This window comes from Papaver somniferum, chromosome 5 (genome assembly GCF_003573695.1).
Source record: "Papaver somniferum cultivar HN1 chromosome 5, ASM357369v1, whole genome shotgun sequence".
NCBI classification, from domain to species: Eukaryota; Viridiplantae; Streptophyta; class Magnoliopsida; order Ranunculales; family Papaveraceae; genus Papaver; species Papaver somniferum.
In genome coordinates, this window is record NC_039362.1 from 166,990,750 (window position 1) to 167,062,838 (window position 72,089).

The 72,089-nt window shown below is 36.9% G+C and overlaps 2 protein-coding genes and 1 long non-coding RNA gene across 5 annotated transcripts in view; 2 read left to right on the forward strand and 1 right to left on the reverse strand.

The window, feature by feature from the left end:
* Positions 1 to 796, forward strand: part of LOC113278085 (tetraketide alpha-pyrone reductase 1-like) — a 1,891-nt gene extending 1,095 nt beyond the window's left edge. Inside the window, exons 5-6 of the mRNA XM_026527018.1 lie at positions 44 to 236; positions 398 to 796. Coding sequence (XP_026382803.1) covers positions 44 to 236; positions 398 to 530 — 326 coding nt within the window. The 3' untranslated portion in view covers positions 531 to 796. The remainder of the gene's footprint in view (positions 1 to 43; positions 237 to 397) is intronic.
* A 5,761-nt stretch (positions 797 to 6,557) lies between these two features.
* Positions 6,558 to 7,364, reverse strand: LOC113283809. The gene is made up of 3 exons (XR_003327639.1): positions 7,318 to 7,364; positions 6,752 to 6,826; positions 6,558 to 6,621 (listed from the first exon to the last, which is right to left on the reverse strand). It is a non-coding gene; the product is annotated as an uncharacterized LOC113283809 (long non-coding RNA).
* Positions 7,365 to 39,724: 32,360 nt separating this feature from the next.
* LOC113283556 (kinesin-like protein KIN-14I) lies at positions 39,725 to 49,733 on the forward strand. Of its 3 annotated transcripts, XR_003327517.1 has the most exons (25): positions 39,725 to 39,879; positions 40,575 to 40,802; positions 41,216 to 41,288; positions 41,508 to 41,639; positions 41,746 to 41,984; positions 42,118 to 42,445; positions 43,333 to 43,432; positions 43,512 to 43,693; positions 44,150 to 44,265; positions 44,377 to 44,479; positions 44,561 to 44,713; positions 44,813 to 44,959; positions 45,044 to 45,244; positions 45,750 to 45,914; positions 46,026 to 46,136; positions 46,293 to 46,436; positions 46,579 to 46,773; positions 46,928 to 47,054; positions 47,167 to 47,369; positions 47,460 to 47,642; positions 47,751 to 47,846; positions 48,093 to 48,290; positions 48,415 to 48,686; positions 48,977 to 49,417; positions 49,502 to 49,733. XR_003327517.1 is itself a non-coding variant. In XM_026532860.1 (24 exons), exons 2-24 carry the CDS (start codon positions 40,648 to 40,650, stop codon positions 49,167 to 49,169), a joined length of 3,816 nt encoding a protein of 1,271 aa, XP_026388645.1. In that variant the 5' UTR covers positions 39,725 to 39,879; positions 40,575 to 40,647; the 3' UTR covers positions 49,170 to 49,585. The 3 variants fall into 3 exon arrangements, 2 of the variants coding, with proteins under 2 accessions (XP_026388645.1, XP_026388646.1); XM_026532860.1 differs by having other exon boundaries at positions 48,977 to 49,585; XM_026532861.1 differs by having other exon boundaries at positions 46,296 to 46,436; positions 48,977 to 49,585.
* Positions 49,734 to 72,089: the final 22,356 nt, after the last annotated feature.

A 72,089-nucleotide genomic window follows, 5' to 3' on the forward strand; every position in this document is an offset into this window, starting at 1 on the left:
TTATAAACTCAAGATTATCTTTATGTATAATTCAACTGTACAGGTGAAACCGAGAGATTTCAGTGGCACGGAAGAATGGGTTATGTTCATATCGATGATGTAGCGCTTTGCCATATCCTTGCATATGAAAATGCGGACGCAAGTGGGAGATATATTTGTAGCTCTGATGTTATTGACAACAATGAGTTAGCATCCTTTCTCTCCAGTCGCTATCCCACTTTAACTGTACCAAAGAGGTCAGTGTTCTATGCTTCTGTCGAACTCATCTAATCTAGTGACTTATTCTGGTGCACAATAATGGGCCTGTGCAAGCCCGTGATTGATCGATCACATCCTAGATAGGTTTCTAAGATTCTGACGGGAAAGACCTTTAACAATTGATGTTTGCTTTTGGTAGGTTTGAGCAGCTTGACAGACCAAGTTATGAGTTGAATACATCCAAGATGAGGAGTTTGGGAATCAAATTCAAAGGACTAGAAGAAATGTTTGATGACTGCATTGCTTCACTTAAAGAACAAGGCCATCTTTGATCTTGTTTTCTACTCTTTGGCCACTAATAAGTTGTTTTTCTCTCGAATTATTGCACAAATAAGGATGACTACTTCTAAAGTCACTTGTTTTAACTCAAGTAAACATTTGGAGTTACAACTGTAGACCATAAAAGTTGAACTAATTATGAGTCTCAACCACATGGTTGTACTGTACACTTTTGCTTAGTTGTGGGGGAAACGGCCAAAGTCCATTAGCTATTCTTTTTCTGAATTCTAGACAAGGGAAAAGAAAAAGTGGGAATGAATTGTTGTTGAATTACATATAACCTTTCTTCTTTGGGAAAAAAAAATGAAGGAATTGCATAATTATAAAAAAGTGCCAAAGCCATGAGGAAGAAGAGTCCAACTTACTTTAGCTCCTCATCAGAGAATGAAATTGAAAATACTAAAGCTAGGACAAATAACATGGACCAAATCTGGAACAATCAATCCAGATTATTTATCTGATTATGATACCAGTGACCCGAGTTCCAAGTTCGCCAGCACCAAATTCTTTACCAACCAGGGAGAAAGAAAAAAACTTACTGACTTTTTCTCCCCATTTTCTCTCCCGTCTACGTGAAATTCCTAGTTAAGGGATGCATCAACCATTTTTCTGACCAAATGCCCTGTACTGTGACCCAATAAGTAGCCAAATGGCCCATCAATCAATCAATGCCACACACGTGGGAGAGAATATAATAGGGAGAAGAAAACTGGTAGATTGTCATAGAAAGTGTTGATGGAGATCTTACTAGAGGGGTCCGCAGTCTATCTCTGTTGACCCCTACTGATCTTCTTCTTTCTCCTTTTTATGGGTGCAACCGTGCAAGTATACATCACAAAACCCTCGTGGATAAATTTACTTTTTTCTTTCTTCACATGTACTGCTGCCTCAGTCAATCAGTGAGATGCTTCTTCTTCCATCAATCATTGTAGCTCTAGTAGGGCATGATCACTCACTCCTACAGTCCTACTAGTAACTCTATATTCCGGATGAGCTGAACCGAATCAAAATCCGGATCAATAAAAAAAAGGATAAAGATAAGGGGAATTAGGCTCAGACCCAACCCACGGATAACCCAAAATATGAGGCCCTTAATTAAAAAAAGTTTAAATCTAGGCCCCGAGTTTTTAAAAGACTTTGATACCCTTATGCATATTGTCAAGCCCATAATTAAATAAAATTTAAATCTAGGCCCAAGATTATTAAATCTAGGCCCGAAATTATTAAAATACAGTGCGAAGGTGTAAACAGAAGTTACACATGCATATGGCATGTGTAACCAGAAGTTACACATCCTTATGATATGTGTAATGCAAAGTTACACTTGTATATATATGCAAAAAAAATAGACATCAAAAAAAACACACACACAAAAAAAAAAAATACAGTTATTACTTTAATATTCATTTACAATAATTTCTTAGCATGTGTAACTAGAAGTTACACACACATCTGTTTAGTGTAATTGAGAGTTACATATGTGTCTATCTAGTGTAACTGAGAGTTACACATGCATCTGACTTGTGTATTCAGCGTCAACTCCAGTTCCAGCGAGACCATTACCACGTTTAAGCAATTATCTTTTATGAAGTTATCTAAAACCTGAAATATAACAAGCAATCAGTATTTATACGATTAAAATGAACAGTACATAAAACAATGTATATTTCAGTTTCACAAGCATTTGACTAGTGTAGCTAGCGGTTACATATGCATCTGAATTGTGTAACTGAGAGTTACACATGCATATAACATGTGTAACTAGGAGATACACATTCATCTGGCTAGTGTAGCTAGAAGTTATACATGCATATGACTAGTGTAACTAGGAGTTACATATGCATATTGGTATGTGTACCCAAAATCAGTATGTGTAAGTAAAAGTTACACATCTAATTAGCATGTGTAACTTGCAGATACACATGCATCTGAATTATGTAATTAGGAGTTACACATGCATCAGACTTGGATATGTCAACATAAAATCAGCAAATCCATCTCTAAATGAATAACACTAGCAAAAACGAGAGGTGACTATCAAGCAATTACCAGTCATAAATAATACAGTTAACCTTGCAAGTGAATGAGAAGCTCTTAATTAAGATACGACTGCTTCAGCAGAAAGACGTTGTTAGCACTGTATTAACAGAAAGACGTTTTACAACGCTAGTCTAGATGTACCTAAGCCATTTTCATATTATCGATGACGACGGACATTTTAAGCAACAGAAAGTAAAGCTTCAGACAGTAATTATACTGGCAGAATAATACAAACACCTGAGAACCTTGTGCTAGCACATTAATATCACAAAAAATGATCACACAACTGATTCAGCAGGGTATAGATATGAACCCAGGAAAACAAAATGCATGTGTAATCAGTAGTTACACATGCATATGTCATGTAAACAATAGTTACACATGCATATTAGCATAAGTTTCACATACAATCATCATGTGTAACTAGAAGTTACACATCTAATTAGCATGTGTAACTATAAGTATAACCTGCATCTAATTAGTCTAATCTGCATCCACTACTACTCCCTACTACTAGGACTTGATGTTCTTTCCTCAATTTCATAAATATAACCACTATAACAGATAGAAGTTTCATCATTAGGTTACATATGCATATCCCATCAAATTAGATGTGTAACTATAAGTTACACATCTAATTTGCATGTGTAACTAGTAGATACACATTCATTTGGCTTGTGTACCTAGAAGTTACATATTTAATTAGCATGTGTAACTACTAGTTACACATCCATAGTCTGCCAATGTTAGTTAAACGTGCAAACTGTCATGCATATGGCTTGTGTAATGTGCAGTTAAACAGATGTATAAGTTAAGTGAAACCATTCCAGACCTATATCCATATACTACCTTTCAAGAAAAAGAAGTAGCTAGTCATAAGTAATCAGGAAGGCTTACTTGATAACGGTGTTCACTTTATCTGTCTGGATGTTGTACATCTTCTTGAAAGCATCCTTGTTTTCTTCTTGTTGTTGTCTTCAATCTTCTTCATTACGGACTCGGTGGTGAGTGGGTATTTCAGGATCTGGTAATGGTCAAGCTTGTTCCTTGGTAGTGCATTAATACATGGGTACTTGGGATTCCTTGCCTTCTGCAATGTCTTTGGCCTGTGAAATGTGACTGATGTGCAGATGTTCTTAGCCTTCTTCTTAATGGTTGATGCTCCAGCTTTGACAGCCTTGGAAGCTTTGTTAGCCAGCACCTTGGGGTCAGCCTTCTTAGTAACTACATGACAAACAAATGATATCAGTACCATAGCATCTAGAACACTTCTCATACAAATGAACAAAAGCCTTGGAAGCTTTGTTAGCCAGCACCTTGGGGTCAGCCTTCTCGTCTTTCTTATCTTCCCCGATTCCAAATGCTTGTATATCTGCAACAAATAAAATTATTGAACAATTAACAAAGATCACAAAGATCACAAAAAAACACTTGATAACTTATCAAAAGCGTGTGTAAATATAAATTACATATGCATCTGTCTAATGTAATTCGAAGTTACACGTGCATCTGTCTAATGTAAGTCAGAGTTACACATGCATATATCATGTGTAATTAACAGCTGCACATGCTTATGACTCGTGTACCCGACATGTACACTATGTTAAAATCACTAATCAAAAAAGGCTACAACTATTCAGAAATTATTGTCATAAAAATATTTAAGTTGTCATAGGCTAAACATTCCAGAAAACAAAACATGTGTAATCAGCTGGTATACTACAAAACGCATGTGTAATTGGGAGTTACACATGCATATGGCATGTGTAACTTGGAGTTACATATGCATATGGTATGTGTAATTGTGAGTTACACATCCACCCGTAATAGTTCGAAATATTGAAATATATGATGGAATTCAGCAATTACCCGTTCAAACAAGAAATCGTTTTTTGCTGGAGCGTCACCTGCACAAAAACAAGGGGAAACAAATAAAAATCTTGATTCAGTGCAGAAAACATAAAGCCTATACTGAATAATCTGGTGGTCAGCTTTACAGGTCTCATTTTTTCTCTAAATATGTGGGGTAAAAGTTAACAAGAAAAAAAAAACTTTTCAAGGTCTGGATAATTAAGCACACAAGAGATTGTATCCACCATAATACGATACCTTTTAAGTCATTGAAGTGGAACCATAAACCATTACCCTGTAGAATTTAGAAAACAATGACAGAAATCATCAAATTGCAAATGAACAATCATCAAATTATTATCATTGAATGCAATAGCTTACTGAGGTCCTCCATGTTTGGAATAGTAGCTGAAACAGCAATGAACCGAACATGATCCAGAGCACCTGATTCCATTTTGGGGATGTGAGCAAGCATTTTAAAAGAAGTAAAAACAACTAAAAAACTGGAAAAAGTTCATACACAATCAAACTGTACTACAAGTAATTGGCAGTATAACTCAAGCATATGTAACTAGCATTCAATTAACTACAAAAAGTATATAACGAAGGCATATGGAGGCGGTCAAACTTCAAAATCCGTTGCCAATTAGAATATGTAACTAGCAGTTACACATCCAATTGGCATGTATACATCGCAGTTACACATCCAATTGGCATGTGTAACTAGTAGCTGCATACCCAATTAGCTTGCATACTTTGAGTTACACATGCATATGTCATGTGTAACTTGGAGTTACACATGCACCCGTAATAGTTCGAAATATGGAAATATATGTGTAATTGTGAGTTACACAAAAATCAAGCTTCAACAGCAATAAATGAATTTAATGCTCTAACCAAGTGTATTAGAGAGGGAATACAAACCTCAAGAGCCTTTGATGAGCAGAATGGACACCTTCTTGTTGATATTTTTACACATTAATAAGGGAATATCAACAAGTGTATTAGAAAGTTATATTTTTACACAATAACAATATACTTCTTGCATACGTACTATGAGTATCTCAGTATCCAGCTTCTCAACAGATTGCTTTGCATGGTGATGTCCGAAATGCTGCTCATCCTGCTGCCTTACTAGATTGCACCTGAACTTTGTAACTGCAACCTAAGCATACATCTAATATCACCACCAAGTTCATTCTGCAGCTTCAATTGCAGCAGCAATGTTAAAGTAATATGTCGATTGAAACTATTTCAATCAACTAATAACGGATAGAAGTTTCATATTAGGTTACATATGCATATCCCAACAAATTAGCATAGTTACACATCTATTTTGCATGTGTAACTAATATATACACATCAATTTAGCTTGTGTAACTAGAAGTTACACATCTAATTAGCATGTGTAACTACTAGTTACACATCCATAGTCTACCAATACTATGCTGGTAAAAAATCCTTACACTGTGAAGTGGGAAACCTGGTAAAAGTTCATACACAAGAAAACTGTACTACATGTAATCGGCAGTTACACATTCATATATCATGTGTAATTCGCAGTTACATATGTCATAAGCATATGTAATAGGAAGTTACACATGCATATGGCATGTGTAAGCCGCAGTTACACTTCGGTGTTTTTTAAAGCCATCTTACCATTGGGAGAATAGATACTGAGATGAATTGGATCGGTAGAGATAGATTTGGAGCGTCATGTCCCTTTATTTGTTTCATCTGTGATCTCCTATCTCAGAGCAGCTACATAAATATAACAGATAAGCATGTTAGATGAAATTTATCAAATTGGGTCAGTTGTACAAATTATACTTAAATTTCAGAGAATCAAATGCTTAACGAGGACACCTTTGTATATCAAACAACAAAATTAGTTACAATGATGACCAAAATTTGCAGAGTAACCAAAACAGACCTAGGACCACGTAAAAAACAGATTAAACATACTTCCAACATTTGCAGAGTAACCAAAACATTTGCAGCATGACATCGGAAAATGAAGTACCTAACAACCAAATAACTAAGACACAACCAGTGAGAAACAACCAAAAAATTTACCTCAAGAGAAAAACATTGGCAGCATGGCATCTGAAATGAAGTACCTATAATCATCTTTATCAGTTGACTTCTACTTCTCAGCACTGCTTTCTTTCATATATGTCAACACATATGAGCCTGGTGATAAGGATGAATCAGAGCTTTCTAATTTCTCAGAAAAGTACAACAATTGAGCAATCAAACTCTTTTGTGATTCAAGAGTGTTTTCTGTTGTTTCATCTATAGCCACTTGGATAAACAAACTAACCAATGAAGCAGTTCTCATTCAATTTATCAATTCTGATATCACCAGTGCCTCCTCATCCTCCTAAAGAACCCCTACCTGCACCACCAACATCACCAGACCAGTTCATATGAGTGGATGAAAAATCAAATCAAATCTATGGGTAACAGAGACAATGATTCTTTGATACTGAATCTCAAAACATTATTTTAGATCGTAGCTACAAATTAAGATTTACGACGAATAGATATGGATTTTTTGTTCAAGTTTTTTCAAAAAATCTAAATCAAAACAACCAGAGTGAGTAGAAAATTGTAGATCTATGCTTCGATTTCAATTAGGATAGGTTAATTAAAAAAAATGAAGATATAGGTTCTGAAAACCCTAAAATCCTTAAGAGAAGATGATACTTATACGCAAAATCATGCTCATCTTTCCCATGATTAAGGATCTAAACTCTAATTACGGATCAGATAATGAAATCGAGATTAATTTTCATTTTTTTTTCAAAATCATTAAAATCAAACCACGAGAAATTTGATTTCAACTCGAAATCGATTAATGAAAGCTTTAAAGGAAGATTAACTTACCTTTCAATTCGTTTTTCCTGATGTTTCTCTTCGATTTCTTTGGTTAATTATCAGACTAAACAAATCATCTGCATCTTCCGTAAGATCTATCTTTTGATCAGATTCAATCGATCTTTGACATAAATGAAACTACAGAGGCATAAAAGGAGAAGATGCAATCAATCGTTGTTGTTGCAGTCGAAGATTTGATGAAGACGAAGAAGATTTGATGCAGTCGAAAATGAATCTCAGGAACCCTAGAAACCATTGTTCTACAACAGAGAGAGATAAAGATGAAAGAGAAAGAGAATAGAGAAATGAAAAGAAGCTTCTAGGATTCCCTTGTATAAATACTAAAGGGCAATGTTGCCATTATTAAAGTTCGGAATAATTAATTATGGGCCTGATCTAAAGATAATTTGATTTTTCGGGCCTAATAATATCATTTTATGAAAGTGTGGAGTTGAGGGTGGAGGATCCATTTTGTGGGGCTTCTATATGTTTGAACCCATATAGTAGGGGGTTCTAGTATTTTTCACTAAAGATAATGCGCGTTTTGCCCTCTTAGAAAGGCAAACTTTGCTTGCCATTCCCTTTTCAATTACCCCCCCTTCTTTTAAACTCATTGTCCCCCGAGTAACGTGCCTTTGCCATCCACACCCCCAACAAACAAATTAAAAGATTATTTACTTTTAGGAAGAAAAAAATGGCACCGAGTTGTGGAGATTGTGTACGTTCGACTCAGAGTTGGCTAGATGTACGTCTAGTTTGATCAACTCACTTAGAAGTCTAGCTCAGAATGATGTTACCCATTATAGACACTAATAAACTTTTTACTAAAGGAAACTTGATCACACTCTTCATTCGCAAGACTCGTAGCCTAATGATAAATCTGATAAATATGTTCGTTTAGGTTACGATATGAAGAATCACATGATGACGTTTATTGATTTCCTCGTTCACATGTATTGTAGTATTCCACAGTTTGGGACCATTGGTATCGAGGAAAATGAACGTGCTATACTGCTATTTCAAATGGAGAGATCGTACTCGGTAATTATTGGTAAAAGAAGATTGTTAGTGTTCGGCAGCTTCACCTAAACGAATCACCCTGTAAATCTAATTACTGATAAAGCCGTGGAAACAGCCAATTTGATTTATTCTAGAAAGAAAAATGTACCGCTTTCAACAACAAAAAAAAAATGTACCATGAAAAAAATTAAACACAGTGTACATGTCGTATTTGTAAGGTAAATTTTTCTACAAAATATTCAGACCCTCTAGAAATTTATCATTAAGATGATTTAACCTAACATATTAAATTATCAACTTTGACTGTTAATTTAGAAAATAATATTTTTATTATTAAATTTTTTTATTTTTTTTTCTCTTTTTTCTTTTTTGTACAAGGAAACGTAGAATAACCAACAGAGATATCGTCTTGAATACAAGATGCAACACGGGAAAAGGTTGGAGGAAAAACACCACATATTGGAATGTTGGTTTAAAGCATACTTAGCTAGAGTATGGGCTACAACGTTCCCATCTCTTTTGTTCTAAGCAAAAATGATCTCGGTCACTTTCCTTGTTTTGGTTCCAATTTGGAAGATTAACTCACGCAATCTCCAGGGGACTCAACTCCTCATGAGAGTTGGTTTCGCATCCCGTTGACAACTAATCATTTTTAATTATTACTCTTTGCATTCCGTTGACAATTACAAAGTCAGTAGCTAATAAAACAACCCTGGTTTCAGTTTCAATGGGACTCAACACCTCATGAGAGTTGGTTTCGCAACCTTTAAATTTAATTCCACAGTCTCTAGCCACGAATACCCAACCTTCCTTGAAGTTGTCAAAAGTAGCATTCACATTCAACTTGATTCAATTGGCTTCAGGTGGATTCCATTTAGCTGCAGTTTCCCTCGGTTGTGTGACTACCATTTTTCCCATAGTCTATGTAGTGTAAACAGCTTAGAGAGTCCAATACTAAGTAGTAGCGATATCTCAGTTGAACTGATATGGTTAAGTAATAAAAGGTACTCAAGATAAAGACAATAATAACGAACAATACTGGGGTAATGTAAATGCTACTAATTTATCATCAAACACAAGAGATTACGTGGTTCGACTTTCGTCTACGTCCACGGGGGAATGAGTGATTGTTACAAAGATCTTAAATGCTTCCCAAAGTAATAGAGAGAACTCAAGTTGTAGTATATACTTAATATCTAAACATTAAAGAGGTTATAATCTTAAGACTAGATCTTCCTACGGGTATTGAATGCGCTTCTTTGTTGGTGAAGCTTGGTATTTATTACCCTCTCTGCTCCAGAAACATCTTCGTTGTTTTTGGGTCCATCGTATCTTGATGTATCTTCCGTACAAATGGTACCTTTGTTGGCCGCACGCTTTCTCCAGTCGAGCTCTGCCACCTCAGCTTACCCACGTTCCCTCGAGAACTACCCAACCTTAGTACAGGTTGTACCTTTGTTCACCGCGAGCCTTCGCTAGTCAGAAAATTCCATCTCACTTTCTTCCACGTGCTTTGGCCAAGCGTGTAGATAAGGGCTCGCGATATTAAATGCTGATTAGATATGTCAGCTGTCTATGTCCCTTCGACAGCTGCCACCTCCCTATGCTAGAGTCTACTTTACCATCTAAACCGTCGAGGTATGCTTCCTCGAGATGAGATAAAGTAGATCAGGAAGGGATATGCTGCTTCTCATATACTTGTGTATCGTCGGGGCTACTTTGTTTACTTGCACGCAACCTCCGGAAACCTGACACGTGCCCAAGAGAATATTAGTATTCACGGGTTTATTTGTGTGGATCTGTACTTCTTATTCCGGAAGTAGTGGAATAAAATAATTGAATCAGAAAATAACTTATTTGATGATGCTTTGGATTGACTGTTTCTTGTAGTTGAAAACTTTATCATTTCTGTTTTTCCATAGATCCCACATCACACAACTACCCATTTTAAAGACCTCATAATTCCTTTTCCCAGCAAGCCATTCAACAATAATTTGTTTGCATCTCATATCACGATAGATTGCAGTTCTGCAACCAAGATGAGAGAAAAAAAAAAGTGGTGACAGCAACTGGGCGGTGAAAGAAAATATGCTCAAGGTCTTCAGTGGCTACACTATACAATATGCAATCTTGATTTATGCTTGTGATATGTTTTCCTATAGTCTTGAATATAGCTAGACCCTCATGAACTACTTTCCATATAAACATGAGTACTTTTGGTGCTAGTCATTTATATATGTTCCAAAAACTTTTCCATGAGAATGTATCATAATGAGTACTAGAGAAGCCAGATTGTTTCTCTTTGAGAGTTTTGATGAAAGATTACATGAAGACACACCATTCGAGTGAGGTCTCTGTAGCAATTGGTCTTCAACATCTTCGCCAACATCTAGTAAGTATGTGTTTAGGATTTGGGTAGCAAAACTGTCACGGAAGAGCTGATTTATCTTTTCTTCATTCCACCTGGTGAGTCCCTGTAGAGTTAGGTCCGATACCTTACAAGTATTTCCCACTGTTTGAGGGTGAAAATGGTTTCTGCTGATTTTGGTAATTTCATATATGGGTGAGAAACGAGTCTAAACCCTAAACAATATACTGCGTGGGAGTACTTTAGATTCGAGAGATTAATCTGTACAAATCTGGCCTAAACCAAGAAATGGACATTCCATACTTCCTTCGGTCACAAAGTGAAGGAGAAGGGTTGATCTTGGGGAGGGAAGCGAAGAGAGTATTGACACCAGAATAGTTGATTTTGGAAGGGTGGTTGTTTTACGACTTGTATCAGAAAGTGAAACGCTAGCAATGTGGAAAGCTAACAGGTGATTTCTGAGTGTTGTTTTCTCCTGACCAAAACTTGTTATTTGGTGGAAATAGGTGAGATCTATTTATACAAGTCGCAACAAAATGTACCCTGGCCTCGTAAGAAGTGAAAACGGTTGAGTAATGGAAGAGAATGGTAACGGGTAACGCCTGGAATTGATGTTTCCATAATGAAGGATACGTTTCACCATTATTCCCTGTCATAACTAACCGCCTTACTCTTATGACACTTTCTTGTAATGGGCGTATTGCACGCCGCATGCTGTAAACCGCCAGACCAATACCCTGATGAGCATCCCCTAGTTTGTGACATGTCTTGTTGTCTCGAGTGTTCTCGTGAAAAACGTGTAGCATGTTGCTATTGTTTGGAAAGTTAGAATTGAGAGGCTTGCCAGTTCGGTGGCGACCTTCGACGGCCGAGATTTTGCATCTTGAGATGAAGGGTAGCCGTTGATTGTGGCTACCTTCCGTTGGTAGCCAGTGTCTTGGACACGGTGTTGGCATGGATTGCGCATGCTCTTGGCGTGGCCGATTAGGGTGCCGTGACCAAAGAGTTGGCAGCGTAGCCAAAGGGTTTCCACAAGTCGTGTGGTTTGGCAACAAGCTTATACAGATGAGATCTGTATCTCACGAGGAGGGGTAGTCGTTGATTGTTGCAACTCTCCGTTTGACAGCCAGCAGAATTGAGGCATGGTCGGCATGGCTCGTGCATGCACTTGGCGCGGCCAAATTAGGGTTTGGCGCAAACCGCGGAATTTTGGCATCGCAGCCAAGAGGTTGCCACAAATCGTTTGGTTTGGTGGCAAGCTTGTACGGCTGAGATTTGCATCTCAGAAGGAGTGGTAGCCGTTGATTGTTGCAACCTTCCGTTTGGAAGCCAGCGACATGGAGGCATGGCCGACATGGCTTTGGCATGTTTTAGGCGCGACCAAATTAGGGTTTGGCATAAACCGTGGAATTTGGCATTGGGCCAGAAGTTACCATGCGTTTGGTGGCGAACTTGTATGGCTGAGATCTTCATCTCAGAAGTAGGGGTAGCCGTTGATTGTTTCAACCCTCCGTTTGGCAGCCAGCGGCATGGAGGCATGGACGGCATGGCTTTGGCATGTTTTAGGCGCATCCAAATTAGGGTTTGGCATTAAACCGTGGAATTTGGCATTGGGCTAGAAGTTTCCATGCATTTGGTGGCGAACTTGTAGGCTAAGATATGCATCTCAGAAGGCGGGGTAGCCGTTGATTGTTGCATCCCTCCATTTGGCAGCCAGCGGCATGGAGGCATGGCCGGCATGGCTTTGGCATGTTTTAGGCGTGGACGAATTAGGGTTTGGCATATACCGTGGAATTTTGCATTGGGACAGAAGTTGCCATGCGTTTGGTGGCGAACTTGTACGGCTAATATCTGCATCTCAGAAGGAGGGTTAGCCGTTTGATTGTTGCAACCCTCCGTTTGGAAGCCAGCGGCATGGAGGCATGGCTGGCATGCCGTTGGTACGGCGGTGCGGCTGGCATGGTTGGGCCTTTGGCGCGTGTGATGTGGCTGGCATGGTCGGCATGTCGTTGGCACAGTGGTGTGGCTGGCATGGTTGGCATGCCTTTGGCGCGGAGGTGTGGCTGGCATGCCGTTGGCACGGTGGTGCGACTGGCATGGTTGGCATGCCTTTGGCGTGGTGGTGTGGCTGGCATGGTTAGCATGTCGTGGGCACGGTGGTGCGGCTGGCATGGTTGGCATGTCTTTGGCGCGGATATGTGACTGGCATCCCGTTGGCACGGTGGTGCGGCTGGCATGGTTGGTATGCCTTTGGCACAGAGGTGTGGATGGCATGGTTGGCATGTCGTTGTCACGGTGGTGCGACTGGCATGGTTGGCATGCCTTTGGCGCGGAGATGTGGCTGGCATGCCGTTGGCACGGTAGTGCGGCTGGCATGGTTGGCATGCCTTTGGCGTGGGTGTGTGGCTGGCATGGTTGGCATGTTGCTGGCACGGTGGTGCGGCTGGCATGGTTGGCGTGCCTTTGGCGTGGGGGTGTGGATGGCATGGTTGGCATGTTGTTGGCACGATGGTGCGGCTGGCATGGTTGGCATGCCTTTGGCGTGGGGGTGTGGATGGCATGGTTGGCTTGTTGTTGGCACCGTGGTGCGGCTGGCATGGTTGGCGTGCCTTTGGCACGGAGATGTGGCTTGCATGGTTGGCATGCCTTTGGCACGCTGGTGTGGCTGGAATGGTTGGCATGACTTTGGCGCGGAGGTGTGGCTTGCATGGTTGCCATGTCGTTGGCACAGTGGTGCAACTGACATGGTTGGCATGCCTTTGGCGCAAAGGTGTGGATGGCATGGTTGGCATGCCATTGGAACGGTGGTGCGGCTGGCATGGTTGGCATGCCTTTGGCGCGGAGGTGTGGCTGGCATGTCGTTGGCACGATGGTGCGGCTGGCATGGTTGGCATGCCTTTGGCGCGGAGGTGTGTATGGCATCCCGTTGGCACGGTGGTGCGGCTGGCATGGTTGGCATGCCTTTGGCGCAGAGGTGTGGCTGGCATGGTTGGCATGCCGTTGTCACGGTGGTGCGGCTGGCATGGTTGGCATGCCTTTGGCGCGGAGATGTGGCTGGCATGACGTTGGCACGGTAGTGCGGCTGGCATGGTTGGCATGCCTTTGGCGCGGGGGTATGGATGGCATGGTTGGCACGTCGTTCGCACACTTGGCTAGCATGCGCGGCTGCCATGTGAGACAATTCCAGTCAATACTTGAGGGTTCTGTCGTGGAACATAGCATATAGATATATATAAAAAAATGTGCCCTAGGAAATATCTCGTAGACGTATTGAAAGGCTCAATAAATGCGCTAGTGGAGATATTGCTACTCACGGCTCCGCTTCCTTACAGAGCGACGTCACGCTAGACTAAGGTTTTACGATTTTGACCCCAAGCTAACGACCACCATCAACATTAAGTCCCCTGCTTAGCTCGGAACAGGGGCCTTGTTGCGAGGTAACATGAGATGGTGACAGACAAGGCCAAAATCGAAACGACAAGTCATGAAAATATGGTCAGGAAGATCCGACTAACCTTTTTGGCGTTGGCGGATTTGCGTATATTTGGCTCGTGGTGCTGCTAGCTAGGCCACGGAGTAGTAGAGGTGGCTGTTGGATGGGATGCAGACAGTTGGCGTCAGCTCGGCTTGGCCGTGGGCCATCTTGGCTAGGCTAGGGAGCGCGGAGTCGTTGGCTCGGCTTGGATCCACTGGCGTTGTTTGGCGTCAAATAGGGTCGCTAGTATGGTGCGGATTGGAATGGAGCCGCTAACATCGATTGGCTTGGGATGGCGTGAGTCCTAGCTTGGCGCGAGCACTGGCTTGGCGTGGCGTGGGCGCTGGTTTGGCGTGGGCGCAGACTGTTGGCACCGTGAAGCTTGCCATTGTGGGCCCGGTTGCCTCTTTCCATGCGTAGCTCAAATAGGAAATCCTTTTTTTATTCAAATTCCAAAAGTGTCACGCCTATAAAAGGGGTTAGCTCTCCTTTTTATCTCGAATCTTTATTCTCACGTCCTGGTGCTAGCGGCAGAGTGGTAGAAATAAAGCAGGCGAGCATATTCAGGTACGTATCCCAGTGTTTCTTCTTTTGCTTGCTCTTATGTGTTGGTGTAAACTGGCTTCAGTCCGTGGAATGGTGGAAACTGTCTTCAGTCTGTGGAATAGTGGAAGCTGGCTTCAGTTTAACCACGGAGCGGGCGGAGATGGCGATTCTATCAAATCTTCAAGGTCTTCGTGTCAAGCGACATCCTTTAAACCATCTTTTGAATCTTGAATTGTTGTATGGAATGGGATGCGGTGAGCAGTCCCCATTTATACCTCTGTTAGATCCAATGGCGTAGCTGGATATGTGAATGTATCTCTGCGGCGTACTTTTGGAGTCTTCAATGCGCATGTACGGCTTCATGTTGAGAAATTCCTGCGTCTTGTAAAACTTCGATAGTGATGATTTTGAAATCAGAAATAGCCTGGTTGAGGGGAGTGAAAGCGTCCCACGCTGGTAGTCCCCATGCGTATCCTACTTTTATTGCATCTCCTTGAATCCACGTCTATGATATTTGATAGAAGCTTATTATACTTTTCTGGATGTGACCTTGGGATGCTCAGAAAATCACATGGACGAAATATTCTGGATAGCAAAGAGGTAGAAATGAGAGAGTTATGTTGTTTATCATTGCTCCCTCTGTTTATTCAAGAAAATGTTTCAGCCGCGTCTCTGGAATTATCTCATGAGTCTTGGATGGTCGTCGGGATGGACTGCGATGAGCAGTCCCCATTCACACTTTTCTTTAGTTTCTGAGGTTGTAAATTTCCTATGAGCAGGCTTGGGATCCACCGCGGCCTCGTAAAGTGTTGCAGGCGCCTTCTTTGCAGTGATTGTTTCCAGGGTGAAGCTCTGGATTCTATCAATAAATAGAGTGGCAACAATTCTTGGAAGCCGATGTGATCAGAAGAGACTATATTGTCGTGGAAACAAAATAGGTTGGCTGGAATTGCATGGCGTCCATGGGAGCAAAGGGATTGGCTGGATGCCTAATCGGGTAAACTGTCCACGACTTGGAAGGAAGGAGTGCGACAGTTACGGCACGATCTTTGGCAGGAAGGAGGCGTTGAAGCGACTTCGGCTCTTGGAGAGGACGTTGAATCTTATGGAGAGATCCTGAAGCGGAGCGGCTGCTGGAGCGAACGTTGAAGCGGAGCCGCTGCTGGAGAACGTTGAAGCAACTCCTGGAGAAAACTCGAGTGAGGGTTCTATTAACCTTTGACTTCGAAAAACGACTTGATACGATATGGCATATGGGAAGACGGCACAAATAGTGTTGGTTGGAAAGTCGTGTTTTTCTCTCATGGGAAAGAATACGCTTCTTCTGTTTGATTTTCCCTTGCAACTCTCAGATCCTTGACGGTTACAATGTTGAAGTCCCGCGTCAATCAGCGTACTGTCAAACTCGACATCCTTCAAGTGAATAGTGGTAGGAGTTCCCAGTTCCAGCTATCAATCGTGCTTTCCAGGAGAGGTTGGGGTTTGGGAACAGATTCCCTGGCTAGAGGCAGCTGCTTTCCTGATGTAGTGCGGTTGAGGGCTGCAAACATGTCTTGACGCTGCATCTTGGAGAAATATGGAATCTCACATAAATGTTTCATTATAGACTACACGGTTTTGTGGGCGAAGTCCCCAGAAATCATACAGCTCCTGACGGGAAGAGGGTCTTTGTGAACTCAGGAGGGTTGCTGATTTTCTTTGCCTTGATTTTGGAGAAGTCGTTCCTGATCTTCACGTGTGATGAAATTGGATTGCTTATTCCCTTCTACTGGGAATTCAAGAGGAACGCGATCTTCTTCATCTATAAATGCGCGTCCTGCTGAAGTGCCTGCGTCGGATGTTAAAAGTATTCCTTGTCAGCTACATCCGTGGTGGACGTGACTTTTATGGTGGCCGCTCCATTAGTGTCTTGAGAAAAATAGGTATCTCTTTCTGAGTTGTAGCCATGTATGTCTGAGACTTACGAGAACCTTTTGTCTTTTGGTCAATTCAACAGTAGTAAGAGGAGGTCGGATTCTTCTGGCTCCTCCAGTCTCTCGTCCTGATGGTGGAGTAGCATCGGCTCTAGTGACGGTTGGAGCTGTCACACTTGAATAAATGTTGGGAATTTCACCGGGATATGTGCGTAGGATTTAAGTTCAATGTCTCCTGGTTTTGCGAAGGCTTTTACGAGATCCAAAGGTTGCAGGCTAAAGGGGTCGATGGCCCCTCAGCGGATGTGATCAGTCGACAAGAAGCAGAAATCGAAAGATTGGTCCAGGAGTTGAAGTTGAAACAGGCGGCTCTTCAAATCGCGAAGGACGTTTTCTCCGAGAAGAACAATCCATTTTTGAATGGTGTCCCTTGAATATCTCCTGTCTTCTGAATTCCTTTTTCTTAGGTTTTTTTTTGAAAGGCAAGCAAAATGCTCGCTTTCAGGGGTCTCCTAACAAGTCCCCAGTCATTCCTCGTCATGTGATAAATGATAACTGAGTCGTTGATTCCCGAGCAGATTGTTTCCTTCTACCATCTTGAGATCGGGTTGAAGAATGGAATTGGAAATTGGAAGCTGATATTGTAACCGAGATATTAATCTCCCATTGTGGTCGCCAATTGTTTGAGGGTGAAAACGGTTTCTGCTGATTTTGGTAATTTCGCGTATGGGTGAGAAACGAGTCTAAACCCTAAACAATGTACTGCACGGGGGTACTTTAGATTCGAGATATCAATCTGTACAAATCCGGCCTAAACCAAGAAATTGCCGTTCCAGACTTCCTTCGGTCACAAAGTGAAGGAGAAGGGTTGGTCTTGGGGAGGGAAGCGAAGAGAGTGTTGAGACCAGAATAATTGATTCTGGGAGAGTGGTTGTTTTACGACTTGTATCAGAAAGTGAAGCGCTAGCAATGTGGAAAGCTAACAGGTGATTTCTGAGTGTTGTATTCTCCTGACCAAAACTTGTTTATTTGGTGTAAATAGGTGAGATCTATTTATACAAGTCGCAATAAAACGTACCCTGACCTCGTAAGAAGTGGAAATGGTTGAGTAATGGAAGAGAATGGTAACGGGTAACGCCTGGAATTGATGTTTCCATGATGAAGGATACGTTTCACCATTATTTCCTGTCATTACTAACCGCCATACTCTTATGACACTTTCTTGTAACGGGCGTATTGCACGCCTCATGCTGTAAACCGCCAGACCAATACCCTGATGAGCATACCCCAGTTTGTGACATATCTTGATGTCTCGAGTGTTTTCATGGAAAACGTGTAGCATGTTGCTATTATTTGGCAAGTTAATATTAAGAGGCTTTCCGGTTCGGTGGCGACCTTCGACTGCCGAGATTTTGCATCTTGAGAGGAAGGGTAGCCGTTGATTGTGGCTACCTTCCGTTGGTAGCCAGTGTCTTGGCCACGGTGTTGGCATGGCTTGCGCATGCTCTTGGCGTGGCCGATTAGGGTGCCGTGACCAAAGAGTTGGCAGCGTAGCCAAAGGGTTTCCACAAGTCGTGTGGTTTGGCGGCAAGCTTATACGGATGAGATCTGTATCTAACGAGGAGGGGTAGTCGTTGATTGTTGCAACCCTCCGTTTGACAGCCAGCGGCATTGAGGCATGGTCGGCATGGCTCGTGCATGCACTTGGCGCGTCCAAATTAGGGTTTGGCGCAAACCGCGGAATTTTGGCATCGCAGCCAAGAGGTTGCCACAAATCGTTTGGATTGGTGGCAAGCTTGTACGGCTGAGATTTGCATCTCAGAAGGAGGGGTAGACATTGATTGTTACAACCTTCCGTTTGGCAGCCAGCGGCATGGAGGCATGGCCGGCATGGCTTTGGCATGTTTTAGGCGCGACCAAATTAGGGTTTGGCATAAACCGTGGAATTTGGCATTGGGCCAGAAGTTGCCATGTGTTTGGTGGTGAACTTGTACGGCTGAGATCTACATCTCAGAAGGAGGGGTATCCATTGATTGTTGCAACCCTCCGTTTGGCATCCAGCGGCATGGAGGCGTGGCCGGCATGGCTTTGGCATGTTTTAGGCGCGGCCAAATTAGGGTTTGTTGCCATGCGTTTGGTGGAAAGCTTGTATGGCTGACATCTGCATCTCAAAAGGTGGGGTAGCTGTTGATTGTTGCAACCCTCAGTTTGGCAGCCAGTGGCATGGAGGCATGACTTTGGCATGCTTTAGGCGCGGCCAAATTAGGGTTTGGCATAAACCGTGGAATTTGGCATTGGGCCAGAAGTTTCCATGCATTTGGTGGCGAACTTGTACGGCTGAGATCTGCATCTCAGAAGGAGGGGTAGTCGTTTGATTGTTGCAACCCTCTGTTTGGAAGCCACCGGCATGGAGGCATGGCCGACATGGCTTTGGCATGCCGTTGGCACGGCAATGCGGCTGGCATGGTTGGGCCTTTGGCGCGTGAGGTGTGGCTGGTATGGTCGGCATGCTGTTGGCACGGTGGTGCAGCTGGCATGGTTGGCATGCCTTTGGCACAGAGGTGTGGCTGGCATGTCGTTGGCACGGTGGTGTGGCTGGCATGGTTAGCATGCCTTTGGCTTGGTGGTGTGGCTGGCATGGTTGGCATGCCTTGGGCACGATGGTGCGACTGGCATAGTTGGCATGCCTTTGGCCGGAGATGGGGTGGCATGGTTGGCATGCCGTTGGCACGGTGGTGCGGCTGGCATGGATGGCATGCCTTAGGCGCGGAGATGTGGCTGGCATGGTTGGCATGTTGTTGGCACGGTGGTGCCGCTGGCATGGTTGGCGTGCCTTTGGCGCGGTGGTTTGGCTAGCATGGTTGGCATGACGTTGGCACAGAGATGTTGCTGGCATGGTTGGCATGCCGTTGGCACGGAGATGTTGCTGGCATGCCGTTGGCACGGTGGTGTGGCTGGCATGGTTGGCATTCCTTTGTCGCGGAGGTGTGGTTGGCATGTCGTTGGCACGGTAGTGCGGCTGGCATGGTTGGCATGCTTTTGGCGCATAGGTGTGGCTGGCATGCCGTTGGCACCGCTTGGTTGGCATGTCTTTGGCGCGGGGGTGTGGCTGGCATGCCGTTGGCATGGAGGTGCGGCTGGCATGGTTGGAATTCCTTTGGCGCGGAGGTGTGGCTGGCATGGTTGGCATGTCGGTGGCACACTTGGCTAGCATGCGTGGCTGGCATGTGCGGAGACAATGCCAGTCGATACTTGAGGGTTCTGTCGTGGAACATAGCGTATAGATATATATAAAAAAAGGTACCCTGGTAAATTTCTCGTAGACGTATTGAAAGGCTCAATAAATGCGCTAGTGGAGATATTGGTACTCACGGCTTCGTTTCCTTACAGAGCGACGTCACGCCAGACTAAGGTTTTACGATTTTAACCCAAAGCTAAAAACCACCATCAACATCCATATAAGTGTTATCTTTCAATGCAAGCTTCTATTAGGAAGGTTGTTTAGACATGGGTATTTTATCATATGAATTATGTCTTCTTTTCCAATGCTCCAGATACAATTGTCTTTCATATCTTCTGTACAATTGATGATTGCTCTCCAAGTTGAAAACTTCTCGAGTTTGATGTAGCTTCCCAGAAGGTTTGATCCCTAAAATACTTTGCTTTTGTTATTGCACCCCATTCACAGTTTTGATCTTCAATGATTCTCCGACTAACTTTTCGGGTTGAGCTTTGTTAAGATGAGATAGTGATCTTATTCTAAAACTACCATATTCTTTTCATCAAGGAATCTGTTCCAATTTATGAAGTGAGTCTTTTTGGTACTATAATTGTGCCCCTACTAGAAGTTACGGATAATCATGTCCAGCTTCGATATTATGGTCTTTGGGAGTAGGGAGGTGGCCATACAAAATGGGGGTATCAGACCCAAGACATGTTTTATCAGCACCGTCTTCCTTGCATTATTGAGGTGTATCCTTTTCCAACCAGCTAGTTTGTTGACAAATTTTCCTTCCAAAAAAAATCAAAATATTTAACTTTATGAGCAGACTTTAAAACATGAAAACCCAAATATTTATCGTTAGTTTTCATTTGATTAACTCCCAATTTATCAGCAACTTCACTTCTTCTCTCGGCTTTGACACCCTTGCTGAAGAAGATCTCTGATTTCTCTAGGTTTGCTTTCTTATCATACCACATTGCATATACAAACAAAATATCTTGCACACTTTGGATTTTTCCATCATCAAGGGTGCCGAAGAAGAATAAATCGCCAGCAAACATGAGGTCAGAGATGGATAAGGCCCACCTATTGACTTTATATCATTGTAGATACAGCTTGCTTTGATCTTTCTGATAATCCATGATAACCCCCAAGCACATAGAATGAAGAGATAAGGTGAGAAAGGGAATACCTGTCATATCCCTCTCCAACTTGAAAAGTGCTCCTCCAGGGTGCCATTTACAATAATAGAAAAATTTGTCGTGGTGAAACAATTCATAATGAAATTATAAGCTTCGCCATTAATACTGTAAGCTCTAAGATACTTTCTTAAGAAACTCCAAGAGACTCTGTCATAAGCTTCGTTGATATCAATTTTAAGCGCAAAAGCACCTAAGACAGAGTTGGACTGATTCATAGAGTGAATTAGTTCCTTATTATTTCCAAATCAGTATTTTTTTCTCCCTAAAATAACTCTTTCTCTTTTCTCAATACGTGGAGAGTCAGCATTATTCCAAAAGCATCAAACAAGTTAATGATAGAAAAACGGATAAGAGACAAGAATAAGGATATTTTGAGAATTTTTCCCTTTGTATTGTGTTGGATTATTTAAAAGGAAAGGAACAAGTTGGTTATTCGTGGAAGAATTAAATTCAAATTAGGGAAGAATTTCTACCTACAATCAAGAATACATTGTTTTGTGGTGTTCTAATTTGAATATCCTTAGGGGTGTTCCGATCAAGAGAGCTATCCTCGCATGAAAGTCCTTTATTCGTCATTGTTATTTTGTTTTTAATCACTATGGAAGTTCTCTTTAATGTATTTTAACTTTTTTTTTTTGTTAAAATAAGAAGAAAAATTGTTTAAAAAATCATATAAACTACATAAAAAGTGTTTTCAATTTGTTAATCATATAAGATCTTATGATACCCTTTTTTATATTCCACATCATAGTGATAAATATTATATTATTTATAGATCTTTCTTTTTCTTTTTTTTTTATTTTTATTTTTGGTTTACTAACTATTTTAGTCAAAATTTTATTTTTTCCGGAAAAGAGGTAAGCCTCAGAAGATATATTGATAATATCGATTTAGGAAATCAAAAACCTTACATAAATTTTTCATGATCATACAAAAGTCGTTCAAATTGTAGTATTTCCACCAATTTTCTCCTATTAAATCTATCGTTTTAAATCTAAGAACAGTTTGAGAAGACCTTCTCTCTCGCAACGGAGAGACCAAACATCTAGGTCCAAATTGGTCTTGAAAACAAAACCAATATATGTGAAAGCGCAAGGAAAATACTGAATAAAATCCAACCAAATGTTCATCAGATCATGAAAATAACATGAGTTAAATTTTTTAAAATTTAGATTGCCTGATGCGATCAAGGTAGCAGTGACCCAACTAATTGTAGCAATATCCAAACAGTAACCAAAGTGTCTCAGACGATAACCAAAGTGTCCCAAATAACGGTGGTAATATGAATTGGTCTTTAAGTGTCAGTGTAGGAACAGGTCCGTCTGACTAGGCTTTTGAGATATAGTAACAGTTGTATTAATGGGTGAACTTGACGATCTTGAAAAAGTTGATGCTGCCTTTGTTATCATTACTAAACCTAAAACGAGTAAATCTAAAACTATAATAGGAAAGACTAGTCATATCTACTCCACGGTTAAAAGATGGTTGAACAGAATATAACCTTGTCGGAAAACAATGATCAGGGCAGTTAAAACCTAGATTTTGAATTGTATTACCCGAATTGGTGTTTCTTATATACTCCCTCCGTTTCAGAAAAAGTGATATTTTTACTTTTTCAATTTGGCTTATTTTTAGGCAAAAATGAAAAAGTGAAAGTATCACTTTTCCTAAAACGGAGGTTGTATTATTCATATATAGCTTAATTAGGATAACCTATCAATTTCCATCCCGCATCAATTGCCATCCCGTCGATGGAATTGTTTATGTTCATATGAGGTTTTTGATTTTAGAGCTCGTTGTTGTTTATTTTAGTTGTGAAAATTCAATTTTTCACAATTGCTTTTGATAATATTAGAGGTTAAATTTCAAATTTTCACATTTTTTTTCTCATCTTTTTGCATGTACTACTGTCAGTGTACTCGAAAAGGTTGCGCATTTCGCTATTTTTTTATTTGCTACGTTAAACCTAATTGATGAAAGCTTGAATTTTCTCCGGAGGTCTTGGTTTTAGACGTGAAATTCTATTTTTCACACTTACTCGTGACATTATTAGAAATGAAATGAGAATTATAATGCTCAAATTTTATGTCTTTTTGGATTTACCAATGTTAGTTCACTGGTAAAATTAGTCATTTTTGTCGATTTTTCTAATTTTTTTTAAAACACCATTAGTGAAAACATAAATTTTCACCCATAGCATTTGTCGCTATTATTGTGATAAACTAAAATTTTCACATCTATCCGTACATTTGTGTTGTTGATGGTCTTAGAACATCGGCAAAAAATCAGTGTATTGACATCCGAGAGGAAAGAAGAAAAGTTGTTGTAGGGGACTATTTTGAGAGTACAAAATGAGTAAAATTACATGAAAATATTTTTCATGACTTTTTTGAAAATTGTTCCGTTAACTATTTTTTGAAGGAAAATTTTTAAGATAAAAAGAAAAAGCCAAAGAGGATACAAATAAAGGGCAGACATAAAATTGTTTCGTTCACTAAAGGATTTAAAATCTAATTTCGAAATTGAGAAAGAAATAGTTTTGTAATCAATTAGAATGGCGTTGCAATATGTAAACTCAATCTTCAAATGCAAACTAATTCCTACCGCACTCCCTCCATTTCAAAAAAAGAAAAGGTTTGTTTGACTTTGCACAAAAAATTAAAAATCCAATTATTTGAGCTCATTTTTCATGTTTTTTACTAATTTATCCCTAAAATGAAAGTGGTCCCTTTATTCTAAAGAGTAAAACATGAGAAAAAATGGCTCCAAATTTATTTAAAGAGAGAGAAGTGGTTCCTGCTATTATATCCAAAACAAAAAAAAAGAAACCAGCCTATTATCTTGAAATGAATAAAATGGGAAAAAGTTATTGCCGCCCGGTGAAACTTGCATAGCTTTAAGCCGAAATGCCGACAGCCCTTCGGCGGTTTCACCCAATTAAATCGACCGTATCAGCCTTATTGAGATGTAACCCCCCAGCATAATTTCACTTAATTTATTTTAAATTTAAAGAGCAACAACAGACAAAAAGCTGATTAAACGACTAAACTATATTATTTGCAATGCAATTTGCAACCCTCTCTTGTGCCGGCATGGCCTGCATGTCTATTACGCGGTATATTATCATTATAGAAGGGTAAGTGTCACTGTAAGCAACATCTATATGGATCCTGATTGACCTAATTATCATATAATTCGTGTATATTCATTCAGGTATACCTAATTATAGGTTGATGATCATGTTCAATTTGATTGTGAAATGATATCCTATATAATTAATGCAAAAGACATGCATAAGCATACTTGTGCTTCTTAGCTTTCAAATCAATTCTTTCATGAAATGGTGGTGGTGACTGACTGCCTGACTGGTGATTAGTTTACTACACATTTCTTAGTATTTTAATAATCTATCATTAATTCTAATAATCTATTATTTAATTTTTATTTGGTAAAGCAGTCGAGGTACTTTTTGAGTTTTGTGCAGAACAACAAAAATGTAATTATACAAGGCACCTGACTATGTGCTTAAGCCATCCATAAAAATCTGTTTTCCAACCATTTGTTTTTCGTTTTTAGCAAATCACTTACAAGGACAACTAGTTGTGCCTAATACAATGAGAGAGCAGGCTTTAACTCGAGTATCATCCAAAAGAATACTGTCGACCCTTCTATGTACCAAAAAAACCCCACAAGATTGCTGGCTAGCTGGCTTTGATACGTAACCGGCTGCGAAATTTTGATTATCTGCCGTCGAAACTAATGACTCACATGAAAACTTTAAATCCCACTATGTACTAATGACCCTTCTATGTACCAGACAAGACAACTGCTGTGAAGTTATCGTATGACTCTATTCGAATTGAGTAATGAGAAACCTATGTCAAACAAGGACAGTTTGAGAAACATATCACACGTGATCCAGCCAGTTTCCGTATAAAACTTCGTGAATGCTCATTGCCATATTGCTCCTCACGACGTAAACCTTTCTACCTACTTACAAATCTCTCTCTTTATTTGTTTTCTTAATTTCCTTTTAACTTGAACAGAGTTTCTGAGACCTCACTCTTTACTCCCTTTGAACAATTATATAGGTCAATCTACAATTTTTCTTTTTGTTCACCAAAATTGAAAAAAACACTTCTCCAAAAGGTATTAAAAAAAGAAAAATCCTAATTTTCAAAAACATTCTCAAATAATGGTCTACTTTTTGGTTCACATACAACATTATATTGAGTCAATTATAAATCAAAAGGCTTGAGTTGACGGTTCTATACCTCGAAAATATACTAGTTTAGTTTCATTTTTCAATAAATACTAATCAAGAGGTATTGTTAAAAGGAACGAAATATTTTGTATTCCACCGTTTGTATTTTGTTTTCTACATCGTTATCACATTGTAATTATATTTTTAATGAAATGTTAAAGATTTTAGATCAAAAATCATTCGATGTTTATTTTAACACAACTTTTCTTAGATATTTAAATACATCAAAACTTAAAATGGACAGAGACATCACGTTATTATGGAGCACTTCGTGAGTCTTTTCTGGTTCATCAAGAAGGCTTTATATCCCACTGGCCTTCAAATGTATCACTTTTACCAAACCAAGTAGCTTGTGGTTTCCAAGCGTATCATCCCCCAGCCAGGATGTTGTAACCTTTTTGTTTGAAAGTAAACTTTTATTAACAAAAACCAAAAATTGCAGAAGGGCAAAGATAACAGATGATATATGAGGGGCTGATTTAACCAGATTCTAATTAGAGACGTTTTTCTGGCTATCTTAGCTAAAATATCAGTCAGCACATTCGAACTCTATTTAACATATCTATACAAGGGTTGAGAGAATAGTTCCAGACTGCAGTTACAATCATTTATATAAGATACCAATTTCCAACTGATAGAAGAGTGGTTACCATTGACAGTTCAACTAAGGAAATGTTATGTTCACTAACAAAAAAATCTATCTGGTACTCCTTAGCCCATTTTATAGCCTTTAATAGGGATATTGCTTCAACTTCTAAAACTGATCCTGCTATTGTTGTCCAGCTTCTTGCAACTGATAATCCTTCGTTCCTGCAAGAGAAGAATGTTTCCACAGGGAAACATCAAAAAACATTATTACTCCCTCTCTATAATGATTTGATAAGGCCTAGTTAAGTGATGTTTTTTTTTACAATGATCGGTGGATGCAAAACATTTTTCTTTAAGCTAGCATAAAGATGCTGTGTCTAGCTACATTGTTCATGTGATATTTAATCTCATGTGTAACAGACTCCTGACATTATTTGACATTTTCGATATTAAATTTACAACGAGCATTCCATATTTGCCACAAGACTGCTATATAGGGAGACTGAAGTTTAGCTGCATTAGGGTGAGATTTGGTAGCACACCGATTTAGCATCCAGTGTCTTAAAGACCGAAAAGATGGCACTTCAAATAGGACTTGTGAAGAAAAACAAACCAAATTGCTTGTGAAAATGAGCAATGAAGAAACAAGTGATCAAAAATTTCATAATACACACCACATATCGAACAATTAATATCTGCGACAACTCAAAAATTAATCAAATAGTTTTTTAGTGGAAAAATATTATGAATACATTTCCAAATAAACAATCTAAATTTAGGAAAGCTATCAATATACCACAGTTTAAGCCGTTTGTTCTGCTCTTGAGCAGAACAATTACATTGGTTTCCTAAAAGAACTTTATAGGTAGACTCGGTTTCACAGGTTTATCCAAAATAATAAAAATCCTTAGCTAGTAACCACTCTGAGGTATCATCAACTGAATTGGAATTTATTTATTTTTTAATAGAAAAGAAGATACATTAACAACTTAAATTAAACTAGATTTACACAAGAGGAGTATTTCATGAGATCTCCAAACTTGTGAGCGGAGACTCGATCCGCTGACCTTCTATTTGAGAGTCAGGCTCCTGACCAACAACGTTAACCCCTGATGGTTCAACTGGGCCAACTTAATTGGAATAACCTTAGAGGGTTTTTATACACTCAAATGCTAGATTTTATCAAAAGTGTCGATATATTAAAAAAAAAGATTGGTGCCACTTAGAGCTGGCAAACGGGCGGGTCGGGGCTGGCTTGTGACCAACCCGCGGGTTACGGGTTAAAACAAGCCTAAGCTTGCGGGTTGATATTTTTCACGGGTTGTCATTTCTTCAACCCGTGCCCGTAACGGGTAAAACCTGCGGGCTCACGAGTTAGCCCGTAAAATTAATATTAAAAATTAAAACTTAATTATAAGTATTAATTTATGACATAATTTCCAAATTAATCAAAGGGACTTGAGCCCAAAATCAATTACATCCATCTGATTAACCTATTTGTGCAATTAACGAATTCAAGATCAGGAAAACAACCCATAGTTTATCATACAAATCGCAACAACTTGCTCAACACAGAACATCAAGGTTAATAAAGATTATATGAAAAGGATGAAGTACTTTAAATTCCATTAGATATTATATCGTCAGAAACAACATATGGATCAAAATTCATACGAATCTCATTTAATGATTTAAAAAATCTTCATTTTCTTCTTTACAAAAAACCCATCCGCTGCTTTAATTTCTTCTTCTGAGAGACGATGTTGCCCCATCAATCAAAAATCAAAAAGTAATAGATTCAAGAATTGAACTGGAAAAGTAGCATAAAATCTACTAGATAAAACAACCACAGTTGAACAACATGGAACCAAAGAAAAGATTCATAATGATTCTTATAATAAAACCCTAACTCTAAATTCATCCTGAGTTTACAATAATTATCTTCTTTTTTCTGTAAACCAATCTTCAAATAAGAATAATTATTTTCTTCTTCATCTCACGATCTTAAAACCCATCTTGAATTTGATAATCAATCCTCAACTCACAAAACTCTAATTTATCTTCTCTAAATTACTTCGCCTTTTTGAGTCGGAATCAATTTATCGACTCAACGACACTACCAACAACCATACTTCAATCTATATTTCCTCAATTTCATACTCAATTTTTACCACAGAGAAAACCCTAACTTTTTTCCTTTTCAATTCACAGCTTCGTCATCATCTTCTTTTTATTTAATTAACTTCAGTAACACCATTATTAACACCAACAGAACCTTTCCCCTCAACTCTCGGTCTCAATCTCTCAGTATCATCTCTAATTCTCCACCAGCCGAAGAACACAGAAGAAGAGAACGAGCAGAAGAAGAAAACAGAATGATGTTTTAGGTTTAGTCTTTCCTTTTTATACCTTAAACGTAAGGATATGATTAACCCTAGATAATCTGACGGTAAGGATTAAATATAACTTATTAATTAAGCAACGCGGACGGGTTTACGGGTTGTACCCGCGGATTTACGGTCCGGGACGGGTTAGCCCGTTTTCCTACAAGCCGACATTTCTCCAACCCTAACCCGGCTTGTTTAGACACCAGCCGAGCCGGGTGCGGTTTTTTTACGGGCCAGGCCGGGCAAACCCGCGGGTTTTGGCTTTTTTGCCAGCTCTAGTGCCACTCGGAACTTGATAAACCATCCCCCATAAACGATACCTGGTCTTATGAAACTTACTTACTCTATATATGAACACTTGAGTCTCACTAGAGTGACAGTTTTTTCCACACAAGGCGTAGCTTTGCTTCATCCAAAGTTATTAAAAAAAAACTCTAATCACTGGTACAAAACTATAAGTCTCCTATATGTGTGTAGAAATCTAGAGGTTTACATGGCCTCCAAGACCGCATTTAAAATAGAACGATATACTTGGTAGGAATTCGTTAATTAAGAACTAGTACCTAGCAAGTGAAACCCTAACTTATTCCACAGGTATGCACTTGCTAACCTTACTCAAGCATCCCTAAAAATAAGTCTTGGAAATATCTAATAATATGTAGCAATTATGCCTCAAGCATATAGTAAATTTTTCAAAAACAAATACGTACAAAAATTATGTGCAGCAAAAGTGAAATTTTTTAAGGGGTTTCATAACCAAAATGGGTATGGTTTGGAACTTCTGGTTTTTACGCTGGGGTCAATTTATTATGCACATAATATGTTAGGTAACATTTTAGTTTCGAAGCATTATCAACATAGTTTCGCAACCAATAATCACAGTTTCGAATCTTTGTTTTCGGAAGTGCTTTTTTATACTCCTCTTACACAACGCATTTGCTTAATGGGATTGAATCATCAGTTGTCTTATGTAGCAAATCCAATTATTTTGTTCCTATTGTAAGCTTGACTATTTTATTTTAGGATATCAATATTTTAGACCAGTTATCTCTTATTCAAATATTCGGGTACTTCCAAGTTTAACTAAGCTCCTTAAATCTCCGGTCTTCAGTTTTTGTTCTTCAATGTTTGCAACCAATGATGGTAAAGGATTCCAACCTAACTAAACTCGATGAATTATACTTACGTAATCTCAAGATATTTTTTAGCATATGATGTTGAAAAAACTTCAGACTTGATCTATAGGATTTAACCGAGTCATGCTTTAACAAATTTTAACTTTGTCAATATTAGTCAAGAACTTTTGTATATTTTGAACATTATATATGGACTTTTACCTATTTGGCTTAAACATCGTGTAACTTAATAAACTTCAACAACTTCAATTCGCGTCTCTTCTTTCTTCTCTGAGTTATTAACAATCATGACAACTTGTCTCTGTAGTTCATATATTTATTTTACTATTAGTTGTTATCTATGAAGTAATACATACAAAGCAAAATTTAAACTCGTGCTTGACCAAGTATTATCAGTGCGGTTCTCCATTATAATTCTATTAAGATTGTATATCTATAATCTCCACTCTATTTTACAAAGTATTTGTCATATATTTGGACATTAGTTTTCTCCTTCTGAGACCGGTAGCCCAAGTTAGCATGAACAAACTTACCTTCTTATTGGTATTGTTACTAAACTTTTTTCCCCTTTTTATTATAAAATTTGAAAAAGAGTTTCAAATAGGGTAAACTGGGTATACAACAAAAGTCAATAATCATATCACTCTTGTGGACTTGGTAATTTACAAGAGATATGGAAGAAAAGGGTCTTCTCAAGAGGAAATCTACTTATTATGCTTGCATGAAGCTTGACTATTAAATATACTATATGATATATTTTCATACGTGTTTTCTGAACACATGTAATTGGTTATCATCATTAAAGACATTAGAAGTTGTACTCTTATTCTTCCGTTTCGGGTTCTTGTCCCACGTGGTTTTCCTAATAAGGTTTTAACGAGGCTTTTAGAGCATTGCTCGGTCGAAATCACAAGTGTTTCTATCTCAAGATTATTGTAAAATTTAGTTGATCTAACTCATATCTTGATTTATAGTCTGCATTTAGTCGAGTCTCGGATTAGGATATAATTGTGTAGTCGAGTACCAGACATCACTGCGCTCTACCCTTTGAAGGCGAAGATCAACCAAAGCTTTTAGAGAACTTCATCAACAAAAAGTAAGTGAAGACCGAACCACTTATTACTCAAGTTTTCACCTTTCTATTTATGAGACAATATCGCATGACTAAATTGGAATTTACATGCATAATAGAAATTTCGAGTCAAGCTTATCTTGTTAATTATTCTCGAAATATGTTGACTAAGCTTAAGAGCATTTGCTCAAGACTTGACGAATTTGGTTAAGAACAATTTATTGTTTATGACCTAAATCGTGATTCAAGTAATCATTTGAAAATAGCCTAAAACAGTGATACGTGTCATTGATGTTATTCGAGAATGTTTCAAATTGATTATTAAAGAGATATAAAACTATTGTAAATCTGGATACAGGACAGTACACGTACCAGCTTACATACTAGCGCAAATGTTATAGGTCCGGAGCCGTATTACATGTACTCAGTACACGTACCGGCGTAGCTATAGTTCGGCAACAACTTTTGGTACACATACCAAGTATGCAAACCCGAAAACTTATGTTGACTCGTGAACTCATGATGGTACACATACCTAGTATTCATAGCAAAAAAGTTCTATGAACTCCTGAACTCGTTTTGCCGTAAGGGTATACAAAACCGGTACAAGTACCGTGACAAAATAACTCACGATCTGGAAGTAAGTACACGTACTTATCCTGTTGAATGTTTTCGGATGCATTAGAATTGTTTCTATGAGATAATTAGCATTTGAACAACTCTCTAAAAAAACACACCTAGACATGTTTGATCACATTATTATGACTCAAGATTAAAGTCTTAAAGTGCTATATGAAAATGGTTAAGCTTATAGTTCGCCTGGCTAGTTTTGGCTAACCTTTCATAAACGAGTCATTGTACACGGTTCGGTTACAGTTCATCTTAACCAGAGTGTATATTATGTTATGTTAATCTCAAGTCAGTTTTTATCTAACAATGAATATTGATTGCTTGATTCCAAAACTACTTTAGCTTAAATCTAAAGCAACCTTGATCTTGAAAGTCTATATAAGGAGAACCTCAAGCAACCGAGATCTTTGAATCCCCCACACTATTCTTGTGTGTCTTAGTCGTAAACTAGACTCGTCCCCTCCTTTAAACCTTTTTAGTTTTGGCGACTAAAAATACTTAGCTTAGGGATTCATGAAGCCAGGTCCAACTATCTTTATCTTGATAATTCGTGTATCTTGATCTTGTTACTGATTGTCGAGTTTCACTACGATCATGCGAAAGAAATATAAATTACGAGGTTTCTTCGTCTCAGACTTTGTGATTCCACGGGTATATTCCTTTATAACGATTCTTGGTTGAAATCGGAGTAGGAATTACTTGTGAGGTGAATAATAATCTAGGCTGCTCTCCAGGAGTCGTAAATACCGGATTTTGAGGTTTGCTAGACTTTGTATATTGTAAACGATTTCCTATCCCACCTTGATCTTTGATCAAAACAAAACTCACATATAGGCTTATCTGTGGGAGGAAGATTGGTTTAAAGTTTTCAATTAAGTTGAAGAAACTCTTAGGCTGTAAAGGACGCCAACTAAGGGAATCAATTGCGCAGAATCTTGCGAGATTCAATAGGCGTAAGGAGTGCAACTGTAACTGAATTACCGTGACGGTGGATTCTGTCTCAACCACATTCCAGTCTGAAGTTATTTGTAGTATGCTAGTGTTTTTAGCGGCTTAATACAGTTTGGTTTTCAAATCTGGACTAGGTCCCGAGGTTTTTCTGCATTTGCGGTTTCCACGTTAACAAAATTTCTGGTGTCTGTGTTTTTTTTCCCCGCATTATATTGTTTATCTTTATAATTGAAATATCACAGGTTGTACGTAAATCAATCAAAGTAGACACGTCCATCATAATTGTTGGATACGACTTGATTGATCTTGGATATTGATCTTTGGAATCGTCCAAGTACTCTCACAGTATAATCAGGTTCACGGACTTGTCTCCGTTTACATATTGATTGTGAGAGAAAAAGATATAAACTCTTCATATAATTCCTGATTGAGATTCATTAAGTTATAACTCCCAGAATTGTATTTGAGTTTAGGCCATACAGGTTTCCTAAGAAAAGTTGGTGGTCTATTTTGGTACCCCAGTATTTCTAGAGGCAGCATGTGGGTAACGTTGATCACCTTTCAAAATTTTGATGTTATGCCTTTTTCCTTTTACTAAATTTTTTATGATTGAGTTTTACTGAGTGAAATTTATCTAGCATGATGGTCATCCAAGGGAGAGTTTATATATTCGGTTGTTTGGTGCATCCCACTATAGACCAGGTCAATATGTTAGACTAAATCAAGATAATCAACTTCTAAAAATATGGATATCCTTCTGCTCCACGTAAGATATTATCATAAATACGTAACGTATCGATAAATTTGCTTGTTGACTCATTAACTACTTTTTCAAATCATCTCAAGAAGCTAGCAATCCATATGCTACAAGTATGCAATATGTTGAAAAATAAGACAGAACCGACAAGAGTATAATTCGAATACAATCCGCTTGTGTGACAAAAACAAAAACTTCACCAACTAGCAGATTTCTTCACAAAAGCATGTCAATCTTCTGGAATCGAGAAGTTCGCTCATCGAAATAGAGAAGTCACGACTTAAAAATTTACAAACCAAGATTTGATTGAAGCTTTTATTAGAGGAGTGCCAACACCAATGACACATTTATTACACTGTTATCGCGTTACACTCTTTTTCTTTCGTCGAGGCTTTTTATCCCACATGGTTTCCTTGTCAAGATTTTAACGAGGCAACATACACATGTCCAATTATACTCATAATTTCCTCTTCGATCAGGCTTTTCCTGTTTGGGTTTACTTGATAAGGTTTTAACGAGGCAATTAGCTTAAATACAATGGTCATCCAGGAAAATTGTTATAAACTAATATTTATCACTCAGATAACCACTTTAATAAGACTCTATTAATTGAGGATTATGCTTGTAAACTCTAGAAGTGGAACCTTAAAGCTTCATAATAGAATATACATTAATTATTAAGTCATTCTTATATTTCTTTCTACTCTGGGTTTCCTTCTTTATTCATATCAGTAACGACCACATATTGGCAAATTGCATTAAGACACACTCTCAAAAAATTGTTATATTAGTCGCTTTGTACAATATTGTTGGTTGTTTGGATCTTCTAAAAGTGATCATTAAAGCTAAGGGTCCAAAAAGTGTTGAGATTTGATTTTCGGTATCCAATCGACTAAAATTTCTCAGATGACTAACAAAACTCTAACTAACAAATTATTCACTGTCTGGGCATGCAAGTAGAAAATGAGTAACTTTTTTCTTTATTTAGTTCTTTATAACCTGTCGTGGAATCCCAATCTCATGCTCAAAATGATCAATTATTTAGTTCACCATCTTCAATATCGCCAAAAAAATGACAGTGTGTACGAAAGTTACTAGCACCACAAATCCTTCAAGAAATCATGTCAGTGGCATTACAAACTTTTCACTTGTAAAATCTGCAACACCCACACTAACAACATCAACAAATAAACCAAACCCTTAAGTGACAACACATATTCTTCGACTGGAATTTATAATTTTTTATTATTTAAACACCCACCTTCCGCCCCCACGTAAAGAAAGTTGTTTTAGATCAAGGTTCAATATTTTATTTTATATCATAAATAATACAACTTGGATTTTTGTTAAATTCCAAACAAGACTAACAACATCCTTAATTCTAAACACATGATCATCATCCTGATTTTCCAACATTATGATGTCTTTATAATCACAGTCAAACCATCAGAACCTTAACTTTATTAATAAAAAATAATGTTTATCCAACCAATTTTTATTTATTCATTACCATAAAAAATGAATTGGTGTTATATAAAATTGAATAAAGCAAAAAAATATCTACAACAAACTAGTTGGAAGCCTGACCATTAGCTGGACCTCGACGCATTTTTGTATAACTATCCCTAATCTTCGAAAGATAAAATTACATTTCTTAGCATGGCATCGAACTTAGGTAAGTGATTATTTAGCCTTTTCAGGAAATCCACAATGTGATTGCATAGTTCACCAAACGTTGTGAATGCCAATGTGCCAAAACCGAACCCTCGAGATGAGCATTTATCATGTTACTTCTTATTTTTTATTCTAGAATTTTTGCAATTCGAACAATGTACTTGAAATATTTATTCTCATCCTTCTATTGATTTATTCAACCCCCAGCTCGAATTAACCAATTTTCTTAGCGAAGCCTGATTTATATCATTATTACACATATTTGAAGGTATATATTTTTGCAAACTGTTAAAACAATGGTTTTGATCCATATTAATGGTCAATAAAGACCCTTTTGACTCTATTTGTCACTTTTACCAGAATTATAGACCAAGAACCTTTGTTATATTTTTTTTGTAAGCAAAAGTAATGCAAACACCTTAGTGGCATATTACATCCCCAGTATCACATTTACGAGGATCATTACAGAGATAAGCCTCATTAAGAACGACTAGATCATATGAGCAACATAATTTCACATAGATAATCTAGAAGCTTAAGCAAAAATTAAAGTTAAACACACTAATAAATCTAGAGTTACAATAAAGCCCGATTCAATGTCAATACAACCAATTGAATCTTTTTATTGTGGGGGTTTAGATGACATTGTTTGGAAAGAGCTAGTTTCTTTCAAACCAATTAACAAGTCCACACGAGACAGGAGATGTAGGATAAAAAAATCGATCCATCAATATTTCATGGGGTTTTTTGGTATGAAAAATAACTAATTTATTTCGCACCTATCAAGCATTTCCTGGTCATGGAGTTAGAAGACATTGATTTGAAAGAACTTACTTCTTTCAAACTTACTAGCACACTTGCAAAACACAGGAGAGGCACAACCATACAATGATCCATTTTGAAGAGAATACAAAATAAGAATACTCATCAATGATATAGTCTTGCTACTTTTATCTTCGAATCAAATGTTATGTATGTTGATTTTAGAGTTATATTGTAATTGTCGTTGCTGCCCCTATGATTATTATTGATGCTGTAATGATTATTGTTGCAGTTGTTGCCTCTATCACATTCAAGACTAGTGATGTTGTTGCTGCTATTAATCTTGCGGTTGCAAAAGAAGGATACAAACAAGAGAAAACTAAATTCGAAACAAATGGGTTTGCAGATGAAGTGTATATGTGAATCATAGAAACAAGAGAGATTTTTTATATAAACAAAGAAGATCTAACATCTGCATGAATCAATACCTCAAAACAAAACTTTTTGAACCCAAACTAACTGAAACTTAAACCTAAACAAAAAACATAAATCCCAATGAAACACCAAAGGTGAGAAATCAACAAATAGGAAAAGGCAATTACAGATTAGAGAAGGTTTGCTCAGATCTGCTCCCTCTAGGAGCCGCTCTGAGCAAACGACCTTAGTTGTTTTTTTTAACTCTCTTATCGCAGGAGAGAAAAGAAAAACTTTTTAACCTGTTAAAAAATCTTACAAATGGATTTCTAAATTCGACTTCAGTACAAACACAAAATTTTGTTTAAAACTTCTGTCAACAAGAGACGTAAAACAAACCAAGCCAAACTTAAACACACCTTTTGAATTTTAATGGAATAATTGATACCTTAAAAAATAAAGAAAAGTGAATCTACGAGGGATGACCCAAACATCTAATCAAACCAATAACACCTAATTACAAATATCAAACAAAATCGTATCTTGATCATCTCCTCCTGGTTAAACGAGACTTGAGAAATAGAAGAATCATCAAAATCATTGTAAGACGAACTCCATATCCTCAAGATCCATTTCATGTTACCAAAAGTGTTGTAAGATGAACTCCATAACCTCAGGGTCCATTTCATGTTACAAATGATTTCGCTGCTTGGTTTGCTTCTTCCTCCATGCATTCGAAATTTTATTCTCTTCACAATTCCCAAATCACAACTTAAGATAACAATAGCCACAACTTCTTACTTTATCCATGCAATTTGTCGAAGCACCAAGTATTCAACTGAGATGAAACATCCATATTTGCAGTCTAATTGATACCGAATGAACTTAAGAAACAATGCACTAAATGTATAATTGATGTCATCACCTTCATCTCCACACATTAGACATATAGTCGATCGAGATCCGAACTCCCCTAAATTAAGGGTGTTCCTTTATGTACCCCTAATAAATACTAATGGTCCCCCTTTATCTGTATACCCTTTGCGTTAATATTCCTACCCCATCAAATTCGTCAATGTTGCGTACCCCCGGTAAACCCTATTTACTGACTGTTTTGAGAAACAAAAACATTTATTTTATTCTCCATCTTCCAAACAACGCGATTAGGGTTTTTTCAGCAGAATCGTGAGATGCATCCTCATCAACCACACAATCAATCTAACTTCACTAATTGAGACCACGTCAAAATCTGAGCCTCTAGTTCAAAACCTCGCTTTACTTCCTTTAAGAAAATCCATCATCACTAAAATCCTTTTTTAATTTTATCCAGTTGATTAAAACCCGGATGTATATTTATACTTCCTCCGTCCCAAATTAATTGAGCTAATTGTTTTTAAAGTTTGTCCCATAAATAATTAAGCTATCTCACTAATCAAAGGGGTATTTCTAAAACTACCCTTTTAATTGATTATTGTTACTATAAGAAATATGTGTAGTTTGATAGCCATGTTTATATTCGTTGCGTAGGTGTTTTAAAATGCTTTCCAACGATATAAAGTTTTCGAAAAACCATGGTATAGTTTAAGAGATAAATCATTCCTAAGTTTTACTAATTATTATCCATAAGGGTATAATTTTAAAAAATACTTAAACATACTCCCCTATTCTCCTTGCCTTAATAATTGTGCAAATTACAAATAGCTCAATTAATTTGGGATGGAGTGAGTATTTTATTAATTATAACCCAGATTGTCTCGAATATATTTTTGGGACCAATTTTTGATTGCAACCAAAACTTGTTATTCTTATTTTTAGGTAGTGTATCTACGGGGGACTGTTAGAGATCCTGAAAGGAAGAAGAAAAAAAGAACTCAAGATGAGTGATTATTTTCTTATTTGCATCTGAAATGAGTAGACTCTCAATGCGATATATATGTGTATTGTTTGTTGAGTAAGATTTTTGGATATCCTGGAAGCTTAATTAATTTGTATTGCTTTATATCCTTTGTGAAAATTGAAGGAATTGATCAATAGTGAATCCATGGCATGAATAGAAGTTGTTGTTTGAAACGTTTGCAAATAACACATCTTTCACAAATACTTGACTAATTTGTTGTATGTATGCTTGTAGTTCATAGGTCTCACTTCCTTACAGAAGGTATCAAAAGATCCCGAACTCCAATTTGTTTCCTGCAAATTGAAGCAAGAATTCATATTCTTCCAATACCGTGATTGCAAGATTAAGAACAAGTCATTATTTTGTGAATAGAGGAACAAGTTTTTGAATTTTAAATTTGTGATACCTGTTTCCTTTGGTTGAATTGGTTATCTTATTATTGTTTTCCCAAAGTAAATAGTGATAATAGTTCTGAACATTAGCTTAAGAACTACAAGAAACCCATGGATGAAAACAAGGGTTAAACGAGCAGTCAGGGTTAAACGAGCAATCATGAATTTTCATCGAGGAACAAGAAATATTTTATAGGGATTCTTTATAAGCATGTATATGGAAAAAACATTCATCGGTTCTCTATATATGTGGTAATCTCAGATATGGGGTAAAAACTTTTGAAGAATTTTAAAATTTTCATGATAAGCAAACTATAACTAACATAACTAACTAATTGGGTATAATTAGTATTTTTTAGGGGTATATAAGGAACGTCCTAAATTAAAGTAATGGAAAAGGTAAAGACCTGTATAGAGTTCCCCCGACCAGAAAAGACACCTTTATATAATTGGTTTAGGAATACAAACCTTATATACATCAAGCAATTTTGTTTTTTTTTGTAGTTTCCTTTAAAGAATAAAAAATATATTTATTTTTAGGAATGAAAACCTTATATACGACAGGCCAGCATTTTTTTTTGAAGCACAAAAAAACATATATAGTATCTTGGTTTTTGGAAAGAAATATTATCACCTTTTTATTTTAATATAACAACATTACATAATCTAAGCCATCTTTTTTAAGCATAACTACTTCGGTTTCTAAAAAAGAAACACTATTAGGCGATAGATCTCTTTTCCTGGAAACGAAAAAAGTATTAGATTAAATCAGTATTTCAAGCGATAATTTACACCCATAAAGTTACTGGTTACGGAGACGCATCTCCAGCATGATGTGAATTTTTACTTTTCTTTGAGCAAGGGCTATGGAATGAGATCCTTCCTCGTATTTAAAAGAGTTCGATTAAAATAGATTAAATTAGGTGGGATGTGAGCTCTCACCCATGCACCCAAAATCATTCATACACTCATTCAGATGAGTGAGTGTCCGTTAGTCTTCACCAGGAGGCTAAAGATCTGCCGCTCATCTAAAAGTCACCCAAAACGGCTGAAGTTGTGCCGTTTCAAGAGATTTTATAATTTTTCATTATGTTTAAACTCTTTCATGCGGACCCTATTGGAGTTTTATTAAAAAAAAACATCTAAGAGGCACATGTTCAGCTGCTTGGAAAGAATTTTTTTCTCCAAGCGGCTGAACTTCAACCTCCTAGTCTATAAATTTGCTCGCCCACGTTCATAAAGTTACTCTTTCATTTAGACTCTCACCGGTTTTGGCATGATTTATATGGGCTTATACCAGTTCTACTAGGAGCTGATACCAGTCCATCGATCCGATGATCAGGATCGCTTGGATATTTTTACCGTATATGGACTGATATCATCGCTTAGTAGAGATGGTATTAGCCATATAAATCATGGGTTATGGCATTAGCAGTGAATGAGTGTTTTAATAGCCATTGCTCTTAGTACTAATGACAGCATTCACCGCTTTAACTTCCAAAATGATTTACCATGGGTGAAAGAAGTTGTCAAACAAAGTACAAATACAAAACTGAGCCAAAGCAAGCTTTCATTGTCCAATAATAATTTACGGCCGTCCTCCCGCCTTGAATTTAAATGAACTGGCAGAAATATTAATAGAAAGGTCTTTTCAGTAATTCCATAAATAAATTATCACAATTTCTTAATTATCATCTTCTCCTTTCTAAATTGTCTCATGCTAAGTTATGGGGAGGCTTGTTTTCTTTTTCCTGTTTTATAATACTCTGCTCCCCCCATCTCTCTCTCTTCCACGACGTGTGAGTTTAGCACTTAGCTCTTCTTCTTCTCTACGCCCAAAAAAAAAATAGAGCTTCTATGCAGACAATTTCTTTGTAATCTGCTATACCCATTTTCTCTGGTAATCATTATTTTTCTTCTTCTCCCTTCTATTATTCTTTTTTTCATTCTTTATTTTTGGAGCTGAATTTTCAAAATCCTGGTTTTTCTAGTGTGTTTGGGTCTAAGATAAGAGTTTGATTGTGGGGGTTTGTAATGTGTAATTTGAAAATCTTCAGCTGTTTACTTTTTAGGGTTTGTTGATGGTTAATCACATTTTTAGCTGCTTTGTTAGGAGTCTTAGCTGGTATCATCAGCTACTTAGTACTCTGAATATCTGAAGAGTTCCTGGGGTTTCTAGATCTATGGATGTTTTGGGACTTGGGGTGCTTTGGTGCATTCCCAGTACAGACGAGAATTTCTGGGATTTTTAGGGTATTCTTACAAGCTATAAGCTATCTGCATAAAGATTTCATTTTTTTATTTTTTATTGAAAATTTATACTTTTTCTTTTTTTGCCTTAGATTCTCCAAGGTTGTTGCTTTTGAAGATTATTTGTTTCTTTATGATTTTGATTAGGTTAATCATTTTTTTTTGTTATTGATCAATTGAGCTGAATTTGATGTAAAATTTCCTTCCTTGGATCATAACTATCTTGTTTGTCAACTAATTTTTAGTTTTCTCTTTTTTCTTTTTTTTCTTGTTGTTGGCTGGGATGATCAGTTTTCCATGTTAATCATTTGACAATTGTTTAAATATGGATTTTACTTGGTGCAGTTAAAGGAGCAGTAAGAAGTGAAATTGGAGCTACACAGAAGCTATTGGGAGGTCTTGTTAAGTGTTTGATCCAATGACGGTTGATGCACCACCTGACTACTCACATAGTTCAAGAACTAGTAGATCTGGTTTTAGCTCCAGTAATGGGAATGCGACCCCCTCACATAGCTATTCCGCCATGTCAAATGATGATGACTACGATAGCGATGGTTCAAATTTTGCACCTCCGTAAGTTTTTATAGTTTCACTTCCAGTAGTTATAGGCTATCAAATTGATATCATTTGTCATTAACGATCCCGAGTTTGTTAATTTTTTGTGTACGACATTATGACTATATAGTTTGCAGAATAATGAAAAAATGACTGGTTGTCAATTTGGTCAGCTAGAAAATCTTGTATATAAGTTTTACAAATTCATTTTGAACTAAGTATTAGAAAGCAATCCAGTTTCGTTCTAACTTGACTTAGTGCAGTCTCAATGTACGCTCCAAGTTTTTGCTTTCATGTGATTCACACTTGGTGCCTTTTGCCAGTCGGATCTACTTTATCTTAATTTTTTGCCCGTTTTTGCTCTCTTTACCTATTAGGTTTTTTGTAGTTCAGTTAACTGCAAGCTTATACACTACTATATGTTTCTGCAGCACTCCAATGACACTTTCAATGGCAATGCCAGCCGAACTGGCTAGTGCTATACCTTTGATTGATAGGTTCCAGGTACGGAAATATGTTATTCTTTCTCTCATTAACTTTCCGTAGTCCCTGATGATATTTTAAAAGCCTCAAAGTAAACATATTCATCACCTAGTTTTTTTACTTGGTTCCACTAACAGGATAGCGAGAAATTCCCTGTTTGTTTGATCTTTAGATGCATAAACAAGTGGTCGAATTGTTCGACCAATTCATTTTAACATTCATTTATGTGCTCAATTTCAGGTAGAGGGGTTTCTGAGGTCAATGCATAAGCAAATTCAATCAGCTGGGAAGCGTGGATTTTTCTCTAAAAGATCTGTGGGTCCTCAAGTTCGGGAAAAGTTCACGTTTGAAGACATGCTTTGTTTTCAAAAGGTAATAAAATTGGCATGATGAGGAATACTTATAACTGCTATTGATATGACCTCGCTAGAAATCTATTCCGACTTCAAACTAATGATGTATATATCCTTTTGAACAGGATCCTATTCCTACCTCATTGCTCAGGATAAACAGTGATCTGGTAAGCCGGGCCATAAAATTGTTCCAAGTGATTTTGAAGTATACAGGAGTGGATGCATCTGATAAAGTAACCCCTATGAGCTTAGACGAAAGGATTGAGCTTGTTGAGAAACTGTTTAAGCACACTCTAAAGCGTTCAGAACTTCGTGATGAACTCTATGTACAGATTTCAAAGCAAACACGCAATACACCTGACAAGTACGTTCATGCTTTTAAAAATAAGTATCTTTATTTTCATTTCTGTCATATCTGAATCTTAATTCTTTCAAGCAAGATTATCATTTCTTTAGTGTTCGATTAACATTCTTATTCCTGAATTTTCAATATACAGGCAATTCTTGATTAAAGCATGGGAGCTAATGTATTTATGTGCATCTTCCATGCCTCCAAGCAAGGAGATTGCTGGATATTTGTCGGAGCATGTTCATCATGTGGCTCATGGGGTGAATATTGATAGCGAAGTTCAAGGGTTTGCTCTGAACACGTTAAATGCATTGAAGCGTTCTGTGAAGGCTGGATCTAGGCAAACAATGCCTGGTCGTGAGGAGATTGAAGCACTTTTGAGTGGTAGGAAGCTAACTACGATAGTGTTCTTCTTGGACGAAACTTTCGAAGAAATCACATACGACATGTCAACAACTGTTGCCGATGCAGTTGAGGTAGTCTACATATCATCTTGCTAAGACCTTGGGCAAAGTATTATTTGATATATCACTCTTAAATAGCCATAAAAGACTTTGAGAACACATAATTCAATGATATATTTGTGTGTTAGATATCAGCACCTTAATCATCATAACTTAACCTTAATTATGATTATAAACTATACCGTATGCTGAAAACAGAACTACTCTTAGTATTATCATACTGTAAAATTAAGCTGAACAACGTCATTACAACATGATACACACCATCATACATTGTATAGTTTGTTACTAACAATACTCGGCTGATAGAATTAGCAAGAAGAAATAGATCTAACTAGAACTAGGTTTTTGACCCAGACTTCTATGTCTATATCCTCGTGCTTGAGTGATGGAGAAATCAGAATTTTTTCTCATACACAAGAGGCTAGTAGAGAGTCCTTGTCGTTGCTTGCAAGATCTTCCTATGGACTTTCAATCATGATATAGAGAGAGATAGGACATTTCGTTACTACTTAAACTAAATGTAGTATATATTAACCTTTAGTACACTACTACACTCTTTCAAAACAAAAACAAAAAAATACACAACTACACCCTGAACCAGACCTAAATTCAGATTGTTACTAATCCGGCTTAACTTGATTAGATCTGTTGCTAAACTACTAAAAAGCTAACCTGGTGTACTTAAGTATTTGTTAGGTTTATAGAAGGATGATTATCGTGGTACCATCATATTCTATCCCCTAATTAAGATCAAGTCAGTTTCACACTTATATATAATGGATGTTTTAGTAACTCCTCCTTTCATAGATTTTCAGTTAAGACTACAGGTGATGGATCTGCAGCTTTTCCTTCTCGTTGATATATGATCACATTGTAATATTGCTGCTTCCTCACAGGAACTTGCGGGGATTATAAAACTCACCACATATTCCAGTTTCAGCCTTTTTGAGTGCCGTAAAGTTGTCAGTGGCTCTAAATCAACTGATCCCGGAAATGGTAAATTCATCATCTTGATTAGACCTCCAGATTAAACAACTGATATATTTCCTGCTAACAGTGTTTGTCACGCCTACAGAGGAATACATTGGGTTAGATGACAACAAATACATCGGGGATCTTTTAGCTGAATTTAAGGCTGCCAAAGACCGAAGTAAAGGAGATATCTTACATTGCAAGTTGACATTTAAGAAGAAGTTGTTTCGGGAGTCAGACGAATCTATTGAAGAGCAAATGTTTGTGCAGTTATCGTATGTTCAGGTATGTGTGCTCACCTTTAAGGTTACTTTGAGCTAGTTTTTAAAAGTAATCTGAGGGAGACCCCTTCTGGAATGTTAATCAGTTTTCTAAGCAAATGTGAGTGAGTGACTCAGCCTGGTCCAAGACTTGATGAAAGATCATGTAAATAGACCAAACACCTATATGGTTTGCTCTTTGTTCTATTCAAAACACCATACAATTGTGCTTCTGGAAGAGTACATAAAGTTTGTACCAAGGGCATTTTGTTTTTATCAACATTAAACATCTCATACGGGACATATATGGTTTATCAGAAATTATGGCTCGAAGGAATTGGTTTCTGTACCATTTGATTAATTTCAGATAAAGTATCACATGATTTGTTATAGTTAGAGGTCATCTTGGTTGCCTTGGGTGTAATGTGATTTTTAAATTCTACATCATCAACTTTGTTATTAACGAACAATTTTATGGCAGTTGCAACATGATTATATGCTGGGTAATTATCCTGTTGGGAGGGATGATGCTGCACATCTTTCTGCTTTGCAAATTTTGGTTGAGATAGGTTTCCTCGGCAGTCCTGAATCATGCACGTAAGTTTGTCTTCTCACTTCTTTGAATTGTTTCACCTGTTATTGCAAGCTGGGGCTTGTTTTCAACATAAGCTTATGACCTTTAATTTCTGAATATGGAAAACTTTTCAGTGACTGGACATCACTCCTTGAAAGGTTCTTACCTAGGCAAATTGCAATTACTCGAGCAAAGCGGGATTGGGAGCAAGATATCCTTTCTCGTTATCGTCTGATGGTGAGGATTATTTTGGGATTTTATGGTTATCTTTGATGCTTGATAATATCCTTCTGTTAACACCTTTTGCTGCTCATTTAGGAACATTTATCAAAAGATGATGCAAGACAACAATTTCTTCGAATTCTAAGAATTCTTCCATATGGAAATTCGGTATTCTTTAGTGTTCGGAAGATTGATGATCCCATTGGATTACTTCCAGGTCGTATCACTTTAGGCATCAATAAGCGTGGGGTAAGTTTACAATTGATGCAATGTTGCAATTACCTTCCTGAAGATGTACTATCATCATGATATGAAGCTTGATAAGATAATTTTTTTGTTACAATCTAGGTTCATTTCTTCCGTCCGGTTCCAAAAGAATATTTGCATTCTGCTGAATTAAGAGACATAATGCAATTCGGTAGCAGCAATACTGCAGTTTTCTTTAAGATGAGAGTTGCAGGGGTCCTACATATATTCCAGTTTGAAACTAAGCAGGTCCTTAATAGTTCTAATTTATTTTTTCAATCATCCTTTCCTAATGTATGTCTTTTGAATTCTAATTAAACTGGGACTCTTCAGGGAGAAGAGATTTGTGTTGCCCTTCAAACACATATAAATGATGTAATGCTGCGTCGATACTCAAAGGCACGCTCTGCTGCCAACGGACCTGTCAATGGAGATATCACCCAAAAGCCAAAATCTCCTAGCATGAGTGTTTATGAGAAGCGTGCTCAGGAATTGTCTAAAGCCGTTGAAGAATCTCAAAGAAATGCTGATCAAGTAGGTATTCTGAATTGTGTGAAGATGCTAAGTTGCTAACCCATGTTTAGAAAAGCGAAAGCGTAAAGCGCGCAGCTTTAAAGCATATATATATATATTATTTATTTATTTTTGAAATCTAACAAGTACACTGAAGAAGAGGAAGAAGAGGTTGTAAAGAGAATAAGAAACGTCTCGAGTTTCTTGACAGCTGGCTTTTTATAAGTTAAACAAGTTCCTACTGTTGACAATGGCTTCTTATAAGTTATACAAGTTTTCTACTTCCTTGAAAGCTGGCTTCTTACAAGTTGTAAAAGTTTAAGACAAGTTAGGGTTGTGCTTTAAACCCTTTTCTTTAAGTACCCGACCTACTTCTAAAGCATACTTTTCAGTGCGTTCTCTTAGTGAAGCTCAGAAAAGCGCTTTGAAATGATCTTTTAAACCACGATGCTAATTTTCAGATCTCTATTTTTCTCAAACATAACATCGATTTTCTAAAGCATAATAAGTTATTTATGTTGTGTAGTTATCTGATGAGTTGCATGAAAAGCAAAAACAAGAAGTTGAAATGCAAGAGGAACTAGAAAGGCTGAAAGACTCATTGAGATCTGAAATGCAAAATGTTGAAGATGTTAAGTGTGATCGTGATAAACTAAGATCACTATGTGAAGAAAAAGATTCAGCTCTACAGGTATAGATTTCTGTTTCCGTTGCAGGTTAAATTTTTCTTTTTCTTTTTAAACTCTGCAGCCAAGTTAAGTAAGTTACCAAACTCATCATACATATAATTTTGTGCTGATAGGCAGCTCTTATGGATAAGAGAAGCATTGAGGCGAGACTGGTGAATCTTAGTCAAGGGCGATCTACGGTAGAGAATAATGCTAGGAAGGATTTACAAGTACACAATACTCAGGTAACCCTTTGAAATCATTTCTATACTTGCCAACTTAAAGATCCCCTGTCGTTTTAGTTGTTGAAAATTGTAAGTGTTTCTGAGTGCAGTACATTTTGTGGCCCTATACTGCTAAACTTGCAATTGACATTTTTAATTTTCGTTTATCCTTAAAAGCAGGCTGTTACTAAATTACAAGAGGAGTTGAAATCCGTTACCGGGGAGCTTCATGCAGCTGAAGAAACTGCAAAAAGATTGGCCAATGAAAAACAATTATTGGAGCAAAGAATAACAAGGCTTGACAAGAAGAAATCTGACGAGGTATTGAATGACCTTTGCAATCTTGTGTTTTAAAAGTGTAATTATTAATATTCTTGTTCCAAAAGCTAAAGAATTGTGAATTTGATGTTATTTGAAAAATCCCTATTTGTTACTAATTCAACTACGGAATCTAAAACTGCAGATGGAAATTCTAGAGAGAAACTTTGAACAAGAACGGCGCACCCTCAGACAACGGGTGGCTGAACTTGAAAGAAAACTGGAACAAGTGACACAAGAAGTTGCTGTTGCAGAGTCTACTCTAGCAGTTAGAAATTCAGAGCTAGATACTTTGCAAACTAGTTTAAGAGAGCTAGAGGAACTAAGGGAAATGAAGGAGGTGATTATCATGTATTATCTTGCATGTTTTTGAATTGTTATTATGGGAGTACGAAGACAACCTGTTTTTAATATATGCATTTATTAAATTTAAACTCCTTTTCTGCTCAATATTTTTGGTATAATGTTCTCATATCTCTTCTACTTGATTATAGGACATTGACAGGAAAAATGCTCAAACTGCTGCTATTTTGAAGAGACAAGGGGCTCAGCTGCTAGAATTTGAAACACTATATAAGGAAGAGCAAGTCTTACGGAAGCGTTATTTCAATACAATCGAAGGTAAGGTCGTTCTGAACTTTTGATTAATTCTTATTATTTTTACTTATTTGTGTACCCTATTACTTATTTCTATGTCACTAAATACTTTGTCCTGTGAATCTACTATTTTTAGATATGAAAGGCAAGGTTAGAGTATTTTGCCGGTTGCGCCCTCTTAGTGCCAAAGAAGTTTCTGAAGGGGAAAAGAATGTTGTTGTAAGTTATGACGAGTACACAATCGAACATCCTTGGAAAGACGATAAAATAAAGCAACATTTGTATGATCGTGTTTTTGATGGTCGTGCTTCTCAGGAGGATGTTTTTGAAGATACAAAGGTAATGTTCTTTAATTATTTATCTATTTTGTAGAGTTAATAAAATGAATTATTTATAATGTCCTTGACTTTGTGCACTACTCTAATGCAGTACCTGGTGCAATCAGCTGTGGATGGATTTAATGTCTGCATATTTGCATATGGTCAAACTGGTTCAGGAAAGACTTTCACTATTTATGGGTCGGAGGACAACCCTGGGCTCACCCCAAGAGCAACTGCAGAAGTTTTCAAAATCTTAAAGCGTGACAGTAAAAAATATTCATTCTCGTTGAAAGTAAGTTCTGCTACCTTGTTTATTTCCTAAGAACAAAATAGAGAAATAATTTGAATTGTCAATGCGAACATAGCTTTCTTGACTGACATTAGCAATGATATTTTGCAGGCGTACATGGTTGAGTTGTATCAGGATACATTAGTAGATCTTTTATTGCCAAAGAATGCAAAGCGTTTGAAGCTAGAAATTAAAAAAGATTCGAAGGTTATACTCTTATCCATTTCAATTAAATGGTTGAAAACGTTGTTCAATATGAATCTGAAAATGTCACATATTTTTTTATTGATGAAGAAATCATTTTTTAGTACCGTGGTTTCTGTTACTCATTAAGCCATTATATAATTCTATGTTTTGATCATTCGTTAGCTAAACTAGTTGTTTCTCTTACTCAACATTTGTTTCTAAGATTGATCCTTGGTTATCCTAAGTTCAATCTTTCGATATTCTCAGGGAATGGTATCTATAGAGAATGTAACGGTTCTACCCATCTCGACCTACGAAGAATTGAGAAACATTACATTGAGAGGTGCTGAACAACGTCATACATCAGGGACTCAGATGAATGAAGAAAGTTCAAGATCTCATTTGATTCTTTCTGTTGTTATTGAAACTACGAACTTGCAAACTCAGTCAATTGCTCGAGGAAAGGTTTGAATCTATTTTACCCATCCATGATAGTTATTACTTGCTTTCATCTGAGTAAAACTGAATAAATAATTAAGTTGGCTGGAACCATATTCTGTTACTAAGTTACTAATATCTATGTTTGCAGTTGAGTTTTGTGGATCTTGCTGGCTCAGAAAGAGTTAAGAAATCAGGCTCTGCTGGAAATCAATTAAAAGAAGCGCAAAGCATTAACAAGTCGCTTTCAGCACTTGGTGATGTGATTAGTGCTCTATCTTCAGATAATCAGCACATTCCTTACAGGAATCATAAGTTGACAATGCTGATGAGTGACTCATTAGGTGGAAATGCAAAGACTCTCATGTTCGTGAACGTCTCCCCAGCTGAGTCAAATGTAGATGAAAGCCATAATTCTCTCACGTATGTTTTTCTTCTTCATTTTATTAACTTTAATCAAGATTTAGGCCTAATGAAGAGATTTATAACTGAAATTCAATTGATGTCCTTATCCACTATGAAAATTCTCTTACATTGAATTTCTTGTTTAGTTTGCAGCGTCAATCCTTCATGAAAATTATTTTCTAGCTCTGCAATGTTGTCTTGTTTAGATTAGTTTATGAACTTCAGTGACATAGTCGACTTGAATGATAGAGGTAGCTGGTGTTGTGTTACATTTTGCGAAAGTTTCACACAATTATTTCTTAATGCAGGTATGCTTCAAGAGTCCGATCCATTGTGAATGATCCAAGCAAAAATGTTTCATCAAAAGAAGTGGCTCGTTTAAAGAAGCTAGTTGCTTGCTGGAAAGAACAAGCGGGTAAGAGAGGTGATCTGGAAGAGCTCGAAGAAATACAAGATGAACGGCCAACAAGAGAGAAGACAGATGGCCGCCATTCTCTATGAGGGTATTTGTTTGTGTCAATGCAAATTCAGTATTTTCTCTTCTAGTCGATGATGGTTGCTTTGGTGAGCTATTCTGCCACTTATATCCGTGAATGTACAAACCCGTCGAAGTTCTTCTACCCGTATCATTGATGTTGGTATTGGAATACTTGTTATCAACACTTGGCTGGTGAGCCACTTCCAGAGGAACCAAAAATATTTGGTTGAAAAAATTAACATCAGAGTTGTGTATAGTAAAAAAAAAGAAGGTATATATATGTTCTGGCTATTTCATTGGTATTTTTTTAAATCGTTGTCATCTAAAATTCCATTTATCATTCTATATTTTCCAGTCGTCTGTGCTTGTAATTGGAAACATTGACGGCAGAGGCCTAGAGCTTTTTATGAAGTTGCATGAAAGAAATATTGTGACTGAAGATATACATGACAAGAAAGACTCTTCGAACAAACTTTAGGTGTTGTTGGGTAATGAATGCACCGTTAGTTATTTTTTTTGTATGCAAACCTTGCAAAATCAATCTGAAGCTTTTCCTTACGGAAGTAGTTCCCATACAGAAGGTGCCAGTTCTGCTTAGAATTTTTTTTGTTTTTTTTCTTTTTTTTGTTGGGGTGGTGGCAGTTTAGCCGTCCAAATTGCTTTTATTCCCATACTTTTTGGGCAGCTAGAATTTCCCATACTTTTTGGGAAGCTAAAACTTCCTGCCAAAGGAATTCTGTTTAAGTAGAATGAAGTTGTCCAAACTCCAAACCAAGCAAGAGACTACTCAGTACTGCTCTCTCATTCAAATCGGTATGGGCCTCGTTCTCATGAGATTTGGGGATTTGGATTCAATTCACTGGTAATGCCGGTGACGAGAACATAGCATAAGGCATACACCGGAGGCCTAGTTAAGAAGTATCAAGTATGTGTTTCAACACCTCATGCTATTCCCATCGTATACGTCTCTCTGAAAGAGAGGGCAGTTCAGACCTCAGACAACTGGTAAAAGTAGTGAATGTGTGCTCTCCAATGTTGCTAAGGGAAACTTAAACGCAGGCCCAAAAAAAAAATATTCTCATTGTTAGGCCCACAATTAATTTTTAGTTCCGTGACATCCATAATTATATGAAATTATTAAAAATATCTGCATGACGGATTAGACATCCGCATGACGAGTTATGCATCAGGGGTATAATTGGCAACGCAACTTGGATATAACATATCTAAAAATCCGCGTCTTGGAATTTTACAAATTTTATATCGTTGGAAATCTTTTTAAGAGAGCTACGCAACGAGTACAAACAACAATATCAAATTTCTGTTTTTCACGAAAAAATCGGAGGTGATCATCATTTTAGGAAAAATCTTCGAAAACTTGATACATAACAATTATGCAGCCACCAAAAAAGATGCATAACACATTCTGCAGAAGCATGACGAATTATGCAACCATTTTCTCGACTGCATAACAAGTGATGCATCTGCATAAAAAAGTTATGCACCTATAGCAAGTTATGTAGCCATTGTTTTGGTTGATTTTAGTGCGTATATAAAAAATTGATGCATTATGCATCCATATTTACGGATGCATGTCAGGTTATGCATCTATTTTCTCGATGCAGAAAAGATTGTGCAGCAATTTTCTCTATGCATAATACATTATGCAGCCATAGTTTCGGATGCATAACGGGTTATTCATCCATTTTCATGACTACATAACATGTTATGCAGATATTATAGTAGGTGCATGACAAGTTATGCGGTCTTTGTTTTTGTTGGTTTCAATAGTAACAAAAAAAATTGTTGCATAACGTGTTATGCAGCCGTTTTCTGGACTGCATAACAAGTTATGTAACAACTTTTCTAGATGCATAACAGGTTATGCATCCATTTCCATAACTACATAAAAGATTATTCAACCACCTTGATGGTTGTAGGTAGTGCAACTCACTCTCTCAAATACAAGCTAAATAAATTCAGGTTGTGTGCGTATGATTCTATAACTGGGAAAATTCATCTTTACATGCAGGGAGACAATTGAATCCCACTCATCTGGGTTGAGTAAACTTAGCTTGACTATTGTGAAGTCTATGGAGAAGGCTCTGCAAATGAAGACAAACGTCATGGCAGAGTTGTTTGAAGACGACATACAACAAATGAGGATAAATTAGTATCCTCCTTGCCCGCACAATTCAATCATCCGTTCCATTCTACACATACATCTACTCAGCACATTCAATCCCTGCTGCAACTTCGATTCCTTGGTGACTTGTTCATTTGCAATTGCATCTGCAAAACTCATCCTGCAACTCCCGTTATTCACAGCTAAACAACCATATTGTCAGTACCAAATCCGCAGCATACTCGAACTGCATAACCATCCCCAACAACAACAGATTAGTCTTCCTGCTTTCTCCACCTGATTTCCCGCAGTACCCACGGCAACGACATCAGTTACTTAACTTCCTGGCAGCAATTGTATCCACCACCAGCAAAATATCTATCTCAATGTTGTCCATATCAACATCACAGTGCAATTCATGGCTTTCAGCAACAAATGCTCATCACTGCACCATCTTGAACCTCATTCTCTGCCATTTACAGCCCATAGCAGTACCATTCATTCATAGAAAACACATTCTAGTAACAAGACAATTATCATGCATCATCTCTTCCTTCCCAAGCCTTCAGAATCAGCTGTAATACCAACCAGTACACAGCTCAAGCCACTATGGCAAATCCAAAACAACACCAACAATATGTACATAGTCACTCTCATGCTTAATTGCATCCTCACCTGCAATGTACGCCTCATGCCGACATTATCTGTAATTGCAGAATCATTACTCCTAAACATACATCTATCTCCTTGACCTAGCCATCTCCAGTTGCAAAATAATCACTAGCTCCATATACTAAATGACTTGCAACACCACCAGCTTCACCCTCCCTTCTCCATTGCAGAAGCAATAGCTACAATGTCATACTCATTTACAACACCAACACCAGCACTAATCTCCACCAGATTCATTACTGCCATGAATGGCATCAACTTCATCACCAGTACCTTATGTAATTGAATCAAAACCCTAGCCAATTCTCAACAACAGCTTCTCGGATTTGCCTAGCCTTCAATCCACCACCAGAACCATTACAAGCTCATCTCCCTTTCTTCATTCATCTTCAATACCAACACACCCCACTGAGATAGTAGCAAGCTGAAATCCGTAGCAACAGTTCCAAACCTTTGTAACCAATTCAATCTCAGACTCAAACCAATCTCTCTGAGTTCACACATCAAACCTCCAAAATCAACAAAACCCATTTCAGCTTCTTTGTTGCTCTCGTGGCCTTAATTTGCAACATGGAGATCGAAAACTCGAATCATTTGTTCTAATTGATGTAATTACAGAAGAACCTCAATAAATCGGGAATTCAGTGATTTAAAAGCTCAAAAAATGAACAACCTATCGCCAACATCATCACTTTCCTGTCAAGCACAAAAAAAAAACAACCTTGCTCGTCATAGTCGATTTCCAACAAAATTGATATCCAACGACGACCCATGTCTTCTAGCACCTTCAGCAACCCACCGGAAGTCACCATCATCATGATCTTTTTCCATCAATTTTTAGATCTGCTATTTAGTTCGCCACGAGAAAAAACATTTTTTCTGATTTTCTTCTTATATTACTTCTTTTGATTAGTTTCTTATTCCTTCCTTGCTTTGGATATCGAGAGACACAGAGAGAGATACATAGAAGAGGAGATTGAACTGTTAAAAAACGGAAACAAAATTCTAAAAGTTCTGGGTTTAGGAATAATTTTGAACAAAGAAATGAGCGCCTGAACTTTTTTGTCGTTGGGATTCACAGTGTCCAAAATCTGGAAAATAGTTGTGGCTGTAGTATTCACTGTTGCTAATAGGGGTACCATTTCGCTTGGGCGCGTACCAAATTGCATATAAGACAAAACATATTTTAGTAAGGATTGGTACACCCCCGAGCAAAATGGTATCCACCATTATCAACCATGTGTGTGCTCAAGCAGAACTCCGATGGCACATGAAACTAGAACCTTATTTTAGGGCATACTGAATAAAGACAAAAACAGATTATAGATAATAAATTCAGAAACCCTTAACCAAATATCTTTTGTAATGACAAATTTTCCCTTTCAATATTAGTGTTAATAATAATGAATAGTTGTTAAAACTTTTGATTAGTGATTAATATTAATGATTAGTAATAATGATAATTAAGTTGTAGAACTTTGTGTTGATAAATTTGGGGGAAGAAAAAAAAGTTAGGTTTTTTTTTTGGAGAAGGAGAAGGGAAAGTGAGGAAAAAACTTGTATTTTGATTCAAGTAATCTCAATGGATGAGGACAATCTTCATCTAGAAAAGATCGAAAAATACACATCAATTACAACAATGATCCGGAAACGGATGATTTCTTAGATTATGAGAATGATTTTACCCATACTCAAACTCAAGCTCAAACTTAAACTCATACCGATGATTTTTATGAGCCAAATTCAGATGATGAATACATCGATGAGGAACCCTGTGCTACTAATACACAGGTATACTTCTATCTTATGTTCAATTTCATTTTTATAGATTAAAATCATCAATAAAATGGTTTTTTCATCCAAGTTCAGCGAACCAGGTATAGGTTCGGCTGATAATTTATCAGCCGAACCTACATGGTTATTAAATTATGATGAACAATTCGGCTCACTAAATTCGTTAAAGTTATCGGCCGAACTTTTATTTTATAAATTCCTGCCTAATTTCTAGTTACTAGTTCGGCTTATTTTAAGTTTTCATTTTCACATAAGCCGAACCTATTCCTGTGAGTTATAGAAAAAAATCTTGTTACTGGTCCGATATATGTTGTGAATATCTAAGAGCCGAACCTTCATAAAATGCTAGGTTCGGCTTATACTTTATTCAGTATATATGCCGAACCTTATCATTAATTTTTCTTTGTAATATCTAACCTTTTGATATTCTTGTAGGTCGTGCTTGGTGAACCTGTACCGATGGACGATCAACCTAATACTGTTGACGTAATTCACGAAGATACGAAGGATCACTTCGAAATAATTTCGTATGTAAAAATTTGGTGTTTACCTTAATGTTGTCGGAATATTCCGAAATTTTTCTTACTAACTTAATATTTGTTTTTGAAAGAACGTAGACACGGAGAAGTAAACCTGAAGCAAAGGCTTGGGATGAGGAACACACAATGAGAATAAATTGCATAATACTTTGGTTTGAAATGTTTTGTGAGAGAAGCGGAAGCGGCGATAGCAAGTCTAGAAAGGGTTCTGTATATATTGGGAAGACCGGGAGAAAGAATAGGACAAAGACGAGGAAAAAAAAATGCTCTTTCAAGATCGTTTTCAACCTCAAAAATTTCCTCAACAAATATTAAGAATATCAAATTATTTTTTAGAGCATTGCTCGGTCGAATTCACAGGTGTTGCTTTCTCAAGTTTGTTGTCAAAACTATATCTTGATTCCTAGTATACATTTAGTCAGTGTAGGATTAAGATAGAAGTGTGTAGTTGAGATTCAGACATCACTGCATTCTACCATTTGAAGGCGAAGATCAACAAGAGCTGTGGAGAACTTCAACAATAAAAGGTAAGTGAAGACTGGACCACCAATTTCTCAAGGTTTCACCTTTTTATCTATGACACATTAACACATGACTAAATAAGACAGTACATGCATAGTAAAAATTTCGAGTCAAGTTTATCTTGAATATTGTTCTCGAATATAACTAAGCTTAAGAACATTTGTTCATACTTGATGAATTTGGTGAAAAAAAATTTCTTGTCTATGACCTAATTATGATTCAAGATTTAACCATTTGAAAATAGCCTGGAATAGTGATATGCGTCATTGATGTTATTCTGGAATGTTTAATATTGATTATTAGAGAGATATAAAACTATTGTTAATCTGGATACATGACAATATGCATACCAGTTCACATACTGGGAGAACTGTTATAAGTCCAGAGCCGCAGTACATGTACCGGCGTAGCTATAGTTCAACAACGACTTTTTGATACGCATACGTGGTATCCATACCATAAAAATTCGGTGAACTCGTGAACCAGGAAAGGTACACATACCTAGTATGCAGACCAGAAAAGATATGTTGATTTTAGAACTGGGAAGGTATGCATACCATAAAATATTTGTGAGTTCGGACCTGAACTTGTTTTTGTCTTAAGGGTACACATACCCAGTACACGTACTATGACAAGAGTATTCACGAACAGCTACATTACACGTACTTACCCTGTCGAATATTTTCAGATGCATCAAGACTATTTCTATGAGATAATAGGCATTTGAACAACTATCTAAAAACACTATCTAGACATTTTTGATTATATTTGTGATTCAAGAAAGTCTTAAGTGTTATATGAAAATGGTTAAGCTTATCGTTCAATTGGCTAGTTTCGTCTAACCTTCATGAACAAGTCATTATACACGGTTCAGTCATGGTTCATCTTAACCAGAGTGTATAATCTACTATGTTAGTCTCAATTCATTGATTGCTTGATTCCAAACCTATGTTATCTTAAATATAAATCAACCTTGATACTGAAAGTTTTTAAAAGGAGAACCTCAAACAACTGGGATCTTTGAATCCCTGACACTATTCTTGTGCGTCCTAGTCGTAAACTAGAGTCATCCTTTCCTTAAAACCCATCTAGGGTTTAGCGACTAAAAAGACTCACCTAGAGATTCGTGAAGCCAGGTCCAATTATTGTTATCTTGATAGTTTGTGTATCCTGATCTTGTTTCGTTTGTCGATTTTTCTCCAACAAACAAGATAGATAGAAATCGAAAAGTTCTTCGTCTCAGACTTTGTGATTCCACAAGTATATACTTGTGAGGTGAATAATAATATGGTCTGCTCTTCGGGAGTCATAAGACTGAATTTTGAGGTTTGCTATACTTTGTTTATTGCAATCGATTTCCTATATCACCTTGATCTTTGATCAGTAAGGAAATCACATATAGGCTTATCTGTGGGAGGCAGATTGATTTAAAGTCTTCAATTAATTGAAGCAACTCTTAGGCTGTAAAGGACGTCAGCTAAGGGAATCAATTACACGGATTCCTGATGTGATTCAAGAGGCATAAGGAGCGCGACTGTAACTTAATTTTTGTGACGGTTTAATTCGGTCTCAACTACATTCCAGTCTGAAGTTCTGATAGTAGGATACTGTTTATAACGGCTTAATACAATTTGGTGTTCAAGTCTGGACTAGGTTCCGAGGTTTTTCTGCTTTTGCAATTTCCTCGTTAACAAAATTTCCGGTGTCTGTGTTATTTATTTTTCCGCGTTATATTGTTTATCTTTATATTTGAAATATCACTGGTTGTACGTAAATCAATCAAAGTAAATATATCCATCCTTGTTTGTTGGATACAACTTGATTGATATTTGGATATTGATCTTTGGAATCGTCCAAGTAATGTCACACATAATCAGGTTCACGGACTTGCTTCGGTAAAAATTCTGATTGTGAAAGAAAGAGATATAATATCTTCTTATAATTCCTTGATTAAGATTATTAAGTTGAATTCTCAGAATTGTATTCGAGTTTAGCCCATACAAGTTTCCTAAGAAAAATGTGGTGGTGTATTTTGGTAACCCCATGTTTTCAATTGGTATATATGTCAGATCAGGAAAACACGTTAAGACCTAATAATTCTGTGTTTGAAGCAATATGACTACATAGATAGAAGTGCAATCTCGATAAACATACTGCCAACCTTTGATGATACAAATTACTTATGGTGGAAAAATTGTTATGCATTCCTTTCTACAAGCCTGTGACTTTAAGTTTGGAAACTTGTGGTTACATGATATAATCCTCCGACAGTTGTTAGATACGTAAATACTATTGAGAAAGGTTTACTAGAATATAGTGAAACCGAGATAAGTGTTGCGAAGCATAATTCTGATGGTTAAATGCTATTATGCACGCCATAATCCAAGATCTTCAACACCATGTGACTTCGTGCACTAAGTCTAAAGATGCTTGGGATATCTTAGAAACCGTATTCGAAGGAGATACCTCCGAGAAAGAAGCTAGGATTCAAAACCTAAATTATGACTGGAAAGATCTTCGTATGTCTAATCAAAAAGTGTTTGGAATTGTTAATGCTTGTTTTGCATTAGGGAAGACTATTCCCCAAAAGGACATTGTGATGACAATTCTCCGATCTTGACCAGCAAGATACAAATCTAAGAAACATGCTATCATGGAAGGAAATAACCTTGAAACACTTTCCAGAAATACCTTAGTTGGAAAGTTAAATATCTTTGAGAACTCATTAAAACAGATAGTCAATACATTTCAAATGTGGGAAGAAATATTAATAAAAAATATCTAAGTCCCGAAAAAATTGATGAAATAGATAAGAATATCCTTAATGGCACTCTGTCACTGTTTATACAACGGATGAAGAAAATACTTAGACAGAGAAAAAGGAAAAATCATAAAGTACCATCAATTAATAATACAGATAAAAAGGTTTAGTTAGACAAAGATTCTCTAGTCTGTTCCAAATGTCTTGGTCATGGTCATCATAAGTTGTTGTGTCCCAACAAGGATTATTGTGAGAAAACTAAAGCTTGGATGGAAAACTTAGACCATTTTTACGAGGATGAATCAACCAATTTTACTCACATGTGTTGATAATGAATAGATTCATGATTCAAACAGTTCTAGCCATTCCATACGAAAAAATATGTCTTCCTCAAAAGAAATAACTGATCTATTGAGTGAAGAAATTCTCTCAATGAATACTGAATTTCAACTGATAAAGGACATGTGGACTAAAAATATTGAGAGTCTGGAATATGAATTGGTTAAGTAGAAGCAGGAAAAAAAATGGCATGTCATCCGATTGACCCTATTACTCATAAAAGGAAGAACCGATCTTTTCTGAAAAATCCTTATAAGAGTAATCAACACAAATATCCATGTTATAAAGTCTTAAACAATCCCAAACACGAGGAATTTCATACTAATAACAAGGAGATAACATTTGTATCTCAATGTCTCCTGTGCAAAAATTAGGATCATCCAAAGGATAAAAGTGGTCCAAACTCTTCTACAATTACATTGTTTCAAAAGAAAAAGAAAAAAAAATCACAAAAGGGAAGAGTTAGAACTCTCAAAGGAGTTGAACAGAATGATTCACAAGTTGCGAAGATGAATCACCAGTTTCAAGAAAAAACTGCGTAAAACAAAGGTAATAAACCCACCATTTATCTCGCAAACTTTTGATTATGTAGCTAAAAGAACTATACTAAGAAAGTATGTTCCTGAAAAAACCACATGATCCTCCACAATATGGAATGAATTGACCCAAGATATAACTTTTCATTTGATTCTCGTTTCTCCCTTGAATGAGAATATCAAATCAAAAAGGGGGATGATGTCTAATCAGTTGTATCATCTTTGGGCATAGTATTAATTGTAATAAGGTTGAGCTCTGCTACCTGAAAAAATTCTTGGCATAACAATTCTAATACTTCTTATGCTCTAAATTTATCTATTGATTAAGTAGAGTGCAGTTTATGACAAATACTTATATACCACATGATCATGCAGTTACGACAAAACATGTGTAAATCACATTAAGACTAGGGTAAAGGGTTTCAAGCAAGGAGGATGAAATCCCGATTGTGCAATTTCCCACAAGGAAAATCCGGTTTGAATCATCAGAGTGTGATTCATGTCAGGAAAAGTGTGAAACTACACCTTGTGACAATCTACCAAATTTTCAATGTGATAAATTACCTCCGAATTTGAACCTTGTATTAGAACAAGTTCGAGCACTAAGTTATGAAATACAATCCTCTACAAAGAAGCTTGAGGAGAAGATATAATTTGTTGAATCAAGATTGGACCTTATTGAAGAGGAACTTGATGAATACAAAAATTATGAGAACAATCTGGGAATCTCATAGTAAATCATTTGATTCATTTTTATAGGAAACTTCTTGTGAGAATTCATTCTTGCATTCAAGAAGGATAACTAGGGGTTGGTATAACAAATATTGTGATTACACAAGCTATTTCAATGATTTTCATCTTGCACATTTTTAGATTTATTTATTTAAATTATAGAGTTTTTAGAAAATGAACTTGCAGTATTTAATCATTATTAGTTTATTATATTACAAAGTCTTATGAAATATATGTGTACTTTAGTTTTTGTAAACTGAACTGATATCTCATATATACTCAAAAGTTAAATATATTAAGTTTTATGAATTAAAAATAAAAGAATCTTTGTGAGAATTTTTCGAATTATTGATTTATTCGTGGTCACACTTCTGTGAAATTACTGCACTATTCACTCCGTAAGATTTTCTTATGTTGAGTCATACCGATTAAAATTATCTCTTTGTTCGTAATTGGCGTTGAGATTAATTTATATCGGTGTCTTTTTCATTAAAGTAAGGTCACTCATGTTGTTCTTGTGGGAATGACATCAAATGGGGGAGAGTTCTTAAATGAACTTGTGCTTAATTGCTATATCTTTGTGGGGAGAGTGGATGTGGAATTTACAGGGGATGTTTGCATCTTAAATCTCCTAGATGAGCGCTAAGTATTTAATACTCTGTGATATCATCTAAATTAAAAGTTGATATGTGTTTCCTTTATGTCTTGAAGTATCGTTTATTTGAATTCATTACGATCCCATAGTTTTCGTACCTTTTCCTATTTTTATTGACAAAAAGGGGGAGAATTAATTAGTAGTTTTGCACTACATACATATGGTTTATAGATCATTATGTAAGGGGAATGAATCAATATCTATAGGTTTCACCTATTATGCAAAAGATGTAAGTATTGGTTAAGGGGGAGAAACATATCATCGTAGTATTACTTCAAAAGTTGTGATACGATGCAACTTTGGTGAATATAATAATATAATGTTTCTGTATAACGACGATTGAAAATATCTTTTCAAAGTTGTTATCGCTACAAATCTTCAGAAAAAACGATGTTGTTCAGAATCATTACAACTTGAAGTAACGAAGAATTCAAGGAGTTGAAGAACCAGGGAAATCAAGCAAGGTGGATTCTGTAGTTTTGAAGCTTTATTTTTAAATCCATATGTACTGATAGTTTTGTCACTAAAACTGACAAAGGGAGAGATTGTTAGAGAATTGCTCGGTCGAACTCACAAGTGTTGCTATCTCAAGCTTGTTGTCAAATTTCTTTGTCAAAACAATATCTTGATTTCTAGTATACATTTAGACAGTCTCGGATTAGGATAGAAGTGTACAGTTGAGATTCAGATATCACTACGTTCTACCGTTTGAAGGCGAAGATGATAAACACATTTTTGTGTCCGATTTGTCTCGATTCTATATATTGTTAGGGCTCATTTTTGTACTTATTATGGTGTTTTATTTATTTGTAGGTATTTTTGGCTAATAAACATTTTTGGAAAAAATTGGCTCGAAAAGTTGTCGGAAAGCACCCGGAGGACATTTGCTATTCGGACTCTCACTTTGGATAAGGGGTAACCTAATTACTAAGGGGCATCCCATTTCCAGGCAGTTGCTAATCGCACCCCCACTCTGGATAAGGGGAAACCATCTTCAACATTCAAAAACCAGGATTTTGGCGGGAAAAAAGTGCAGTTAAAGAACAGTTTTGGCAATCGTGATTTGGAGGAGTTTGAGGTCGATTAAACCTCTAATTTTCATAGGATAGACTCCTTATGGGTCTAAGAATCTGATATGGGTGTTTAAATCGATTAGACTGGGCTCAATCGACGGATTTTTCTCACAACAGAAAATATGGAAAGTCACGTGTGTGACCTGTTTTAGGGAATTTTAGAGAGATTAAAACGCTGTAAACCTTCCCAAAGATTTGTATCTATCTAAGGAAGAGCTTAGAATAAAAAGGAAAGCTCAGAAACGCGTAGAAATCCTAAAACAAGAAATTGCCGCAACTTGGCCGTGAAGAGAAGGAAAGATATTTTGGAAGATTTGGAAGAGATTTAATCGGTATTTTTGATATAAGTAGATGTCTTGGGTCATATAGAAGAGGTGTCGAGAGTTTGGGAACCTAAGGAGAGCCAGAGAAGAAGAAATCAGAGCTTTACCAAACTCTGTTTCTGCTGCTGCTGCTGCTGAAGAAGAAGAACGCGAAGAACATTGACGCTCGATAAACAGTCGCATAACAGTGTCGTTGTTTAACAGCTGAAGAACATTAAGCTGTTCAGGGCAGTCTTATTATTGAATATGAGGAGTGGTATATTACTTTTATCTTTTCACTGTTAAACCACGAAAAGTCTGTGTTATTACTTTTCACTCTTTTAATCATCTTTTGAGCAACAAACACATATTCTGAGATTATGATTAATATGAGGAGCTATACCCCATTGCTGAGGCGACAGAGGAAGCTATTTTTCCAACAAAAAGTGGTATATTCTATTTTATCTTTTTATCTGCAATAATTATATGATTATTTGCCTTGAACTATTATTGAATATGATTTTTATTTGAGTGATTGTAATCTATTTTGATGGAGTATGCTTAGTTTTAAGACTTTTGATGCTTCATACTTGGTATTTACAATTATTACTTTTGAAAATCTACTTGTTGCAATATTTTAAAATCAAATTAAACAAGAAAATTGCATAAATATAAGTATTCGTTTAATCACTTTGAACTTGGAAAATAGTGGAATCTTAGCCTCACTGTTTCTTTTAGTATTGATATCATCTTTGATTGAGTTTTCTATAATTTTTAGTGAGTTTTATATTTTAATATTAGAATTTAAGTCTAATTAATATCCTTCACAAGTCTGAGAATCGAACCACTTTTAACACTATCTACAAATCAGATCAGAAGATCAAGGAGAGCTTTGAAGAACTTCAACAACAAAAGGTAAGTGAAGACCGAACCACCTATTTCTAAAGTTTTCATCTCTATATTTATGAGGCATTTTCGCATGACTAAATTAGACAGTACATGCATAATAGAAATTTCGAGTCAAGTTTATCTTGAATATCGTTCTCAAAATATGACTAAGATTAAGAACATTTGTTCATACTTGATGAATTTGGTTGAAAGCAATTTATTGTTTATGACCTAATTATTCAAGATTTAATCATTTGAAAATAGCCTGGAACAATCATATGTGTCATTGATGTTATTCGGGAATGTTTCATATTGATTATTAGAGAGATATAGAATTACTGTTAATCTGGATACATGATAGTATGCATACCAGTTCACATACTGGGAGAACTATTATAAGTCCAGAGCTGCAGTACATGTACTATGTACACGTACCGGCGTAGCTATAGTTCGGCAACGACTTTTTGGTACGCATACCCGGTATCCATACCATAAAAAGTCTGTGAACTCGTGAACCATGAAAGGTTCGCATACCTAATACACAAACCGGAAAAGATTTCTTGGTTTCAAAACCGGAATGGTACACATACCCAATATGCATACCATAAAAGATCTATGAGAACATTCACTTGTTTTTTTCTTAAGGGTACATATACCCGGTACACGTACAATGACAAGAATATTCACGAACATGTACAATACACGTACTAGGTACACTCTTACCCTGTCGAATATATTCAGATGCATTAGAATTATTTCTATGAAGTAATCAGAATTTGAACAACTCTCTAAAAACAGTATCTAGACATTTTTGATCATATGTGATTCACGATAAGTTTTAAGTGTTATACGAAAATGGTTAATCTTATCATTCAATTGGCTAGTTTCGTCTAACCTTCATGGACATGTCACTATACACGGTTCGGTTGTGGTTCATCCTAACCAGAGCGTATATTCTAATATGTTAATCTCAAGTCAAGTTTTTCATCTAACGGTGATTATTGATCGCTTGATTACAAAGATTCCTTATCTTAAATCTAAAGAAACCTTGATCTTGTAAGTCTATAAAAGGAGAACCTCAAACAACTGGAATTTTTGAATCCCTGACACTATTCCTGTGTGTCCTAGTTTTAAACTAGAGTCGGCCTCTCCTTAAAACCTTTATTGGGTTTAGCGACTAAAAAGACTTCACCTAGGGATTCGTGAAGGCAAGTCCAATTATCATTATCTTGACAGTTCGGGTATCCTGATCTTGTTTTGTTTGTCGAGATTTCTCCAACAAACAAGATAGATATAAATCGCAAAGTTCTCCGTCTCATACTTTTTGATTCCACAAGTTTATACTTGTGAGGTGAATAATAATCTAAGTTGCACTTCTAGAGTCGTAAGACCGGATTTTGAGGTTTGCTAGACTTTGTCTATTGCAATCGATTTCTCACCTCACCGTGATCTTTGATCAGAACGAAAATCACATATAGGATTATCTGTGGGAGGAAGATTGGTTTAAAGTCTTCAATTAAGTTGAAGAAACTCTTAGGATGTAAAGGACATCAACTAAGGGAATCAATTGCGTGGAGTCCTACTGGGATTTAAGAGGAGTAAGTAGCGCGATTGTAGATGAACTGTTGTGACGGTTTAATCCGGTTTCAACTACATTCCAGTACGAAGTTCTGATAGTAAGCTAGTGTCTGTAGCGGCTTAATACAATTTGATGTTCAAGTCTGGACTAGGTCCCGACATTTTTCTGCATTTGCGGTTTCCTCGTTAACAAAATTTCTGGTGTAAGTGTTATTTCTTTTTCAGCATTATATTATTTATCTTTATAATTGAAATATCACAAGTTATACGTAAATCAATCAAAGTAGATATATCCATCCTTGTTTGTTGGATACGACTTGATTTATATTTGGATATTGATCTTTGGAATCGTCCAAGTACTCTCACACATAATCAAGTTCACGGACTTGCTTCTGTAAACATTCTGATTGCGAGAGAAAGAGATGTAATCTCTTCATATAATTCCTTGATTGAGATTCATTAAGTTGAACTCTTGGAATTGTATTCGAGTCTAGTCTATACAAGTTTCCTAAGAAAAAGTTGGTGGTGTATTTTGGTACCCCCATATTTTCATTATGAATAAAACTATAAATTGTCGTCATAACTATCCATGTCCACTTGACCTCCACGGACATGCAAAAGTGGCAGAGCTCAAACCCAACGAAATCCATGAAGTAGATAAAATGTCGCGAGCACGTATGGTACTGTCTAAGATTCTTGGTAAATTGAAGGAAGACAACAAGAATAACAAGTCGACTATGCAAACTATTTATAGTGCAAGAAGGACGTTAAGAAGAAATAATTTTCAAGGTAGGTTGGTGATGCAAAAATTGGTGTGGTTAGGGGTGATGAATAACCACGCTTGCCAAAAGAAATTGAAGTAGTTCGGTCCACTCACACACCTTTTTTCTTTCCCACCCGGAATGCGTCCAATTGGCTCTATGCTGTATTGGATTGCACGTATAAGACTACGACATATGAGATCCCATTGATGAACATAGTTGGCCACACGTCGACAAAGGCACCGTTCATCATGGATTTTTGTTTCTTAAAAAATAAGAAGAAAGAAAGTTGCGTTTGGGGCTTAGAACAATGTAAGTTAATCTTCTGGGAGGGTGGTCTTCCTAACGTGTTTGTATCCGATCAAGAATCATCATTAATAAGGTATTTCCGGATGCAACCAACTTTCTTTGTACGTTTCATATATGGAATAATGTGAGAAAAAAATGCCAACTGATAATTCAACCATTTAAGTTGAAAGAATTAGAGAATATTGCTAAACTACCGGAGGAAAAACGAGTAAAGAAAAAGAAGGAATTCATGAAAGAATATGACAATAATGAGAGGTTGTGGGATTATTTCTCCGGAGAGTGGGAGTATTTGGTATGGTCAATCACCGAGGAAGTCTACGAAGAAAAGGTTGAAATATTTATTAATCATTGGAGGACCAACTACCCCGACGTCATTATCTATTTGATCAAAGATGTGTTGAACCTCATAAAGAAAAGTTTGTGTTTTGTTTAACAAATCGACATAAACACTTAGACAACCAAGCAACAAGTATTGTAGAGTATGCTCATTACCGATTGAATAAGAGCCTTTTTGGTTATGTTGACACGTTTATCACGGTATTTGATGCAATGGATGAATATTTCAAAAGTGATGTTGTAAGAATTAAAGCGTCATTTTGAACATAAACTTATGTTCAAACACAAAGATTATAAAAGTAAAGATTATAAAAGTAAATGGCTACTGAGATTAACTTATAGAGCCTCCCACTTGTGCATTGACAAAATGATGGAATAAGTGGAGTTGATTGACACATTGTCCGCTAACTTGGAGGAAGAGTGTGTTTGTAAAATGAAGACATCCACGGGACTTCCATGCCTCCATGACATACTTCGATACAAGGATGGTATCATAGCATTTGAGGATATTGATCCTTTTTGGAAACGATTAAGCTTTGAGACTCTTCCAATCGAAGATGACGAGGATGACCTAGAGATTTGGTACACGGTAAATGGGAAAATTTTGGCGGACATGTATAGATGGATGTTACGATCTCAAAAACAAATCGTATGGCCCAACATCATGTCGATCATGTATCCTTTCACCCAAGAAAATATTTTGTAACTTGGGAAGGGGGTCCCAAAAGGTAGGAAGAGTAAAAAATTTAATAGGCTCCAAACTAAACAAGCCGCCAAGGAACTATTGGCTACCCACATGGATCCATCCGGCGTTGAGTACCATGATGCACAGTATGAAAAGTAAAAAAAAGAAATTGATAAGGTGATGAAGGAGGAAGAAGTGAAAGTTCCAAGGAAACGTGGTCGTCCGATTATTCAAAAAGGCGAAGAAAGTAACCAATAGGTCAAGGAGAATGATTGTCCATCACAAACAAAGAATAATAAAGAGGACGTCAAGGGGAAGAGTAAGATGTATCCTTCACAAACCAAGATAAAAGAAAAAAGGACCGTACATGAAATTGGTAGGACGAGAGGACCCAAAAAAGATAACTCCGATAAATATATGAGGCCTATCAATTTTAGGGCCAATCAATTTTGAGGCATAAATATACCTCCGGATGTGCCTTCCAAACATAATTTAACCCAACCATCAATTTTATATATTATTACTACTTGGTGGACCTACCAGAAGTAATTCATGAGCATATTATAGCAATGGACAACGTAGAAAGCGATGGAAATTGTGGATATCACGTCATGGTGGAACAACTTGGTCTTTTTGAAGAAGCGAACAATCCGGTACCCAAAGAAAATGAAATCAACTATATGAGGCAACGATTGTTGCAAATCCTATGCCGGAAAAAGGACTTCTACAATACAATTATGATAGGAGGTCCAAGGGGAGATGTAGGGGTGTCATCGGAGTACATTGCAATCGAACGATGTTTACATGTGGATTCCGTCATTACAGAAGAACATTGTATGTCAATGCCAATTTGTGGGTTTTAATAGAGGAGACATTCGGTTGCGTTGTACATTGTTTTGGGTGGCAGGTAATAGTTTTACTTACGCGCCTCTAACAAAACTTTCTATGATGGTGTAAAAGATATAAGACTTGTTATTGTATTTTTTCAAAGTTTTCATTTTATCGGCCTCAAACTTAGACCCAGTTTCCCATTACCTCCCTTGAGTGATTTAGCCTTTTGACCTAGATTTGAAAATAATTACTCGATGGATTGGTGTGCAAATTATGCGACGAAAGTGGAACTTTAGAAAGCTTTGAATGTATCTCTCATAAGTGGACAACTAAAGTTTTGTACAAGTGATGAGGATGAAGATGATGAAAAAAAGGTTAGTGAAGATAATGAGATCCGTCTAGCATCTCCATTAAATGACATATGAAGGTGTTTTTGGTTTGTAGCGGCGCATTCAATCTATTTTGTCTTTTTTTGCTTTTAGCGGATGATGAGGATTATATAACAACAGAAATGTGATTAAATGTACCCTCGAGACGCTAATATTGGAATGATTTATTTTTATTTATTGTAAATTTGTTTTAGTTGTGTACAAGTGTTAACACACAATCAAGTTCGGCTGTCCCGTGATCTTACTTATGAGCCGAACAACTTATAAAGACCATATTTGAAAACAAGGGATATGTTCCGGCTTAAAACTTACAAGCCAAACCCTATCAATATACCAGGGTTCTGTCAGGTTCGGCTAATAATGTAAATTATGGGTAAGGGGAACCTGTGAAGTTTATGAAACCCAGGTTTTCAGTTAGGTTCGGCCGATAATAGAGCTTACATTTAAGCCAAACCTGACAAAATTTTAAAACCAAGGTTTACCAGTCAGGTTAAGCTAATAACAAAAATTCAGTATAAGCGGAATAAAGTAATAATTTTCTTCATTCCGGAAGTTTTTTCTAAATTACATCCCCATTACATAATAACAAACGAGTTATAAGAAAAACTATCTAATATCTCAAACGAGTTATAAGAAACTTTCTAAGGATGTGGTAGTGAGTTTCGTTTTTGAAATTCTTTCTTTTTCATCTTCGCCATTCCTCTAGAGATCTCGAATGTTGTTTCACCCTTGAGTCGATATCGATTGACAACCCGAACTAAAGGTTGTTTCACCCTTCGCCATTACTGAAAAAGCGAGGGTATAACAACCACACCCAATAATTCGTTCGACAATCTGTATGGACTAAGTCCAATATAATTCCGAGAGCACCAGCTTATAAATCGAGCTCAATCAAGAAATATATCAAAGAGTTATATATCAATTTCTCAATACAATCTGCAATCGAACAAATAGAAATCTGTGAGCCCGATTGATATGAGAAATAACTTGGACGGTACCAAAGACCAATGCCCAAGTGAAGATCAATTTATATCAACAACCAAAGGTTGGATTTACCAATTGATGGATCTACGCACAACCTGTGATATTTCAATTATATAAAAAAATATAATGCGGAAAAGAAATAACACAGACACCAGAAGTTTTGTTAACGAGGAAACCGCAAATGCAGAAAAAACCCGGGACTAGTCCAAATTTGAATACCACACTGTATTAAGCCGCTACAGACGCTAGCCTACTACAAGTTAACTTCAAACTGGAATGTAGTTGAGCCCTAAATAAGTCCCACACCGATTAAGGTACAGTCGGTTTCCTTACTCTATGAATCACAGCAGGACTCTATACAATTGATTCTCTTAGCTAATCTCACTCACAACTAACAGTTTCTACGACCCAAAGTCGAAAATTTACAAACAAATCTGTCTCCCACAGATAAGTCTGTTCTGATAGATAAATCTGTCTCCCACAGAAGTACCTATGAATTTTTTGTTCCATCTTTTGATAAATCAAGGTGAACAAGAACCAATTGATAATCCAGTCTTATTTTCCCGAAGAACATCATAGAAATATCAATTACCTCACATTAACTTAACTATATGGTAGTAAAAGAAGTTATTGTGGAATCACAAAGAATGAGACGAAGATATTTGTGATTACTTTTATATCTTACCTATCGGAGATAAATCTCGAGTTAATCTTAGAGAAGATATTACTCAATGTTAGAGCACTGATCGGTCGAACTCGCAAGCGTTGCTATCCCAAGATTGTTTGTTAAGTTTAGTTGCCAAAACTATAAGCCTTGATTTCTAGTCTACTTATAACTAAGTCTCGAATTAGGATAGTAAGTGTAGTTGAACTTTAGACTCCACGGCGTTCATCGATTGAAGATGGAGAACTACTCAAGGAACTTTTGGAACTTCATCAACAAAAGGTATATGGAGACTTGAACTTATATATCACCCAAAGATCTATCTACTTTATATCCTATCTATTCTATCTCCTATTTTGAGACAAAAGTCGTATTACTATATAGACTTTGATTATACACATTTGTTATTTCGAGCCGAGTTTATCTCGCTTATCTATTTCTCGAAATATGTGTTGGTAAGCTTTCGCTTTGGCCAAGTTCACCTTTACTCGTGACGAAAGTCATGTTGATTATTTCAATAACTTGAAAAATCGCTTTGAGGAAAAATAGTTTGTGAATAACAACTATATAACATCCTCTAAGAAAGTTTCAATGATTGAAATGAGAGTTTAGAACATGTAACCATGTGGATATAAATATAGTGTGTTCTCACATTTGTGTCAAAGTCCAAAACCGGAAACCCAAAGTATGCGTACCCGTACATGTACTGGCGGTTGTTGGAAATCCGGGTGAGTATGCGTGCCCGTACTCATACTGGCGGAAAGTTCACGTCCGTGAATTTCTGCTGGAGTTTGAAAGTGAAAAACAAACTCAATCCAGTTACTTAAGTATGCTTACCCGTTTGCATACTTTGGTAGGTAACTTTCTAAAATCGGTTTTTTCATGAACTAAAACATTTATATAATAAGGAACGGAATCTTTGCAAACCGTGGCTATAATGTTCATGAATCGATTCGAGTGAATCAAAACCGATTTTTCTTCGACCGTGTATTGTATACCTCTATAAGATCTAAGCAATTGAACAACTCTCTAACTAGTTCATTTGAGTCATTTGAACTAGTTATGGTGAATATGAATAAGGTTGATATGAAAGTACTCATATGGATAACCATTGGTTAACTATTGTTGAACCAACTAAGTGTACACGTTGAGGTACGGTTACTCAAACCTAAATGAAATTACATTTCATTTGTGTATAACAAGCTAAGTTCGATCTAATGGCTGAAAGATATTAGCTTGAATCTAATCAGGTTTTCATCTAACGGTGAATATTGAATGCTTTGTTACCAAGGTAACTTAGAGTACAAACCTTGATTTGAAGACTATATAAAGGAGAACTCTAGCAACTGGGAAACATAATCCCCACACCTCATGTGTGATACTAGTTGTATAAGATAGAGTCGATTCTCCTTTAACCTTAGGTTTTTCACGAAACCCTGTAGGTTAACGACTTAAAGACTTCATTGGGATTGTGAAGCCAGACCCTATTATCTTCTATGTAATTGTGTGATCTGATCTTGTTGTTTCTATCTTGATTGAGTGCAATCTTAAGATTTGCTTGAGATTTATATCTCCGATAGGCAAGATAGAAAAGTAGTCACAAACAACTTCGTATCATCGTTTGTGATTTCACAATATCTTGTTTCATTAATCGATTAAGATTATTGTGAGGTGATTGATACTAGGTTATTCTTTGGGAATATAAGTCCGGTATATCAATTGGTTCATGTTTACCTTGATTTATCAAAAGACGGAACAAAACTCGTAGGTATTTCTGTGGGAGACAGATTTATCTATTCCTATAGACTTTTCTGTGTGAGACAAATTTGTTTATCAAGTCTTCGACTTTGGGTCGTAGCAACTCTTAGTTGTGGGTGAGATCAACTAAGGGAATCAAGTGTGTAGTATCCTGCTGGGATCGGAGACGTAAGGAACGCAACTGTACCTTGAATCAGTGTGAGATTGATTAGGGTTTAACTACAGTCCAAACCAAAGTTAGTTTTTAGTAGGCTAGTGTCTGTAGAGGCTTAATACAGTGTGGTGTTCGATCTGGACTAAGTCCCAGGGTTTTTCTGCATTTGCGGTTTCCTCGTTAACAAAACTTCTAGTGTCTGTGTTATTTCTTTTCCGTATTATATTTTGTTATATAATTGAAATATCATAGGTTGTGCGTTGAATCAATCAATTGGTAAATCCAACCTTTGGTTGTTGATTGAAATTGATTGATCCTTGAACATTGGTCTTTGGTACCGTTCAAGTTATCTCTCTTATATTCAATCGGTCTCGAAAATTATTATTTGTTTGATTATGGATTGAATTGAGAGATTGAGATATAACTCCTTGATATACTTTTCTTAAGATTGAGTCTAACTGTCTAGTTGATTCTCTTGGAGTTAGTCCATTGTTGATGGTGGATTTTCAACAAATGGTAAAACTGTAAAATCATGAGGCATGTTTTTGACACGGCTTTCAGGCATGCAACGATTCATATTTTACGAAACCTTGATGAATATGTTGTCTAAAATCCCTACTGGCTGAGCGATTCGACTCCAAGAATTTCATCATGACCTCTATGCAGATTAACAGTTCCATGAATGCAGGAGAGAGACCCACCTCCACATAGAAGAACGATTTGGGCGGTTCTCCGTAGATTGAGAGCAAGAACGCCTTCAGGAAGTCGGTGACACTCACTGTTCCCTGACTATGTGGAGAGACCGTATATAGATTCAGGCGGTTCTCCGTAGATTGAGAGCACTAACACCTTCAGGTCGTAGACAACAACGTGACTCCCTGACTATGCGCCATTCAGAATGGATGTGACGCCTTAACTGGATAATATTCTTTCTGCAATAGATCAATTCAGCTGTGACGTTCACCATTGAATTCCCAGAATAATCTATTATTGCTCCTATTCCATGGTCGAATCCACGACCTGATCCCATGGAATGGTAATAAACATTGCTCCGATTCTATGATCGAATCCATGATTTGATCTCATAGAATGGAAATAAACAACTGTATTATCTCGTTACTCCGATTTCATTATCGAATCCACAGCTGATCTCATGGAATGGTAATAAATAATTTTATTACTCCGATTTTATGGTCGAATCCACGATCCCATGGAAGGTAATGCCTGTTTTATTATTCCGAATTCATGATCGAATCCACAGCTGATCCTATGAATTGATAATAAATCACTACTCATTTTTATTACTCCGTTTCATGAATTATTATCCACTGAATTTCATGAATTAGTAATAAATACCAAACTACCGGGCATCTGGACCATCGCTGAGTAAGCCCCACAAAAATGGTGCAAGTGTACTCGACAATGATGCACGACTGAGCACCCGGATGCACAAACGAGCATCCAAAAACATGGACAGGCGAGGAATGCTACGCAAAACTGGAGAAAACGACAAATAGTAATAAAATAATAAGAAGCGCTGAGGGGCCGGGCCCACC

Coding starts and splice junctions, on each gene's coding strand:
- LOC113283556 (XM_026532860.1), top strand. CDS start 40,648: ATGACGGTTGATGCACCACCTGACTACTCACATAGTTCAAGAACTAGT. Junction 41,985..42,117: donor ACACGCAATACACCTGACAA/GTACGTTCATGC, acceptor TTCAATATACAG/GCAATTCTTGATTAAAGCAT. Junction 48,291..48,414: donor AGTCAATTGCTCGAGGAAAG/GTTTGAATCTAT, acceptor CTATGTTTGCAG/TTGAGTTTTGTGGATCTTGC.